Raw genomic sequence first — 72,089 nt, forward strand, 5'->3', positions numbered from 1 at the left:
CATCAAAAAATCCAAATATCAAAAGATAAATCCGATATCACTGATTCATTGAGTGAATCCTGTCCATTGCTTCTAAAATATCTGAAATGTTCTTCAAAATCCAAATTCAAATCCGAAGGGTTTGCTAGACTAATTCAATATCATCACAATTCATCTATTCGAATCCACCGCAATTCTGATCCAAGTTTTCACCCAAGGTGCCAAAAATTGAACGATCATCGGACTTAAGTTGTATTTGATATCGGTCCAAAAATAAATTCTAATAGTGCTATCAATCCCTATCAGTTACGAGCCAACAAAATCGTATATACTGAAAATATACCTCAAATCATCAATGACTCTCAAAGTCAGAATCAAATTAATATCAAAGAAAATCTCTCAAGTCATGATTATCAAATAAAAGAAATTCTGGACAACAAACTCTGCTAAGTGAAAACAACTCACTTGCATTCCAAAAAATCAAGGTTGAATACATCAAATCAGGCTCGAAGAATAAGGAAAGCGAGCCAATCAATCAAGATCAAATCAAGGGATCACTCATCAACATGTACGACATAATGCCCATCATCAAGACAAACCAAAATCATGGTTGCCAATGTGGCCTTAATCACGAGGAATCCGCACGTACTCATCGATTAGGACTCAGTTCTAAGGCATATTCGAATGTCGCAACAAATAAATCGAGATCATCAAGAAATCAGATAATCAAAATTCACCCGAATCAATATCAATGTCCAGAATTAGAATTCCAATGTCAAGAAATATTAATTTCTGAATTCATACTCGAAGAACAATCGATACCAAAAGGTAATATTCATCGAATTCAATGTTATGCGAATCAAAGATGCATAACTACAGTAAGATTCAAGTATTTTTAGATTAATCGAAGTAAGGCTCAATTGTAACTGAATTCGGTATTATCCCAAAAGCACTAATTCCATCCTCTTATTCTATCGGAAAAATTCTTTTCCTCGGAAATTCTCAAATTCATATTTTTCCAAAATATCAATCACAATAACTCTTCGAACCAATTCAATACTAAAAATTTGTACAAGTTCTCTTAAGACCCGATAAAACATCATTCTCGAAAGAACAATATTGGATACATCAATAAAATCTCGATATCATCGATTGGGACCTAATCAAATTCTCAAAATATTCTATCAATCTTACTTATCCCAAAAGTTTAGCACATGAGTGTCGACATTCTGAAAATTAGCTAACATCTTTCAAAAGTATCACATACTTAGATCAATTCCAGATAATACAAGCTATTATCAAAATCTAATCATCTTAGATCCAAGTAATCAGATACAATTTGTTCATTCATATATCGATCTCAATTAACTTCTACTCAATCTCTTGATATCACACACAATTCAAGCTTATCATTTCTTATAAATCGAATCATCTATTCAGAATGAGCGTTTGAAACATCTAGCTTTGATCTCAGAGTTTTTACAACACTCAGTCAAAACTTACACCACATTCTTCACATCGACAAGTCAAGATCAATAAAATTCTTATCTCGAGGATTCTTACCATTCCAATACAATCGCTGCTGAAGTCTGATCTCATTCTGAAAATCTGAAATTCTTAAAATCGAGTTTCTATCTATGTTCTGTTATCAGTTCAATCACTGCTAAGAATTAAAATATCAACTCTTACCTCGATCATTCTAAGCCACAATAAACTTCGAGTGGTTTAAATTCAATCTTCTCAAGAACATACATCATCTTTATCATGTTAATCTCATGACATCTGTAGCCAATATCATCAAATCTTGATTTGGATTATCTTTATCTATCTCGTACAAAATCCTGCATTAGATCTCATCCAGACATCCCAAAATATCATACGAATTCCTTAATCAAACAAAATAGACATCATCTAATAATATTCTAGATCATCTCATTTATCATCAATACAAATTCTCAATTTCTAAAGTTTACAATTCTTAGCTCAATAGGGAGATTTAGCTGGTAACGGCAATGATATAACCATCCAAAATATCATATTTAAAAAATCTCACCTGTAATCTATTTCTGATCAACAATTCGTGAAAATCAAATTCTTTTCATAATTTCAATTCTCTGGAGCGAGCAATCTAATCATCACACTCAAATCTGATTTGCTAGCTTACTCAATCATATCGGCCTAACAATTATAATATCAAATAATCACAAGCACAAATCTCGAAATATTAAAATCATCAACTCTGTTTCGATCATCCTCCTATCATCATACTCATACATTTATTCGCACGAGCGTTCAAATTCTCATCTCGAATCAGTTCCAATCCTCTTTTCATATAATGCACGCTTTAAAAAAATCAATTCACATAATCATGTAAACATATAATTTTGAATTAGTAAAGCATGCTCGCATGTAATTCAGGAAATCAAACACTGAAATCAATCACATGCGAAAGAAATAAATTCATGCGGACTCGATCTACCCCACTCACTCACTTCTAACTTAATCCAAGAATCTTATAGCTCTGGTACTACTTAATGTGAGGACCTCGATTCTAATCATATAATCTTGAATAGTAAAATAATCATCCATAAATAAATGAGCCAAGACAATCAACAATTTTTTTTTTTTATCAAGAACAGTGTCTCGTCCGAGCGTTAAAAAAATATTTGGCTCGAGCAAGATTATCTCTGGCTCACTAAAGAAACAATTTTAAACTCGGTCTTAGACATATATCAATTCTAAAAAATAATCGAGGTTTAAAATACATGCAATACAATAAATTCGACAATAAAAGCATTCTTAAAAAATTAACCGAGTTCTAAGAGTTATTCGACTTCTAAATCAACGCCTCACATCTATCATTCAATCCCGAGCTAACCATGCCTACTCTGACTAGCTCCTGCCCCACCTGTTTTCAAGTACACATACAAAACAAGACAACAGCCGGATAACTCCGGTGAGAATAAAATCCCAGTAAAAGAGACGTAACATGTAATATCAAGTAAGTATATTAAAATCATAATATACATTCATATTCTTCAATGAAAATGCAAATGAAATGCATGTGTTTAAAAATCGGGATTATCAAATCAGATAATCAAAGGAATATCGGACAATCGGTTGGGATCCCGAGGTCAAGATCATGCAACTAACCCATTCACCTACGCTTCCGCTCGGGGTGGTGCTACACGTCTCAAACCTCTAGACTTTGGCGCAACTATAGGAGTATGCTGACACTGGGGGAACTCAACATCCCAGGCCACTCGATATAGCTCCCAAACGTCTAATTCGAATCTGAGCAACTCAGCCCTCTAAAAATAAAGAAATTTGGCTCAAGATGAATGCATATGAATTAAATGCAATTTAATCAAATCGAAAATAATAAATCTGTTTATTCAGACATCAATGTATCGAAGATGTCAACACATTCAACTCGTATATTCAAACTCATGAATATAATATCGAAAATCATTGAAGTAATTCAAATAAGCAATCTCATTCTTTTCAAATCGAATATATAAATCACTTACTTCAAATAATTTCATATAGACAAACTCATGTCTTTCAAATAATATAAAAAATCAATTAAATCATTCAAATTCTCATTCAATATCAAATAATCAAATAAACATGCAAGTATGTGATTTTAATCGGGAACTCGAGAATCTCAAACTCGCTCGAGCATTCATTCCCTTCGAAAATCAACATCAGCTCATACCTCAATTTTCCAAGTCTGGAAAAGTTCAAACCCCTAGTATGTTGATCTCTACCTTTAAATGTCCTAGACTGGCTTCGAATCTGCGGAAAATCACATAATATACAAAAGTCAACATCGGTCAACTCTGGTCAAATGACCGATAAATTTGCAAACTTTATCGCGTTCTCACCGCTTCACCGTTTCGAATCTCGACTCGAAACTTGGATATTTGGATCTATCACGTCGAGACGATCAAAATTGGTTAACTCGTTGGAGGTCGCCGGAAAATCGGAGAAGACGGCGGCGACGCGACGGCGGCGATCCAAACGTGCTCCAAAAATTATAAAATTTTCCAGATATGTAGAGATCGACAAGACGATTCCAACCATCTAAGCCAGACCGGAACGGAGGTCCGACGTGCCAGAGATCGGCGAAAAACAGTGGCGGCCGACGAAGATGGTTTTTACTCCGATATGCATGATTTCTGGACCAAAATGCTACCATGAGCTAGGGAAATTCTCTCCACAACTCAAAGAATCAATTACTAGCTTTAAAAACAACTAAAACAAGCTCAAAACATCGAAATCTCACCGAAGAAGACGATGAACAGTGCCGAAGAAATTCTGTGCAGAACTTGTCTGTTCTAACTCGATTTCTCGACGACCCAACCATCCGATCGTCAATTTATTTACACCAATAGCTTTGTCTTGATGTTGGCTACAAAGTGACCAATCGGATATTCGATCGGAGTTCCGGTGAACGGTCGGCGATGGCAAACGTGGGACTGCTACAGTGAATCCAAAAATTGGGGAAAAATTGGGAAAAATCTATAATCTGTGTTTTCCTTTATGATGTTCCATGCTTGTTTTTCTATTTATAGTAATACAATATTTTCGGGTCTCGAACTAATTTATTTGATACCCAAATGGTAAAATTAGTCTCCAATCTGGTATTTTTCTGATGCACACACCCAATATCAATTAATACCATTTTTGAAATTATTGATTTTTACCAGTCAATTGGACTCGTAATTTTCCAGATTAAATACCAAATCTAATTTAGAATATGACCAGTCCACTCGGTCAAATATTTTTTCAAATTAATTTATCTGGCATAAATAATTATTTTTATTTCAATATCTCAATAATTATTTCAAAATGCCAAATATTCCAGATCTCTAAAAATAATCAAACTCATTGATTAATCGACACGTGTCTTTTGTAAATACGCTTTATAATCTCATTAGCAATAATAATTATTTCATCAACTCAAAAATTATTTCAATTGCTAATTAATTAGGTAATTAATTTTTGGGGCATCACAACATAAATACCATCTCCTGAAATAATATGACCCAGAAATACCACATGTTTCAACCAAAACTTGCATTTGGATAACTTAGCATACAATTTCTCCTCTCTTAACGTCTTCAAAACTGTTCTTAAGTGGTCGGCATGATCACACAAGTTCTTACAATATATCAAAATATCATCGATAAATATGATCAAGAAATCATCTAGATACTTTTGAAATACTTTATTCATCAATCCCATAAATACTGCTGGTGCATTCGTTAGACCAAAAGGCATGACTATAAATTCGTAATGGTCATACCTGGTTCTAAATGCAGTCTTAGGGATATCTTCATCTCTTACCCTCAGTTGATGATAGCCAGATCGTAAATCAATCTTAGAATATATTGACGAACCCTGCAATTGATCAAATAAATCATCTATATGAGGTAAAGGATAACGATTCTTTACCGTTGCCTTGTTCAATTGCCGGTAGTAAATACATAACCTCATCGATCCGTCTTTCTTTCTAACAAACAAAACCGAAGCACCCCAAGGAGAAACACTCTGTCTGATATAACCTTTGGCTAACAGATCTTCAAGTTGTTCTTTCAGTTATTTCAATTCAATTGGTGCCATACGATAAGGTACTTTCGATATGGGTTGTGTACCTGGCATTAATTCAATACTGAAGTCTACCTCTCGAAATGGAGGCAATCCCGGAATCTTGTCAGAAAAAACATCAGCGAATTCACTAACCATTGGCAAATCAGCCAATTTTGGGTTAGTCTTCAGTACATCAACTGTGTAAATCAGAAATCCCCCTGCCCCTTTCTGCAATAGATTAGTCATGGAAAGAACAGATATCAAGGGAATTCTGGCTCGTGAACCCTTACCGTAAAATTTCCACTCGTCATCCATCTCCGGTCTGAACCTCACAATCTTTTGAAAGCAATCAATTGTAGCTCTGTACTTGGTTAGCATATCGATACCGATTATACAATCAAATCAGATAAACCGAGTACAACACAATCAATCTCAATCTCATGACCCTCAAACTGCAATGTAAAATTTCTGACAGACTTCACTGAGATATTACCTCTGCCCAAAGGTAATGAAATAGACACGACAATAGCTAAGGGTTCAATGGGAAATTCATGTAATGAAACAAATTGCTCAGATATAACTGTATGTGATGCACCAGTATCGAATAAGACATAGGCAGGATAACTAGAAATGAAATAGTTACCTGCAATCACATCATCTGGTGCAGCTTGTGCTTGCTCCTCAGTCAATGCAAACACTCGAGCATGTTGCCGCTGCTTCTGGCTCCCAGCTTGACTTTCTCCAGCACGGCTCTGTGACGATGGCTGAGGTTGGAATGAATGCACTGAGGATGCTTGCCTCTCCGGCTGTGTCACTGATCGAGATGATCCAGCACCCTGAGCACTTCCAGAACCTTGCTGTGGGCATACTCTCACGAAATGACCCGGTTGTTGGCAAATATGACAACTGCCAAACACTCCTTGGCACTGATCATTGATGTGACATCCTCCACATTTAGAACAGTAGACATCAGAAGTACCGGATTTCTGTCCACCTCTAAACTGTCTGGAACCACTCGAACTAGAGGAGCTACTACCTGGACGTTTAAACTGTTTGCTTTTACCCTTGAAGAAATTCTTCTTGCCACTGCTACTTCCTCCTGCATCAAATCGAGGTGGTGGTGGAATCTGTGGCTGTTCTTGCGGTGGTTTCATTGGCTGTGGCACAAACTGTGCTCCTCGTTGCCTTAGTATCCTTGCTTCAGCTCCTTTTGCACGATTTAGAGCATCGGCAAAGTTATTTGGTCGTCCCGAATTTACAAGAGTGAACACATCTGGATTCAAGCCATTTATAAATTGATCGGCTTGAGTTTCATCACTGACATCAATATGTTGATCAAAATTCAATAGGCTATTGAACTTTGCAACATATTCTTCGATATTCATCGGTCCCTGTTGCAAACTTGCAAACTCCGCTCCCTTGTCCTTACGATAAGAAACAGGAAAGAATCGCTGATAGAAAGCAGTTTTAAATACCGACCATGTGATAATTGTACCTTGATGTTCATATGCCTTCTTCGTCGCTATCCACCAACTCTTTGCAAGTACGAGTAGTTGATGAATCACCAGTCTCACACGACGATCATCTGTATAATCGAGGGATTCAAATAGCTTGTGAGACCTCGATTCTAAACCACTAATCTTGGATTAAACAACAATTAAGCGAACAAGAATCCAAGAGTAAAACAAGTCAAAGTTTTTTTTTTTTTTTTTTTTTTTTAAAAAAAAAACGCCGCGCGCCCGCGCGAGGAACCAAGCTCGCGCGCGCGCGGGCAAACGATCCCGAGGCCCAACGGAGGCCTCGCGCGCGCGCGAGGAACGCCTCGCCCGCGCGCGGAAGGCCTGGGCAGAAAAAAATGCTCAGGCTGCAGAAAAAAAAAAAAAGGATTCCGCGCTTGGTCCGACATGCCTTCAAATACAAATGCAATAACAGGGTGTAGGGAAACATGCCATAACAAGTCATGCTTTCAGAAGGCCTAAAAACAACCAGAAGTCTAAATCGATACAACAACAACATACTTCGATTTCAGATTACAATCCGAATACAAACTAATTCGAATAACAAAACATATCAAGTTCGAGTTCTAACATGCTTCAATCTTAAACTAGATAAACATGCTAATTCGACTTCTAAACCGAGTCTCACTTCTACTACTTGCCCTCGAAGCTAACCATGCCTCTTCTGACTTGTTCCTGCCCCACCTGTTGCCAAGTACACATACAAAACAAAGCAACAGCCGGATAACCGGTGAGAATGATAATCCCAGTAAAAGCAACATATCAAGTAATGAATACACAACATGCTATCAAACCACATATTCAAGTCGAATTTAATGATATGCATGTCTTTAAAACCAGGATATCGATTCTGATAAACACGGGAGTATTGCTCTGCTTTTGGGATCCCGAGGATGAGATCACGTAACGACTCACCGACTCTCCCAATCGAGGTGGTGCCACGTATCCCACTCCTCTAGACTTTGAGCAACCATAATGAGTATGCTAGCACTAGGCGAAATACTACAACCTAGGCCACTCAATCATAGTTCCCAAACGTCTAACAAAAAGGGCGGTTCTGCCCGCTGAAATCAAAGTAGGCTCAAGATGAATGCATAACAGAAACATAAACATAAGCCACATAACAAAAACTCAATCAATCAACAATTACAAGTTCCACGTGCTAGAACAAGTATCAATGCAATATGTGATTTAAAAAGGGAAACTCGAGAACCAACAGTCCCGAGTATGCTATCCCGCTACGATGACTGCTTTTACCTTTCAATGCAGTAGTTCCAACTCCAGGAAAGCTACAACAAAAGATTGTATCAACAACTATACAATCTAAACAACAACTACGGATCAAGGTAAATCTCATTACCGATCTTCGTCCAACTCTGAAACGATCAATCAGCTGCTAACTCAGGGCTTGACAACTCCAAACGAATCTGTTCAGATACAAGAGATTGATCAACAACAAAGACCAACTTACAAGCCAAGTTCAACAACTCAAAAACGGTTCGAAACCCTCAAAACTCAAACCGACGGCATAACGGCTATAAACTGAACAAACCGGCAACGCAGACAGCAGTTAAATACTGATATCAACTCAATTCAATGCTAAAATCACAACAACAAGACAAACCCAACAAATCTCAAAACCCACATTTTCGAATAATACTTCCAAAAATCATAACAATTCCGAACGTCGCTCTAATTCAAAACCGACAGATAATAAACGATCAGAACTCTGTAGAGAACAACATACTCGAATCTCAAACGATTCTAACAACATCCAAAAACTAGAATGTATCCGATCGTAGAAAAACTTACGATATAACGGAGCTCTCGCTGCAGTGATCGATAATCTGCCTTCAGAAATAAATTTCAACGGTCGGATCGTGCTCGGACTGAAATCTAGAAGCTTGAAAGAAGTTGGAGGCGTCTTCAATGGTGGAGCTCGGTTGTGTGGAGGAGGAGAAGTGATTTAATTACAAATCTAAGTGTAGATAATATATTAAACTCCAAATTTGCACTTTAGTTCCTGAAATTTCCAAAATTTGCAAAAAGGACCCTGATCAAAATCAAGTCGGCTCGTGAACTCTGCAATCTCCGATTAACTCAAATAAACTCATTTAAGATAAAAACGGGGCGTTACACAGCTGCTCAATATCCTCTAGCCAATTCTCACAAGCCACAGCGTTCTCAGTTCCTTGTAACTTCGGTGGTTTGAAGGATTGAAATCGTTTCAGCAATTTTTCCATCGGATTGGCATCACCACTCATCGTATCAGCAGAAGTACTACCTTGTCCTACTTCAGGTGCTGTTATTGGTACCTGTGCAGCATTAGTCTGTTCTGGCTGATTCACTGCCACAGTACGTCTAGTATTCGGTGCTGGTCGGGGAGGCATATTTGATAATCAACAGATTAGTGTAAAATTCAATTCCAGATATAACAAATCTGTTTCAGTCCGCCTCTGATAAGCACACAATACCTTCTCAAGAGATCGAGTTCTGATTCAGTCGCAGTCAAGACATGCTTTCAATCACATCAGATAAACAAATAGCATGCAATTCTTAAAGCTGTAAATCATTTCAGATAATAAACATGCTTCAAGAATATATAAATCAGAATAGAAGACTCGATCTACCCCGCTCAGTCACTACAGTTCAATCTAGGTCCAAGAGCAACATCAGCTCTGATACCACCTGTGCAGGGCCTCGGGTTGCTAATCTCATTCTTAGGGAAATTAGTAATTAAACATCATTAATTACACAAGGATGGAATAAGAACAAACAATTTTTTTTCAACCTAGGGTGCGCTCGGTCGGTTAAAAACTGCCGACCGAGCGCCCCTTCTTAACCAAACCTTCGGGTTGGAAAATCAGGGGCTGCGCTCGGTCTGCCAAAAAGAGCAGACCGAGCTCAGCTCTGAGCAGTCCCTTGCTTTGTTTTTCAGCATCAAAATTTTATCATTCCAATCCATTTCAATTCATATCTAGCAAGTCTCGATCATGTATAAATACAAAGAACAACATCGAAACATGCATATAAGTAGATGATACACCGCACTTAAGGTTTGAATCCAACAAAAACATGAAATTATACAAGATGTTCATCAATTTCTCTAAACACATAATCTAGAGTGTTTTCTAACAAGCTTTCTAGACTTAATATACATCATTTCATCTACAACAACCCGAGTCCACATCTCTGGACTCTCTCATGAGCTACCCTCGTCGACTTTGGCCAGCTCCTGCCCCATCTGTTGCCATGCACACATACAAAACAAAGCAAGAGCCGGATAAACTCCGGTGAGAAATCATTCCCAGTATAATCGACATATAAAACGTTAAATAAATCATATCAACTCTGATCATAATCGACTCAACAGTAGAGTAAATAACGCATATATAGATTAAGAATTGATTCATAAAATGCCGTTGCCATCAAGATTCGTAAATGATCTTGACATGGATATCCATCTATCGTAGTCATTCTGGACTAGAAAATAAGATCGCCTCAGATCTTGGCATATAATCAATTCAATATACTATCATATCGTAATCATATCGACTCAAACTCAAAGATCCACTACCTGAGATGGATCGACAACATCATACAAAATCAAAACGATAAACAAGTATGTGGTTTAGGCGGGACAACTCAAGAAGCTTCATTCTCGAGTTACAAATCCCTGACTTGCGATGTCATCTCATACCTTCTTATGTTGTCGGGTTTAAACACTTCAACTTTAACCTCAACTTCGTCTTCTTCGGTTCGAATTCAAATCCCTAACTTTAACCTCAACTTTAACCTCAACTTCGTCTTCTTCGGTTCGAATTCAAGTTCTTGAATCGGTAGCCTTCAAAGCTCATCTGAAACTGAAGAATAAAAATACTACAACATCAACAACATCTCTAAGAATGTCTCAGCTCAATCACCAGCTATAAAAACAGTCTCAAAACATGAATTAACGGCGTAGCGATTGAAAATCGGAAATCGACATAATATCGAAATCATTCTAACTTCATATGCAACTTCTAATCAATTCAAATCAGTCATAAACCATCAAAAACCAGAATAATCATAAGCTATACAAGTCGAAACACCTGCTGGAAATCATAACAAACCCAAAAGATCGTCGTTCGTCGATTTGGTTTGGAATATACCAAGTATAAATGTTCAAGAACATGCATCGAGCATAAAAATCTTATCTCTGCAATATTTCAATCTTCAGAACATGCCAAAAGAAACAAATACTTACACTAGATTGAAGCCCTCGTCGCAAGGATTCCAGAACTCTTTTCGGAATCGAAATCAAATAATCGGATCAAAAGTTACGGCGATTTGAAAATAAAAATTTCAAAGAAAAGAAAAGATCTAGGCTTCTCTGTTCAATTTTTCTGAAATTATTTGCATATCACACGTATACATGATGATAAGTCAAAGAATAATCTGATAACTTCAAGCCAAATTTCATTTTAGCCCCTCAATTCTTCAGAAATTGCAATTCAGTCCTCGACCCTTATTTTAATTCAATTTCAATCCTAATTAATTTAAGAATATTAGAATTTAAATCTAAACTCTAAAAATTTTCAAATTTAAATATATTCAGATTAAAATTAAATAAACTCGAATTAAATTAAATAATCCTGGGCCTTACAGATTTTCTGAGAGGTTGATAGGGCACCGATTGGTAGCAGTTGAGATATATCGTGTCCTAACCTTTGATTATCAGATGGGTCCTCGTCGAATTATTAACAGAAACCCACCGCCAGTTACTCCACCGAATGAGCAAGCTAGTACTGAAACTGTTTAGATGGATGCTACAGCGACTCCTATGGAAACCTTGCTGAAGAGGTTTCAATTTTTTAATTCGCCTTTGTTGCTAGGTATAGAGAATCTGGTTGACTGTGAGAGCTGGTTGGACGACATTGATCAGTTGTTCAATTCCCTTGATTACGCTGATGACCGCCGAACTAGGTTAGTCATTCATGAGCTTCGTGGTGTTTCTAAGAACTGGTGGATCATGACAAAGAGATCCATGGAGAATCAAGGTACAGTTGTTACTTGGTCTCTTTTCAAAACTGAGTTTTATAAGCGGTTTTTCCTTATTTCGTACCGAAAGGATAAGGGAGCCGAGTTTGATAATCTGAAGCAAGGGAATTTGAACATTGAAGAGTATGTTGTCAAATTCGATAGTCTGTTGTGTTTTGCACCGCATATCGCCAAGAATGAAGAAGAAAAAGCCGATCAGTTCATCAACGGCTTGAATCCCGACATCTTCACGTTGGTAAATACTCCTAGGCCTGATAACTTTGCGAATGCCATGAATCACGCAAAGGGAGAGGAAGCAGGTTTGTGGAGACATAGAGGAAATCAGATGGTACCTCAGCAACAGAGAAAGTCTCAGAATCAACCGTCTCAGTATCAGAACCAGCCAACCCAGTATCAGAACCAATCACAGAGGTACGAAGGAGGAAGCAGTGGTGGTAATAGGAAGGATCATTACAAAGAAAGAGGGAAACAGTTCAAGAGGCAGGGGAACAGTTCTTCTAGTTCCAGTGGTTCCAAGCAATTCGGTTCAGGATAGAGTTCTGGATCTTCATCTTTGTTCTGCAAAAAGTGTGGAGGTAGACACTCATCGGATCAGTGTGTAGGAGTCTTTGGGAACTGCAATACCTGTCAGCAACCGGGACACTTTTCTAAGGTGTGCCCTGAGAGTAGTAGAGATCGAGCTCAGAGTGGAAGTTCATCTAGACCTACAACTCAGCAGAGAGACAGTCTTCTACAGTTCACTCCTTCCAGCCTCAGCAGCAGAACAGACAGGGAGGTAATACTAGTGCAAACCAGCCTTCGAGACAGCAGGCACGAGTCTTTGCCTTGACAGAGGATCGGGCTCAGGCAGCACCTGACGATGTTATAGCAGGTAACTGTTTGATTTTCGGTTATTTTGCTCATATTTTGATAGATACATGTGCTTCCCATTCATTTATCTCTGAAAAATTTGTGTTGATGCATGATTTGCCTACTGAGTTGTTGCCTACTGTAGTAGCTGTTACTTCATCTTTGGGTAGAGGAATTGTTTCTGTCAGATTAGTCAGGAACTGTGAACTTTTTTTTGAGGGAAATTTGTTAGAGTTTGACTGTATTGTACTTGGGTTGTCAGATTTTGACTGTATTGTTGGTATAGATGCTTTAACCAAGTACAGGGCAACCGTCGATTGTTTTATAAAGGTTGTCAGATTCAGACCTGAAATGGCAGACGAGTGGAAATTCTTTGGTAAAGTTTCTCGATCTAGAATTCCTTTGATTTCAGTGTTATATATGACTCGTTTGTTACAGAGAGGTGCAGAGGGATTTTTGGTTTATGCAGTTGATGTAATGAAATCTAGCCCTGAATTGGTTGATATACCAGTGTTTAGAGAATTTGCTGATGTGTTTCCGGAAGATATTCCTGGATTTTCGCCTATTCGAGAGATCGAATTCAGCATCGATTTGGTGTCAGGTACTCAACCTATTTCCAAAGCTCCGTATCGTATGACACCGGTTGAATTGAGAGAGTTGAAGGAGCAGCTTGAGGATTTGATTGCCAAGGGATACATCAGACCTAGTGTATCGCCTTTGGGTGCTCCTGTTCTGTTTGTTCGGAAGAAGGATGGTTCTATGCGGCTCTGTATCGACTACTGTCAACTGAATCTGGCTACAGTCAAGAACAAATATCCTTTACCCCGAATAGATGACCTTTTTGATCAGCTGCAGGGTTATTCAATCTATTCGATGATTGATCTGAGCTCAGGTTATCATCAGCTGAGAGTGCGAGAGGAAGATGTTCCTAAGACCGCATTCAGAACGAGGTATGATCATTTCGAGTTTATAGTAATGCCGTTTGGTTTGACTAACACTCCAACGGTTTTTATGGGTTTGATGAACCGTATCTTTCAGCGCTATTTGGATGAGTTTGTTATTATCTTTATCGATGATATTCTTATCTATTCGAAGAATCGCACTGACCATGCATAACATTTGAGAATCGTTTTGCAGATTTTGCGGGTGGAACAGTTTTTTGCTAAGCTATCTAAATGTGAATTCTGGTTGGATCGAGTTATCTTTCTCGCTCACATTATTTCAAGAGATGGGATTTCTGACGATCCCAGCAAGATCGAAGCAGTCATGAATTGGCTTAGACCGATATCAGTGCCTGAGATCCGAAGCTTTATGGGTTTAGCTGGTTATTATGGCCGTTTCATCAAGGAATTCTCATCTATTGCCAAGACGATTACCCAGCTGACTCAGAAGAATGCGCCTTTTTTCTGGACTACAGATTGTGAGGCTAGCTTTGTTGATCTGAAGAGGAGACTGACCAGTGCTCCGATTCATCCTATTCCAAAATGTACTGGAGGTTTCACAGTCTATTGTGATTCTTCTAACCAAGATTTGGGTTGTGTTCTTATGCATCATAAGAATGTGATAGTGTATGCATCGAGGCAGCTGAAGCCGGATGAGACTCATTATTCGGTTCATGATCTTGAGCTCGCTGAGATTGTATTTGCTCTGAAGATCTGGCGTCACTATCTGTATGGTGAGTCTTTCGAGATCTTTTCTGATCATAAGAGTCTTAATTACTTGTTTTCATAGGCAGAGCTGAATATGAGAAAGAGAATATGGTTAGATATGTTGAAGAATTTCGACTGTGAAATCAAGTATTATCCGGGAAAGTAGAATGCAGTTGCAGATGCCTTGAGCCGAAAGCTTTGTTCTTTATCTCTTTCTACTATCGGGGTTTTTCAGTTGATCAGTGATTTTTGCACTTCTGGTTTGGGGTTTGAAACAAATAGGAAGACTATCAGAGTTATTGCTATTCAAGACGAGCCGGAGTTGTTTTTTGCTATTCAAGACGAGCCGGAGTTGTTTATCTAGGTTAGATATGATGTTTTGTTTGTGAATAACCGTATTGTTGTGCCTGATATTTCGGAGTTGAGACATCGTATTCTCCGAGAGGCTCATTGCAGTCGGTTCAGTGTTCATCCTGGAGGTCGGAAGATGTATAACGATCTGAAAAATCAGTTTTGGTTGAAGAGAATGAAGAGCGATGTTGCGAGGTTTCTATCTCGATATTTGAACTGTCAGCAAGTGAAAGTAGAGAGGAAGCGACCAGGAGGTCTGTTGCACAGTCTATCTGTTCCTGAGTGGAAATGGGATCATATTTTTATGGATTTTGCCACGAAGCTACCGCGATCTGTTCAAGGATGCGATGCTATATGGGTAGTGATCGACAGATTGACGAAGTTTGCTTGCTTTATTCCATACAGGATGACGTATCGTAACGATCAGATGACTGAGTTGTATGTTAGCAGTGTTGTGAGATTGCATGGTGTGCCGAACTTGATCGTTTCAGACCAAGACCCTAGATTCACTTCGCACTTTTGGCACAGTCTTCAGGAGGCACTTGGTACTCGATTGCATCTGAGTACAACTTATCATCCTCAGACCGATGGACAGTCAGAGCGGACTATCCAGACGTTAGAGGATATGCTTTGAGCAGTAGTGCTAGACTTTGGCACTAGTTGGCAAGATTCTTTGCCTCTTGTCGAGTTTTCTTACAACAACAGCTTCCAAGCGAGTATCAGTATGACACCTTTTGAGGCTTTGTATGGTAAGAAGTGCCGATCTCTGTTGTTTTGGGATGATTTGTCCGAGTCACCTGATTTGGGACCGAATATGCTTCGAGATATGGCAGAGCAAGTAAAGATCATTCAGTCGAGAATGAAGTCAGCTCAGGATAGACAAGGAAATTATGCGAATATCAGACGTAGACCTCTGAGTTTTGAGCAGGGAGACCGAGTATTCCTTAAGATTTCTCATTTCAAAGGCACTGTCAGATTTGGTAAGCGAGGGAAGTTATCTCCGAGATTCATCGGGCCGTACGAGATTCTCGAGAAGTTAGGCGACCTTGCCTACCGACTTGCACTTCCTTCGTCTTTATCTGGTATTCACGAAGTTTTTCACGTCTCTATGTTGCGAAAGTATCATCCAGATCCTTCTCATATTCTTTAGCCTGACGAGGCCGAGCTTGACGAGACTCTAAGCTACTTTGAGCAACCGATTCAAATCCTTGATTGGAAGGAGAAACAGCTCAGAACCAAGTTGATTCCGTTGGTGAAAGTGCAGTGGAGCCATCACGGAGTCGAGGAAGCGACTTGGGAGACAAAATTTGACATGAGACAGTGATTTCCGGAGTTATTCGGATGACGTGAGTTCTTCTTACTGTCTTTAGTTTTTTATTCTATCTTATGAGTTGTGATTCTTATTGATTTCGAGGACGAAATCTCTTCTTAGAGGGGGAGAATTGTAACTCCACGAATCTATCTTAATTGAGTTTATTTGAGATAATCAGAGTTTCCAGAAGTCGAGAGCCGATTTGATTTTGATCAGGGTCTATTTTGAAAATTTTGGAAATTTTAGGGACTAAAATGCAATTATTTGATTTTATATATTATCTTGACTTGGTTGACCTTTTCTCTTCACTCAATCTCTTCCCTTGGCCGCCTTCCACCATTGAAGACGCCCCCAAAACCATTTCAAGCTTTGGGATTTCAGTCCGAGCTTGATCCGTCCGTTGGAATTTATTTCTGAAGGAAGATTAGCGATCACTGCAGCGAGAGCTTCGTTATATCGTAAGTTTTTCTACGATCAGATACATTCTATTTTTTGGATGTTTTTAGAATCAATTGAGTTTCGAGTATGTTGTTCTTGTCAGAGTTCTGATCGTTTATTCTCAGTCGGTTTTGAAATAGAGCGACGTTCGGATTTGTTATGATTTTTGGAAGCCTATTTTCGAAAATGAGGTTTTGAGATGTGTTCGAATTGCTTTGTTATTGTTGTCTTAGCATTGATATGCGTTGATATCGATATTGTACTGCTGTCTGTGTTTCCGGTTTAATCAGTTTATAGTCGTTATGCCGCCGGTTTGAGTTTTGAAATTTTGAACCGTGTTTGAGTTGTAGAACTTTGGCTATGAGTTTTGATCGTCGTTGTGGATCTTCTTGCCTCCGTACAGCATAGCAGCAGTCCCTTGTTTATCAGATTTGATATCTCAATTTTAAAGACATGCATATCATTAGCTTTGATTTGATTATGTTGTCTTGAAAGCATATTGTTGATATATTACTTGTATTGCCTGTTATGCTTCTTTTACTGGGAATATCTTTCTCACCGGAGTTATCCGGCTGTTGCTTTGTTTTGTATGTGTACTTGGCAACATGTGGGGCAGGATCGAGTCAGCGAAGACCTGGTTAGCATCAAGAGTGAGAGATAGAAGTGAGACTCGGTTTAGAAGTCGCATTCAGCATGTCAATCTAGTTTATGTTTTGAAGCGAGTTTAGAACTCTAACTTGGATTGAAGGTTTTCGTTGCATTTGATTCGAACTTATTATGTTTTGTATTCGAACTCGTTGTATTTCGATGTTGTATAACTTGGAATGAAGCATGATTTGGTATTGATATTTGATATTGCATGTATTTTTCCACACCCCGTATTGTTTATGGATTGAATGCATTTCGAAAGCGAGCTCGGGAACTTTTAAATGCATGAGCATTTCTGCCCAGGCTTCCCGCTCGCGCACGAGATTGTACCTCGCGCGAGCGCGAGAAGCAATCCCAGGAGCTTTGGTTTGTTAGCCCGCGCGCGAGCGAGATTGGTATCTTGCGCGGGCGCGAGCCTTCAGCATTGTTGCTGGAGGAGAAGCATGCGCGTGCGCGAGATGTTAATCTCGCGCGAGCGCGAGGCATTTTAAAAAAAAACTTTAAAGCATATTTCTCTCTTTGATTATTTATTGTTTACTCCGGATTTAGTTGTTTAGAATCGAGTTCTCACACCCAGTGTAGAAAACAGTAATTTCCTGGTCCCTTCTGGGGTGCTGCCCGAGTCTCCTCCTCACACATGTGCACTCCCCGATCCCGGGTGATCTATTGAGGCGCATACGACGATAGCCTCCCCAAAGAATCATACTTTCCTCCTCCCGGGCCATTTCTTCCTCCTTTCTCCTTGTTTCCTTCCCTCATATCTCTTTCTCTTTTCTGTCGTTGGGCCTCCTCCATATTGATGTATTTTTCAGCCCGAGCTAATTGGTCCTCAAAATTTCGAGGAGCTTTCTTCATTAAAGATTTGAAGAACTCACCCTCCTTGAGTCCTTGAGTGAAGGCGGTGACCTTAGTTTCTGAGGCGCAAACAGGTACTTCCAAGGCCACATTGTTAAATTTTTTAATGTAGGCCCTCAAGGACTCCTCTCCCACTTGTTTCACCTCAAAAAGACTAAAAGTGGTCCTTTTGTACCGCTTGATGCTGCTAAAATATTGCAAAAAAAACTTTCCGAAACTCGGCAAAATTTCGGATGCTGCCAGTTTCCAATTTTTCAAACCACCTCTGGGCAGAATCCACCAGGGTGGTTAAGAACACTTTGCATTTGATTGGATCCCCATAGTAGTGCAGCATGACCACATTTTCGAACCGGGCCATATGTTCCTCTAGGTCAGCACTACCGTCATACTACTTGATTTTAGGGGATTTGAAGTAGGTTGGCAATGGTTCCTTGACTACTTCCAGAGAGAAAAGGCAGCCAAGGTTTTTGACTCGCGAGGATTCCCGCAAATCCGTATTCTCCAACTTTTGTATTTTCTGCCTCAACACCTTCAATTCATCGGCCATGGTAACATTCACAGACTCCGCATGGGAACTTTCTTCGTCTTCCTCCAAATGCACACCACCCTGCCCCCCATTCCCCTTCTCCTTCTCCAACTCCTTCTCCTTCTCCAACCCCTTCTCCAATTCCAACTCCTTCTCTCGCTATACGGCCAAGGCTCTTTGCACAGCAGCATCTACCATAGGCTCCATATGTTCCTGTATTGTAGCCATAATATGCTGAGAGCTCTCGGGATCGTACACAATGGTCATATCTACGTCTTAAACTCACTTTCCCACAGACGGCGCCAATGATGCGAGGATCATAAAATTGGATTCCCGGGTGGTGGGTATGGTCCCGGGCAATAAAGTAGCAAATTCTCTCGTCTCCCTGAAGATGAAGTCTACACATCAGAAAACAAGAAAACTCGTAAGTGGGGAGCCGGAAGGATTTTCGGCGTTGCCACTCCGATACTTAAGTCAGACTAAGATGTATGGAGTGTGATTAGGGATTTGATTAAGTGAGTGTTTGCACGAGATATTTGTGAGATGTGTTCCTCAACGTACCTTAATCAAGCTCGGTAGCCTGGTATATATACCTGACCAACTAGGTCATTTAATGATTACACAATATGGGTTTATCCTGCTGATTATTAAATGCGATGGGATAGTATTAAATGTGACTAGATATTTTACATAATCTCTGAGTAAACCCATATCGTTGCAACGTGGTTACTGATACCTTTATTCGTAATAAAGGTCAACGTACGCACGCAAGGTGGACGTGGCCTCTTCTTAGCGTTTGAGAGTATAAAGCCTGGGTCTTGCTGCTAAACCAGGCTGTCTTGTCTTTTCGGTCCCTTGAACTCTTCCCCTGAGTGCCCGGCCCCCGTTTTTCTACCTGGGCTTCAGTGATCACCCAGATCCTTAAGATCGTCCGAGCTATCTTACCGGGGTATCACCATCCATGATCTTTTTTTTTTTTTGTTGTTATATATCTGTATGTCCATGTGTGAAATTATATGTGCGTGTATTATGAAACAACATAAATACAAGAAACAATGATTTTTTTTGGTTCATATGAGGTTGCGGCATGCACCGGTTTATGTTATAAACGAATTAACATAATACATAAAAAGCGGGAACGAAAACAAAAATGGCAAAAAAAAAAAATGACATTCGATGTAGAATAAACTATCACCCAATTTAGGATCAAACTAACCGTCTCTTTGGTTATTCTTATATCGAAGTCTTCTTGTGCGAGCTAGTTTGATGTAGAATAAATATTCACCCAATTTTAATTTGTGTAAAACTTAAAGATATACATTATGTAGAATAAATAATCACCCAATTTATTTAAAGATATAAATAATCAAGGCCAGATGCCGTTGTTGATGTCTCTGTCTTATTCGGACCATATTGTATGAAGTATAAATGTAATTTTACATTTTATATGATTTAGAAAATGCATTAATATCAAAATTATGTTTAAGTGAAACGAATTCACCCGATCTATATATAAAACGAAAAATAAAACTCCTTGCTTTTCATATATCAGATCGAGTAAGAAAATTGTATCACAAAATTAACCTGTGAAACGATCTCGATATCACGAGTGCTTTTGTGTAACGTCAATTCGTTCAAACTTGAGGACTGATTATCTCCATTTTCTCTCCCCAATTAAGTTTGCTCAAATAATTGAGGGACCATTAAAGAAGCACCATGATGATCCAGCCCACATGTGCTCAAATGTTTTATTCAACATGATAGCCCATGTTTTTTTGTTAGCTGTATTTTGTTGTAAAATTTCCTAGATTCAAATCAAATCTTCATCCAGGAACATCATGGTACGGACAACTTCTCTGCATAATCTCGAATGTTATACAGAATGGCCTAAAAAACAGCGTCATATCACTCAAAAACGTCAACTCCGGCGGTATTGCGAATGAGTTGCGGGTTGCCTGTCGTGTAAAGGGATGGAGCCGATGAACGAAGTACTACAGTGGAAACTCGCGCAGATGTAAAAATAAATAAATTAGTTCTTATTTCTTCCAAAATATAAGAATGAGTAAACAATTGAACAGTCGCGTCTCATGTACGATCCCGAGTAACGGGCCGGGCTTGATCGGACTTGTTTCCTCCCTGAAAGGTTGCTTGACAACTTTGCGGACTGGAAATGATTGAATATGACATGTAGAGCAGATTGTAAATACAAGAATGAAGACTTCCCCTATGTGATTGAGCTATTGTGCATTGTTTTTTTGCCCCCGTGAGTTCTACAATATCGCCATTCTAGCGGCTGTGGCGGTATCCTGATCGTGCTCGAGTCTAATCTGATAGGAAAGGCACAACAATCAGGCAAGAATATGGAACAGAACGAGTCAAAGCAAATCCATAAAAACCAACTGATAAAATCAAACGTTAAAAACAAAAATGCCAAAAGGAAAGTGGGAATCTAACACAAGAATCTACATTATTGACGGATGGGGAAAGATTCAATCTTTTTTTTTTTTTTTTGAGCAAAAAGTGTAACTGGCCCCAATCCAGATCATTAAATGAAACGAACACCCCGCATTGCACAAATCTAAATATTCTTGCTCATAACAAGAACACGCAGAATCTAAAAAATAGAAAATCGCCTCGCCCAAAATTTATAAAGAATTTAAAGAAAATCGAATATTTGACCTTTGAAACAGTCTCCTGAAGATCCGGCGCCGAAACAGCCAAGCAATCTCTGGGCGTATCGAAAGAAGAGAGCGAAAACTGCTTGGAAACAACACCCACATCAAAGTAAATCAAGCCGGAGCTGGGAACGTCGACCCGGATTTCAATCACCGGGAACCACAAAAACAAATCCTGTGCCGAAATACCCGACATCTCATTGATCATCCCGTAACTCAGCGTGCCCGTTACGTTCTTATCGTAGAGCAATTCACTCTCGAACTTGGCATAGCACGCTTGATCCAAGTGAACCTCGAATTTCCCAGAATCTTGGAAACTGAAATTGCTTATGCCCTTAGGAAGCAATCCCATGGGCAGCCCGTAAAGCTTGAGAATTTCGTATATGGATGTTTCTGATTCATTGGAAGCTGCTTCTGATAGTAACGACAGAGATAGGAGAAGAGTGGCCAGTGGGACGATGAATTGGCGCAAAGGGATCATGTTTTTAGCAGCAGTTCTTGAAAATTATGGCATGGAAGAAAACTTTCGAGGGTCCAAGAAGAGAAAATCGGGGGTGAGCGAGGAGCTGGAGAATGGAGAAGAAGAGGGAAGATGATGAATTATTGGTGACGAAAATGGGGTCCATTGTTTTGGGGTTCTTCATTTCCACATTGGACTGGCTAGTTAGTTGGCACTTGGCAAGGGTAAACTGGTAATTTCTCTGCTCGCATTTCTTGGTTGGATGTTCTCATTAAGGAAGCGGAAAAATTCCTAATTTTTAAGTACATGGAAGATTTCCGTATCCAACTATTTGATATGATAAAAATATAAAATTTGTTAATTTAGGTAAAATTAAATAATAACATTATAGATTAAGAAATTTATAATATTTTTTTATAAAAAAATATATATCAAAATCATATCAAAAATTCGATATAATCAATATATTATAAATATAGGTATTAAAATTTCGGTGTATGGAAAAATTGTGATTGTTTTGAAGTCTTCATTTCCACATTGGACTGGCTCATGGGTTGGCAAGGGTAAACTGCTAATTTCGCCGCTCGACAAGTCTTTTGTCCACGTTGCATTTCTTGGTTGGATGTTTGCATTAAGTAGTTGGAAAAAAATTCATGGAAGATTCCGTAGTCGGTACAATACAATAACATATCCAAATATTTGATATGATAAAAATATGAAATTTGGAAATTTAGATATATATCGAAATAATATTTATAAATTAAAAAATATATAATATTTATAAATAATAAAATTATAAATTAAAACATATATAAGGTTTTTTTTAACGATATATATTGAAATCGTATCGAATTTCGGTATAATCGATATGCTAGTTATATATATTTAAATTTCGATATATCGAAAAATTCAATACGATATCGATATATATTTTCTTATATTATAATTTTTGATATGATACGATATACGGATTTCGGTACGGTCATCTCCCTAATTTGAACGTTAGATTTGTTCATGATACCACCTTGATTGTTTAGGAGAAAATTTTCAAATTACCATTAAGATAATATCCTAAGAATACATCTAATGATAGATATATATATAATAATAAATATGGGTCAACTAAATTAAAAATCAATATATATCCAATGTATTTATATTATCCTAACGATAACATCTCAGAGTTTAGTAACTCTCGATAAGGCCATGTGGAAATTAATTGTGGCATGGTTACAATTTTTTTATGAAGATTTTTTTTTAGCAATATGAAGAGCTAAAAACCTAAAATACTACAATCGGCCATTAATATTCCCAAGTGAAGATATGCATTGAAATCGAGCAATGACTCCGAGATTGGTTCAACTAAATAAATAAATTTTATGTGTTATTCTAAAAGTTTACAAGGAATTATTTTAAAATAAGTTACCTGGTCCAGATCTATCATCTATGTATTCGAGTTTTTGAATAATATATTTAGTCAGTGTTTACTATTCCTAAAAAATTATAATTGGCTTTTAACTTTTTTTTTTTGTTTACTATAAAAAATTATAATTGGCTTTTAAATTTTTTTTTAAAAAAGAGTTATTGTTTTTCTAAAACCCAAGCTCTACGTTAGTTTTACTTAATTTAATTGAAGTAAAAAAAAAAATTTAATGAGATACTGATTCTACTTCAACCAATGCTAAAGTATCTGATATGTTTTGATATATTAAATTAAATTATCGAATTAGTATCTTTAAAAAAGTTAGGATAACCCAACTCTTTATTTTTTATTTTTAGAAAGAAATGTCTTGCAAAGTAGCAAATAATTTCTTTTGACTCACTACATCTCATAGTTTTTGTAACGTCCGAAAAATCCATAAATCCATTCACGAATATTAAATGAATTTTAAGTGATTTTATTTTATTTATTTATGATTTAAAATTTATGTTTAATTAAATTATTTTATGTGATATTAATGATTTAAAAATAATGTTTAAAAAATATTGTGATATGTATATTGAATGAGATTTTATGTTTCAAAGTTGAGTTTTTAGGTGCAAAAATATATTTTTAAATGTTGTGTTAAATGATTTAATCTTATTTAAATTGTCTGATGTTTAATGGTTGCAAGTTAGTTTTATTGTTTTCATGATTGGGATTAATTCTAGAATGAGAGAAACTAGACTAGCCTACGAATGAGGTTAAGAAAATATTTTTATATTTATTTTAAGTTTAATGTTGGTGCGGTTTTATTTTAAAATGGAGAGGAGAAAATTTTAAAAAATAGTGTTTACGACTAATGGGTCGACTTCTAAGCCCATTAGTGACAAACCAGTAGGCTTCAATTCTCTGCTTTCACTTTTCTCTCTTCACGCCGGCTACTCCCATTCTCCTCGCCCTTTTTCACGTTCAAAAGTTTCACCAAAGGCAAACAGAAGCCTCCGTTCTCGTTTGTTTGAGGCTAGAATCACTACCAAAGTGCCGATTATTCCCTACCTACAACGATCAGGCAAGGTTTATACGCTTTTAAAACCACCATTCGAGAATATATGTATTTTGTTATGAACAACTTGTATGTTGATGTGTATGTAATATATATTACATTGATTTTAAGATATTTTGAACAGCATGATGTAGAACTGCGAAACGTGAATTGTTATTTAACGTCTTATGAATAATTTTCGAGATTGACGAGAAAATATATTTGAATCTGAGAATTTTGGTGTGTGTACATTGAATGTAAAGTTTTGATGCAAATATTTTGAAGATTGATTTTGATGAATCTTTCTTTGAGTTCCTGATTATTTTTTTAGAGTTTGCATCCTTTTAAGGGTTTCAAAGAGTTAAATCTGATTTTGGTTGATGATCGAGGTTTTTATGTGCTTTGTGTTCAATCTTGGGATGTAATTGTTTAAAATAGTATCGTGATGTGTTTTCAAGTTTTTTTCATGGTTGGATGCCGATTGAAATGCATTTAACAGAGTTTGGTATGTGCAGATTTGGAGTAAGACGTGCCGAAATTTTTTAGCACAAACCACGCCAGGAGGCACATGAGCATGACCCCTTGCGTAGGTTGTGCATAAATTTTATTTTATTTATTTCAAAGTTAAGGTCCTAAATTAAATTTTATGATCTTTTAATGTATTTTAAACATTTTTAAGATGTTGAATGGGAAAATTTTCATGTTTTAATGTCAAAAACGGAAAGAACAACTCATGTGAATCGTTTTAGTCATGTAATGCATTATATAGTAGTATGTTCTCACGAAAGCTATGTTCCTTATGAAAATTATGAAATGTTGTGAAATTTTAACGAACTTGTTTATCTTTATTTTATTTTGCATGCATTATTTTCATGCAAAGAATTCAAAGAGCGTGACATATCAAGTTTCAAGTTATTTTCAAGGTTCATGATGGCATGATGATTTTAAGATGTTTTTAAGTATGTTTCATGAACAGTAAGAAGTTTTATGATGAAAATTTTTTATGATGAGAATGACGAAGTGAAGTTATGAGAAATTTTATGATGATGATGTTTATGACGAGAAAGCATGATGAATTACAAAGTTATGATGTTGAATGATGTTATGTGTTGGGATCGATTCCTAGGGTGTGTGAAACTGCTTTGATGTCACTTAATAGGGAATCAGTTTGGTAAGCTAATTGACACTGTAGAAGTTGACCCTTTAATCTTCAAGATCGAGTTCAGTTGAGGTTGGTCATTTGAACTTCTTCTTTCTTGTGTGTCTATGTTAATCAACCAACTTGGTTAAGTGCGGAATGAGGTCGACTAATAGATTAGAACTTGTGATCAAATGGATTGGTGAGTGGGTGAGATTGATCTACTGAAAGTAATATGTACAAGTGTTTATGTCTGGATGTTCGGAGATTTCAATAATCCTATGCCACTTCTTCTTCCATTTTTGGAAAGGATTCACTATATGTAGTAGCCCGAATACTAATTTAACTAATCCATTTCTTAAAACAATATTAAGGAGTTCTTAAATGAGTTAAAAGAGTGAAAGATTGGATTCATGACGTTTGAAAATTGTCCGGGAGAAGTTCCAAGTTTTTGGGAGTTCGGGCGATCAGAACCAAGCAAGGCCAAGGGATCGGACCATCCAAAAAATTTTGGAAGCTAGGTTGGAGATTTGATGATCCGAAGGTAAGGATCGGACGATCCGATCTCATTTTGATAAGAGATAAGGATTTGATTTGACAACACGTAGAGATCGGACGATCCGAAGGAGAGATCAGACCATCCAATCTACTGTCGGCAGCTGGCAGGACACGTGTTTGGAGGGGGTTATTTGGAGGAGATCGGACCATCTGATATGTGTCTATATATTGGGCTCGAGAGCCCCATTTCAAATGAACCAATCACATCCTCCTCTCATATTCTAGGTCAATTCTAGGGATTTCTAGGAATTCTTTTCGGGGCTTGGAGGAGACGGAGCACTGCTTGAGTTGTAGCAAAGTTGTGCTCAAGTTGTAGGGATATCTCTAGGAGAGGACTAACGACGGAAGCATGTATACTACTAGATTTAGATTAATCTAAGTGAGTATTTATTAGTCTAGTTAAGGATTTTATAGGATAAATAGTGATACAATGATTGTCTGCTTATAAGCTTGGACTAGAGAACTTGTATCGCTAGGTTGCTTACTTTGAGGTACGAACGTACTATCCAAGTACCCTGGTTGAGTATGCATTTTCTATGATTGCATTTTTGATGTGGCATTGATTATATGTGCATTTATTATGTCATGGATATTAAGTTGCATGCATTGGCAGGTTGATCTTGTGTTCCATGGATACTACCAGTAGAGGGGTCGCTCAGCCCCATGCTATTTTGTGGATGGATACCATCGGTTTGGATCAGGATAGTCCACGGGTTTATGGTATAAGAGCCACCTCCTAATGCGACGGCCCAGCGTACTGTATACCATGGCGTCTTTGACTGAGCAGTATTCTATCAATGATAGGTTTCTGGCACCCTTCATTTGCATTAGCATTCATAGAACTTATATACTCATGCTTTCGTACTGAGATTTTTATACTCACGTCCTCGGTTTTTGTTCTGGACACCCCATTCCACGGGGCAGGACTCAGGTACGACGGATCTGGTGGTAGCGGTAGTTGAGCTACAACATGGTGGATTTTTGTAATGTACCAAGTTTATGTTGTATTTGGGATTTTAGTTTTACCTTCGATGGGGTTGTATAACAGTATTGGTTATTACAGATATTTTTTTGGACAGGTTGTATTCTACCGGTAGGTTTTAGTTGTTTTAATTAATTTTCCGCTGAATTTTCTGATTACCGCTTTTAAGTTGATTTGCATGCTATAAGCTTTGGTTAATTAGTGATTTCGGGTTGGGTCACTACATTTATTGGTATCAGAGCATGCATTGAATTTGGGATCTAGATAAATAGTCTTGAGGTTTGATTCGGTTACTTTTATCAGATGGCTGGACAAGGAGATGAAAGTCACGAGAGCATACATAGGTGGTCGTTGGGGAGACGAAAAGGAGCGAGAGCCACCACGGAGTACCATTGCCACAGAGATTATAGGCACACATTTGATTTGTGCAGGTTTGTGAAAATGGCTCCTAAGCCATTGGAAGGAGGTGAGACTCCAAAATTTGCTGAGATTTGGCTGGAAGGGATGGAGAACTGCTTTGAATTGTATCGTTGCATCGATGAGCAGAAGATGCAAGCTTTCAAATTCCTTCTACAGGGAAGTGCTCATAAGTAGTGGAGATCTACTTCCGTACCTTTTATATCCGAGCGAGGTTCAGCTACGTGGGAGGAATTCCGTGCAGCATTCTGAGAGTTTTACTTCCCCGTAGAACTTCGATAGGCAAAAAAAAAAATGAGCTGATGAATTTAAAGTAGGGCAGCATGTCTATCGACGAGTACCAGCATAAGCTCTTTGAGCTGCTACCATACAGCCCGTATGTTGCCAACAGCTCAAAAGCCAAGTATGATCTGTTTTTTCAAGGCCTTAACCCGGATATTTATGCGCAAGTAGATGTAAATGAAGATCCGGCGTCGTACAAAGTGTTTTGAATCGTTGTCGCCAAGCGGAGAACACTCTTAAGAAGAATCAGAACTTCTCTTCTTCTTCCTTTCAACCAGGTAACTCTTTGGGGGCCTAAAGCCCAGTCTTTCAAGAAACCTAGTGCGTCTTCTTCTTCTTCAAGACCAGGATCAAGATTGGGATCTGGAAGAGGTATATTTCACTTTGGGAATAATAAAATCCAGTGTGAGAAGTGTGGGGGATGTCATCCCATAGACCGTTGCCGTGGAGCTAGTGGTGCTTGCTTTCGTTGTGGCCAGATGAGTCACATGAAGAGGGATTCTCCACAGAATGTTGGAGGATCATAATCTGGATCGGGTTCTCAGGCTTCGGTACCACAGAGGCCATCAGGACATATCGTTGGGATCACCAACCAAAGATTGCGAATTCCTGGTCAAGTGTTTATGTTAAGCCAAGATAAAGTTCAGAAGGAGAACAAATAAGTTATCACAGGTAAATTTATTTTGTGTGGAATTCCTGCTTTCGTTCTCATAGATACTGGTGCATCAAATTCATTAGTTTCGGCATGTTTTGCTAAGCATCGTAGATTGCCGTACTTATCCCTAGACATAGTACTGTCAGTGTCTACTCCGACTGGCCATTCAGCTTTGGCTAAGAGTTTAGTCTTGGGTTGTACTTTAGAGTTTGAGGGCTCTGGATTAGTAGCGAATCTTATGATTCTAGCGATGGAGGATTTTGATTGTATTTTGGGTATCGATGTTTTGACCTTTTATAGAGCTACTGTGGTTTGTTATCAGAAGATTGTTCAGTTTCGTCCGGTTGAGGGCGATAGTTGGTATTTCAATGGTGAGAGAGCGCAACCCCTTATGCCTCTGGTTTCATCTCTGAGAGATTGTCAGGCTTTAGAGGTGGGTGGGGAAGATTACCTTATCTATGTGATTGATACATCCACGATGAGCAGAAATTTAGAGGAGTTACCAGTGGTTTGTGAGTACCCAGATGTTTTTTCGGACAAGATTCCAGGGTTTCCTCCAGTTAATGAAGTCGAGTTTGGGATAACTTGTGCTAGGGACGGTATCAATTTCTCGTGCGCCTTATCGTCTAGCACCAGCAGAGATGAGGGAGTTGCAGCAGCAGTTGCAGGATTTGTTGGATAAGGGTTATATCCGACCAAGCGTTTCACCTTGGGGAGCGCTAGTTCTCTTTTTTAAGAAGAAAAATGATTCTATGCATCTCTGTATCGATTACAGACAATTGAACCAAGCGACAGTTAAGAACAAGTATCATTTGCCACAAATTGATACCTTTGTGTACTCCAAGATTGATCTGAGGTCAAGGTATCATCAATTGAGTGTTCGAGATGCGGATATCTCGAAGACAGCGTTTCATACCAGGTATGGTCACTATGCGTTTTAATGACACCTTTTGGGTTGACGAACGCTCCTGCAGTGTTCATGGATTTGATGAACCGAATATTCTACGATTATCTGAACAGGTTTTTCCGTAGTTTTCATTGACGAAATTTTGGTTTACTCACGTAGTGTTGATGAACATGCGCAACACTTGCAGCTTGTACTGAAGATTCTCCGTGAGAAGCAGTTATATGCCAAGTTTAGCAAGTGAGAGTTTTGGATTGATCAGTGGTATTCCTTGGTCATGTTATCTCTCGAAAAGGGGTATCAGTTGACCCGAGTAAGACTGAAGCTATTCTGAATTAGTCACGTTCGATAACAGCTTCAGAGATCCGTAGTTTTTTGAGTTTAGTAGGCTATTATCGGTGATTCATTTAGAATTTCTCGCAGATTGCAAGTCCATTGACACAGCTGACAAGGAAGGATGTCCCTTTTTCCTGGTCAAGCGAGTGTGAGCAGAGTTTTGACGAGTTGAGGAGCCGATTAACTACTGCACCTGTTCTCGCATTACTGTATGGACCCGGAGGCTATGTAGTGTATACAGATGCATCTCTTCAAGGATTGGGCTGTGTGTTGACACATAATGGACATGTGAAGGGAATTATCTAGAGAGTTGAAGACACATGAAGGGAATTATCTAGTTCAAGATCTGGCTTCATTATCTGTATGGCGAACGATTCGAGATTTTTTCGGATCACAAGAATTTGAAGTACTTGTTCACTCAGGCAGAGTACAACATGAAACAACATCAATGGATGTATCTTCTCAAGAACTATGATTGTGAGATTAAGTACCATCCAGGTACTACGAATCCAGTGGCAGACGCACTGAGCCGTAAAGTGAGTATTAATGCTCTCCGCACTAGTGCAAGGGTTAGTACCATTCAGGAGTGTTTTTCTTCAGGTTTTATGTTTTGGCATAAGAAAGAAAAACAAAGGATCCAAGTGTTTTCAATACTAGCTGAGCCATCGTTGTTTTCTCGTATTCGAGAAGTGCAGTTTTCTGATCCGAAGACGTAGAAGTTAGCGAGACTTGGTCAAGGATACACCACATCTTGTTTCCACTTTCAGACACATGGATTGTAGTGTTTGTCTGGTAGAGTTGTGGTACCTGAAGATTCGACCTTGCGAGATGAGATTCTGTCTCAGGCTCATCGTAGTAGATTCATCGTGCACCCAAGAAGTGCAAAGATGTATAAGGATCTACGTACCAGATTCTGGTGGAAAGTTATGAAGCATAGCATATATTGTAGTAACCCAGATTCCATTTTAAAGATAATAATATGTTAAACATGATTAAGGGTTAGTAATTAACCGATTCCGGAGTTTAATTGGGCTTCAGAAGAGAATTTGGGCTTTTGACTTTGGGCCGGATCGGAAGCTCCGAACCCAGATCGGAAGCTTTGATCTCAGCCACTTCGGAACCTCATCGGAAGCACAGATATCGGAAGCTCCGATCCTGGAACGGAAGTTCCGATCTCCGGCTGCCAGCTTTACCCGATGACTCAGCCACGAGTTTTGACAAGTGTTGATCGGAGACGAGATCGGAATTTCCGATCGTCGTATCGAACGTTCCGATCCCGACGTGTCATACATGCAAGGCGTGAGCTGGATCGGAAGCTCCGATCCCGAGATCGGTGGTTCCGATCCTGGCCAGAAATTTTTCCTATAAATAGGGCTTCCCAGATTCATTTCTAAATACGAATTCTCGAGTTTCCTTCTTCAGTTATATAGTATGAGATATACACTTGAGGGCCATATCGGTTATAATAGAGGTTCTGGAATAACCAAGTTGTGGTTATAGTCATCCAGGACTAGCGTCTCCAAAGGGCTATCTACGGACGAAAGTATGGTCCGGGAATCTATTTAAGTTTTGGGAGTACTTATTAGCTTAGTTAAGACTTATAAAATTTATGTAGTGATACGGTGAACTTTTGAATATAGGCTTGGAACCTAGGATCCTACTTTACTTGAACTAGCCTAGAGGTACGTACACATTGACTGAGATTGCCAGCGAGTATACATGTTTATATGTTGCATTTATTTGGCATTATTATATGGCATGAGATATGATTTACCGTTTTCTTTATTCATATGTCATGTGCATATACACGTTGAGCTTGTACCTTGTTATACCTGACTATAGAGCCGCTCAGCTCTATACTCGATAGTCTGTCACTGAGAGTACCGCGACGGCGGGGGCATTTATGTCTGTCTACTCTGGTGTACTAGACGAGTGTGGTTTCACCCAGAGGTTGATCCGTGCGGTGGCAGCACTCATGTGGCGTCGGTACTGAGCATGATTTTTGGATGACCCGTTACCAGTCATCATGTTGCATGCATCATATATTTACGTGTACTCATGTTTATGTACTGGGCGTTATCGCTCACGTCCTAGTTGTTATCTTGGACACCCTATTTCATGGGGCAGGTCGCAGGATGGACGAAGCTGGTAGTTCAAGGCAGGACTAGAGAGCAGGAGCCTTGAGGATTTTATTATACAGCAGGATTCAATATAGCTGTATAATGTTTACTGTTTAAGTTTTCGATTTGGTTGTATCACTACAGATTTAAGCCTGGATTTTATTACTAAGCTGATATGTATTTTATGGTTTTGTTTCGCATGTTTTACTCTGTTAAGTTATTTTGCTGTATTAAGTTTAATGCATGCTATTAGTTACCAGTTAGTAGGTGATACATTGCAGGGTCACTACATTTTTTGGTATCAGAGCATGCTTAGATTTTTGGATTAGTACTTGGGATTTAGTTTAGTCTTGAGTAATTCTTGCGCATTTAGAATTTTAATGTGCAATTCTTTTCAGGATATGGCTAACGAGAGTCACGGTAGTGTTGGCCAGGGAGGTGGTCATCATCATCGTCACCATCGTCATCAGGATGATCGACATCATCCTCATGAGGGTAGACGTCGCTACAATATCAATAAGTTCATGCAAGTAGGACCAAAACCCTTGGTGGGAGGCGAGAATCCTGAACAGGCTAGAAGCTGGATGTCTAAACTCGAGAGTACTTTTCGTGCTTTCGATTGTACTGAGGATCAGAAATTGGAAGTTCTAGAATTTGTTCTAGAGGATCGAGCACGTTTTTGGTGGGATGCCAAGGCTGCTCAGGCACGTACTGAGAGAGGACAGGTGACTTGGGGGGATTTCTGTCTGGAGTTCCAGAAACTATATTTTCCTCCGGCTGTTCGCCAAGCACGATCTATGGAGTTGCTTACTCTGAGGCAAGGATCAATGACTATTGATCACTATCAGCAACGATTTCTTGATCTGCTACCTTTCAGTCCTCATATCAATGAGAGTGATGCGTCGAAGTGTGATATCTTTCTACAAGGTTTGAACCAAGATATCTACTCTCAGGTTGTCGTCTGTGATGACCCGGTATCTTTTGAGACTTTGGTGAACCATTGCCGTCTTGTGGAGACTAGCAACAGGCAGGCACAGCTGATGATGCCAGGACAGCCTAGTGGATCTTTTGAGCCTCGAGCTCAATCTGTTGTGCAATCTGGACCTACGTCTTCTTCTACTCCTACTACTTTATCTGGATCTCGTGGTTCACGAGGTATGTTCCGTTTTGGGAAAAAGAAGAAGAAGGAGGAGTTTTGTAGTCATTGTGGAGGGAAGCATCCTGTAGCTTCATGTCGGAGAGCTACTGGTGCTTGTTATATTTGTGGTCAGCAGAGACACCTGCGGAAAGATTGTCCTCAGCGCATGGGTTTTGCTAGTGGATCGGGATCACAGGTTGGATCTCAGGCTTCTACTTTTCCATGATAGCAGCCAGCACCACAGAGTTCTTCTGGTTACCGTCCCCAGACTCAAGGGCAGGTATTTGCTCTGTCTCAAGAACAGGCTACTGAGGGAAGCGATCGCATGTTGGCAGGTACCTTTTTGTTATGTGGTATTCCTGAACTTGTATTAATTGATACTGGAGCATCGCATTCCTTTATTTCTAGTTGCTTTGTTAAGAGACATAGATTACCTTATGTATCATTAGATATGGATTTAGTTGTATCTACTCCGTTGGAGCAAGAGATAGTAACTAAGCGTCTAGTGATGGGTTGCCTTCTGGAGTTTGAGGGTAATGTGTTAGCAGCTAATTTGATGATATTAGCGATGACAGATTTTGACTGTATCTTGGGAATAGATATGCTGACTTTGTATAATGCTACTGTGGATTGTTATCAGCGTCTGTACTTATCCGATTGAGGGTGATAGCTGGTATTTTTATGGTAAGGGTGCGCGACCTCCGATGCCACTTGTTTCGTCTCCGAAGGCATGTCATGTCTTGGAGTCAGGTGGGGAGGGCTACCTCATCTATGCAGTTGATATGTCCACGAGTAGTACGAGTATTGATCAGTTACCGGTTGTCAGCGAGTTTCCTGATATATTCCCTGATGAGATTCCTGGTTTTCCTCCGGTGCGAGAGGTTGAATTTGGTATTGATTTAGTACCAGGAACTACGCCTATATCCCGAGCACCTTATCGTCTGGCACCGTCAGAGATGAGGGAATTGAAACAGCAGTTACAGGATTTTCTTGATAAGGGATATATTCGTCCGATTGTTTCTCCGTGGGGAGCACCTGCTTTGTCAAGAAGAAGGATGGATCGATGCGATTATGTATTGATTACAGGCAGTTGAATCGTGTCACCATCAAGAATAAGTATCCTTTGCCGCGGATTGATGATCTGTTCGATCAATTACAGGGTACTTCTGTTTACTCGAAGATAGATCTGAGATCTGGATACCATCAGATGCGGGTACGAGACTCAGATATTTCTACGACTGCTTTCAGGACCAGATATGGGCATTATGAATTTCTGGTGATGCCATTCGGTTTAACGAATGCACCGGCAGACTTCATGAATCTGATGAATCAGATATTTCGAGAGTATCTGGATATTTTTGTCATCGTCTTCATTGATGATATTCTTGTCTATTCTCATGACAAGGATGAGCATGCACATCATCTAAGGATTGTTTTACAGACGTTACAAGATAAGCAGCTGTATGCAAAATTGAGCAAGTGTGAATTTTGTCTTGATCGGTTAGTGTTTCTCGGTCATGTGATTTCTAGTGAAGGAATATCTGTTGATCCTAGTAAGATAGAGGCAGTGCTGAACTGGTCTCGTACGACGACGATTGCTGAGATTCATAGTTTCTTGGGTCTAGCTGGATATTACCATCGGTTCATCGAGAATTTTTCACAGTTGGCCAGGCCTTTGACTCAGCTTACTTGGAAAAATGTTTCCTTCATATGGTCCTCGGATTGTGAGGAGTCATTTCACGAGCTGCGTAGACGTCTTACTACTGCACCTGTGCTAGCTCTACCTTCTGGATCAGGAGGTTATGTTGTCTATACTGATGCCTCTGGTCAGGGGTTAGGATGTGTTCTGACACAGCATGGACATGTTATTTCCTATGCTTCTCGACAGTTGAAGACACATGAGAATAATTATCCAGTATATGATCTCGAGTTAGCCGCCATTGTATTGCGCTCAAGATTTGGAGGCATTATCTTTATGGCGAGAAATTTTAGATATTTACGGATCATAAGAGTTTGAAGTATTTATTCACTCAGGCGGAGTTGAATATGCGACAGAGACGCTGGATGGATCTTCTGAAAGATTATGATTGTGAAATAAAATATCATCCAGGTTCTGCCATTCTTACTTCTGATTCCTTGAGTCGGCAGGTGAGACTTTCTGCACTTCAGACTAATGAAATATCTCATATGATTCAAGAGTGTTGTTCATTGAGTTTTACACTCAAGCACAAGAAAGGGAGGAATGGGATTCGATTGTATACTATTCTACCTGAGCCACCATTGTATTCTCGAATCAGAGATGCTCAGATATCTGATGTTAAGACTCAGCGTTTGACACGTCTAGCCAATGGAGTTAATACATCTGGATTCCATTTTCAGGCAGATGGTTTATTGTGCTTATCTAATCGAGTGGTTGTACCTAATGTTGCGGAGCTCAGGAACGATATTCTTTCTCAAGCACACAGGAGTCGATTATTTGTTCATCCTGGAAGCATGAAAATGTATAAGGACTTGCGAACTAGATTCTGGTGGAAAGGGATGAAGCGAAGTGTGTATCAATTTGTTTCTAGATATTTGGTTTGTCAACAGGTCAAGGCTGAACATCGACAACCAGGTGGATTACTGCAGAATCTGGAGATTCCCAAATGGAAGTGGGAGCACGTAACTATGGATTTTGTTACCCACTTACCTATGACATCACGTCAGTGTGATGCTATCTGGGTTGTCGTTGACCGTTTGACGAAATCAACACACTTTATTCCTTACAACCGGGAGTATTCTTATGATCGCATGGCACGCTTATACATCCAGGAGATAGTGCAATTGCATGGGATTCCAGTGATCATAGTTAGTGATAGAGACCCACGATTTACCTCATGTTTTTGGGGTAGTTTTCAGCAGGCGTTGGGCACCACTCTGAGTTTGAGAACTGCATATCATCCGGAGACTGATGGGCAGTCAGAGCACACTATTCGTACGCTGGAGGATATGCTACGTTCTTCTGTCATGGATTTTGGCTTATCTTGGCAGGATCAGTTACCTTTGATCGAATTTGCCTACAATAACAGTTATCATCGTAGTATTGATATGGCACCTTTCGAGGCATTGTACGGTCGACGGTGTTGTACTCCGTTATTCTGGGATGAAGTCGGGGAACGACAAGTCGAGGGTCTTGAATTGGTGTAGCAGATTGTAGACAAGGTAGATTTGATCAAACATAGGATCAAAGTTGCTCAAGATAGACAAGCCAGTTATGCTAATATTCGCCGCAGGCCACTTCAGTTTGAGCCTGGTGAATATGTGTTCCTTCGAGTATCACCTTTCAGGAAGGTGATGAGATTCGGTGTGAAAGACAAGTTATCTCCTTGTTTCATTGGGCCTTTCCAGATACTGGAGAAGATCGGAGATGTTGCATATCGTCTGGCATTACCGCCAAATCTTTCCAGTATACATAATGTTTTTCATGTGTCATTACTTCGACAGTATATAGCTGATGAATCTCATGTGATTCAGTCTACTGATATTCAGCTAGAGCCAGATCTGTCTTTTGTTGAACGACCAATCTGTATACTAGACAGGAAGGAGAAAGTTTTTCGGAAAAAGACTATACCACTTGTGATGGTACAGTGGCAGCGCCGAGGCATTGAAGAAGCAACTTGAGAAACTGAGAGTCGTATGCAAGTGGAATATCCTGAGTTGTTTGCTTTGTACTTTTGATTTACCATGTAAGATGTAATTACAGTTGTTGTAATAAAACATGGTTTGATGTTTCATATTGTTATCTTGATTTGTCTTTAGATGTTATTTCGCGGACGAAATATCTAAAGGTGGGGAGAATGTAGTAACCCAGATTCCATTTTAAAGATAATAATATGTTAAACATGATTAAGGTTTAGTAATTAACCGATTCCGGAGTTTAATTGGGCTTCAGAAGAGAATTTGGGCTTCTGACTTTGGGCCGGATCGGAAGCTCCGAACCCAGATCGGAAGCTCCGAACCCAGATCGGAAGCTCCGATCCCAACCATTTCGGAACCTCATCGGAAGCACAGAGATTGGAAGCTCCGATCCTGGAACGGAAGTTCCGATCTCCGGCTGCCAGCTTTACCCGATGACTCAGCCACAAGTTTTGACAAGTGTTGATCGGAGACGAGATCGGAAGCTCCGATTGTCGGATCGGACGTTCCGATCCCGGCGTGTCATACATGCAAGGAGTGAGCTGGATCGGAAGCTCTTATCTCGAGATTAGTGGTTCCGATCCTGGCCAGAAATTTTGCCTATAAATAGGGCTTCCCAGATTCATTTCTAAATACGAATTCCCGAGTTTGCTTCTTCAGTTATATAGTGTGAGATATACACTTGAGGGTCCTATCGGTTATAATACAGGTTCTAGAATAACCAAGTTGTGGTTATAGTCATCCAGGACTAGCGTCTCCAAAGGGCTATCTACGAACGAAGGTATGGTTCGGGAATCTATTTAAGTTTTAAGAGTACTTATTAGCTTAGTTAAGACTTATAGAATTTATGTAGTGATACGGTGAACTTTCGAATATAGGCTTGAAACCTAGGATCCTACTTTACTTGAACTAGCCTAGAGGTACGTACACATTGACTGATATTGCCAGCGAGTATACATGTTTATATGTTGCATTTATTTGGCATTATTATATGGCATGAGATATGATTTACCATTTTCTTTATTCATATGTCATGTGCATATACACGTTGAGCCTGTACCTTGTTATACCTGACTATAGAGCCGCTCAGCTCTATACTCGATAGTCTGTCACGGAGAGTACCGCGACGGCGGGGGCATTTATGTCTGTCTACTCTGGTGTACTAGACGAGTGTGGTTGCACCCAGAGGTTGATCCGTGCGATGGCAGCACTCATGTGGCACCGGTACTGAGCATGATTTTCGGATGACCCGTTACCAGTCATCATGTTGCATGCATCATATATTTACGTGTACTCATGTTTATGTACTGGGCATTATCGCTCACGTCCTAGTTGTTATCTTTGACACCCTATTTCATGGGACAGGTCGCAGGATGGACGGAGCTGGTAGTTCAAGGCAGGACTAGGGAGCAGGAGCCTTGAGGATTTTATTATACAGCAGGATTCGATATAGCTGTATAATGTTTATTGTTTAAGTTTTCGATTTGGTTGTATCACTACAGATTTAAGCCCGGATTTTATTACTAAGCTGATATGTATTTTATGGTTTTGTTTCCGCATGTTTTACTCTGTTAAGTTATTTTTCTGTATTAAGTTTAATGCATGCTATTAGTTGCCAGTTAGTAGGTGATACCTTGCAGGGTCACTACATATATCAATTTGTCTCTCGATGCCTTTTTTGTCAGCAGGTCAAGGCGAAGCATCGACGACCAGGTGGTCTGATGTAGAGTTTGGAGATTCCGGAATGGAAGTGGGAGCATGTGACAATGGATTTTTTCACCCACTTGCCAATGACCTATAGATAGTGTGATGCTATTTGGGTTGTGGTGGATATATTGTCCAAGTCTGCTCATTTTCTTTCGTATAACCACGAGTTCACTTTTGATCGCATGACGATGTTATACATTCAGGAGATAGTGCGGTTGCATGGAGTTCCCTTGAGTATAGTCAATGATAGAGATCCGAGACTTAACTCACGATTTTGGTGTAGCTTTTAGAAAGCTTTGGGTATTACTCTGTGTTTGAGTACGTCTTATCACCCAGAGACGGACGGTCAGTATGAGAGGACTATTCTGACTTTGGAAGCATGCTAAGATCTTCAGTGATGGACTTTGGCTTATTCTGGCATGATCATTTGACATTGATAGAGTTTGCCAACAATAACAGCTATCATCATAGCATTGGAATGACACATTCGAAGCTCTTTATGTTCGTCGTTTTCGGACACCCTTGTTTTGGGATGAGGTAGGAGAACGATAGGTTGAAGGATCGGAAATGATCCAACAAATTGTGGATAAGGTTGAGTTGATTAAGAAGAGGATCAAGTCAGCTCAAGACAAGCTGGCCAGTTATGCCAATACAAATCGCATACCACTGCATTTTAATGCAGGAGAATATGTTTTTTTGTGAGTATCGCCTTTCCAGAAGGTGATGAGATTTGGTCTGAAGGGCAAGTTAGCGCCTAGATTCATCGGACTGTTTGAGATCCTAAAGAAGGTTGGGGATTTATCTTACCGTTTGTCGTTACCACCATATCTCTCCGGTATTCACAATGTGTTCCACATATCCTTACTCCGACAGTATGTTGCAGATGAGTCTTACATTTTGCAACCGACAGATGTTCAGTTCGATCATGATCTATCGTACGTGAAGAAACCACTGAGGATTCTTGACAAGAGGGACAAGGTACTTTGGAACAAACGCATTCCTCTAGTCATGGTTCAGTGTCAATGACGAGGCACTGAGGAAGCAACTTGGGCGTTAGAGAGTCATATGTGTTCTGAGAATCATAAATTATTATGATTGTAATTGTTCCTTTTGTAATGGTTGTACTGTATTGTGTAAACTGCAATGATTGTAATCATTAATTTCACGTTGATTGTTCTGATTATCCTCGTTTGGATTTCGAGGACGAAATCTTTTAAATGTGGGAGAATGTAAAAGCCTGACTACTAATTCAACTAATCTATTTCTTAAAATAGGATTTAGGAGTTCTTAAATGAGTTAAAGGAGTGGAAAATTGGATTCAGGACGTTCGAAAATGGTCTGGGAGAAGTTCCAAGTCCTAGGGAGTTCGGACAATCCGAACCAAGCAAGGCCAAGGGATCGGACCATCCGAAAAGTTCGGAATCTAGGTTAGAGTTCGGACGCTCCAAAGAGATCGAACGATCCGAAGGTAAGGATCGGACGATCCGATCTCATTTTGATAAGAGATAAGGATTTGATTTGACAACACGCAGAGATCGGACGATCCGAATGGGTGATCGGACGATCCAATCTACTGTCGGCAGCTGACAGGACACATATTCAAAGGAGGTTTTTTGGAGAAGATCAGACGATCCGATCTCAGAGATCGGACCATCCGATCTGTGTCTATATATGGGGGTCAAGAGCCCCATTTTCAAATGCATCAATCACATCATCATCTCCTATTCTAGGTTGATTCTAGGGGTTTCTAGGAATTATTCTCGGGGCCAGGAGGAGACAGAGCGCTGCTGGAGTTGTAGCGGAGTTTTGCTCAATTTGTGGGACTATCGCCATCATAGAGTGTGGGGACCTCGGGTGCTAATATAAATTAAGGGAAATTAAAGAATAAGAATCCTTAATTAAATAGAAAAAAATCAAAAAAAATTTCTTTTTTTTTCAAATGGGGGTGAGCTCGAGCCGCAACTATTTGCAGCTCGAGAGCTCCCTTCCGCTGCGCAAAACAGAAGTTCAAAACAGGGTGCGCTCGGGCTGTAGAATATTTTAGCTTGGGCGCCCTCTCAAATTTTGCAGGGCAGAAACCAAGGCTCAAAGCTGAGCTCGAGCTGCAGAATATGGCCGCGCGAGCGCTCTCTGCTCCAGCCCCAAATCTTGAATAACAACCTTCAAATCTTGCCTAGAAATCAAAGCCCTTATTCTTGCATGCCAATATATCATTTAATCAAACATACACATGCTTTCATAAGTCTAAAAGATGCATATATATATATATATATATATATATATATATATATATATATATATATATATAAGATCTCAATCAAACATTATATATATATATATATATATATATATATATATATATATATATATATAAGATCTCAATCAAACATAATCCATGTACTTCTTACAATCATCTAGTAGTTAAAATACATCAAAAGTCTAAACTAGTTCAAGTACTCAACAAGTCTTCTAACATGCTTGACAATGATCTAAATACATCACTTTAGCTACAAACAACCCGAGTCCCACGTCTTAACTTTCTCTTGAGCTACCCACATTGATTCCGGCCAGCTCCTGCCCTATCTGTTGTCATGCACACATACAAAACAAGACAACAGCCGGAAACATCCGGTGAGAAAATAATTCTCAGTATAAAAGACATATACATGCAATATTAACATATATCAACTTCAAGATATAAAAAATAAATTGCATAATTCGTAAACGGACTTCGTTTGTTGAGATTTAAAGCCGCTCCAGGCCTCAAGATTCGAATAAAATCTTGGTGTTGAGATTTAAAGCTGCTCCAGGCCTCAAGACTCGTATCTAATCTTGGATTGAGGTTTAAAGCCGCTCCAGGCATCAAGATTCATATCTGAACCATGGATGGATCCATTTTAGATAGTTCATAACCGATACGATACCAATATAACTTCAGTTATAATTTAAAGATCCACCACCTGTGATGGATCAACAATTCAAGTTCTAAAACACAAACATAAAATAACAAGTACGTGATTTATTCGGGAATACTCAAGAATCTCCGTCTCGAGTATCAAATCCGTTCTATCTATATCATCTTATACATTTCTTTTCTTTGAATATTAGATGCTTCAAGTCTTGACAATCTACAACAAAACTCATATCAACATCTATTCAAACTCACAACTCAATCTTCAATACCAAAACAACTTCAAACCTTGTTTACTTCTTAACCGATTCAAATACGGAATTCCCGAAGTCGATGTCCCTTGATAAAAATCTGAAATATCACATAAATATTCCAAGAACATCAGCAAGGAACTAAATAAAGGTCCAGCTCAATCAAAAAATCACAAGTCTAGCCCTTTTCGAACCAGTGGCATAACGACAACAAAACCGATAACCCAAGTATATCGAATTCAATCCAACAATCATATACAACGCATAACCAACAAATATCAGCAAGAACACATAATAAACCAGCAGAATCAAAGGCATAAGGTTCGAGCATAGCTTTTGAAAATCATATCAATTTCATACGACATCCAATCTTCTATCCGGTTTCGATATCGTAATACATATAATCTCAAGAACAACCATATCTAATCAATTCGTGATTTCTTCAACATAGAATTTTCGAAATATGCTGTAAAAAATAAAATACTTACACCAAATCAAAGCTCTTGAAGAGAGGATCACAGCGCTATGTTCGGAATTAAATTCGGATGGCCGGATCAAAAGATATTGAATTTGGAAAATGAAATCTCAAGGATAAAGATGATGTTCTCGACTTGGGGCTGAAGAATTCTAAAGGAGATATACATATTACACGTAGTAACATATAAGAAATCCATGTGTCCTCCACTACATCCATAAATTGCACTTTGGCCCTTCAATTCTTCATAGATCACAAAATAGTCCTTGACCCTCTTTTTAATTCAATTTCAGTCTTAAATAATTTAAGAATATTAGAATTTAAATCTAAACTCTAAAAATTTTCAAATTAAATAATCTCGGATTAAAATTAAATAATCTCGGATTAAATCAAATAATCTCGGGCCTTACAGAGACCTAACGACGGACGCATGTATACTACTAGACTCAAATTAGTCTAAGTGAATATATATTAGTCTAGTTAAAACTTTTAGAAGATAAATAGTGATACAATGATTTTCTACTTGTAGGCTTGGACTAGAGGACTTGTATCGCTAGGTTGCTTACTTTTAGGTACGGACGTACTATCCAAAATACCTTGGTAGAGTATGCATTTTTTATTATTTCATTTTTTATGTGGCATTGATTATATGTGCATTTATTATGTCACGGATATTATTTTGCATGCATTGGCACGTTGAACCTGTGCTTCATCGATACTACCAGTAGAGGGTTTGCTCAGGCCCATGATATTTTGTGGATGGATACCATAGTTTTGGATCCGGATAGTCCACGGGTTTATGGTATGGGAACTGTAAGGCCCTGAAAATATTAAGTTATTAATTACGGATTTTGAGATTTAAATTTCGAATTTGAAAAAATATTAATTGGAGAATTTATGGAATTAGATATTTAAATTCCGAGTTGAAAATATTTAAGGTGAGAATTTATGGATTTTAAGATTTAAATTCCGGGATTCTTAAATTAAAATATTAAAATATTGAAATTGACTATTTATGGGATTTAAGATTTAAATTTTGAGATTGATTAAATAAAGAGGATTTAATTAGAAGCGAAAGATTGATTAAGGATCGATTTGAAAATTTTAAAGATTTCAGGGACTAAAGTGCAAATAGTGACTTTGCCTATTCAACTATGGATATAATGCATACATATGTGTGTTTATATCTTCCTTATCATATTCAAGTCACGAGAAGAAGAAGAGAAGATATTGAAGAAAGCCTCACGCCATTTTTGATCGCTTAAGCTCTGGTAAAAATCAATCCGTCCGATAGAATTCAAAATTGATCGTATATTTGCGATCACGGCTTAAAGTGCTATAATTTGACGTAAGTTTCATTAAGATTTATTAAGTTTTGATTTTAAGATGTTGTTAGAATTTAAGATTTGATTTTATAAACGTGTTCTAGTATATACGACGATAGCCTATCCAAGTCGGATCGAGAAAAGATCGTCGTTTGGATATGTTTATAATTTGTTGACTATTTTCTGAAATTTTTGGAAATTATAGCTACTGAATTTCGAGATTGAGCTGCTGAAATGATGATATTATTGGCTTTAGATTATAGTATTGACGATGTTAATTCTTTTGGAAATATCGAATTCGAGCCGTTACACCATTGGTTTACGTTTGATGAAATTCTAAAAATTGTAGATGCTGATTTCGAAATATTAATGATGGAATGAGGATGATATGATTCATAGAATGTTGGATTAATGATTTGTGAATGAATTTTAGAGTTGTTAGATTTACGGTTTCAAAACCGATATGTCGTCGGTTTGAATTCCGGTCACTTGACCAAGTTTTGAAGTTGAATGAGCATTGTTCTTAATTACAATCTGATATTGAGCTGATGTGAAAACTTCATTTCAGTTTGAAGTTGAAATTATCGAAGTCGAATCGACGAGTTCGAGCCGTTGAAGAGTTGATAAAAGTTGAATCAATTAGACCTTGGACTAGCAAAGAGGAATTAGAAGAATTTTGAGAAGCTTGTTGTTGAGCAGAATTGGCAAGGAATTGAGAGGTTTGAACCAAGATCAAAGGTATGAATAAACATTAGCCAATATAGGAAGAACCACTCGAGATCTATTGTGATTTTCGAGTTCCTAAATCACATACTTACGTGATTATTTGCTTTTACTTGATTACTTGATTTAGGAGATGAATTTCTCTTGTTGAGCATGTTTTATATGATTTATATTGATGCTATAGATTGTTTTACATCTATTTGATTGTGGTAGAATTCTTATAGATTGTGTTTGAATTCATCTTGAGCCACAATTCCTTCGAAACCTTGAAAGCAGATTTGAAAAAAAGACATTGGACGTTTGTACTTATATATGAGTGGCTAGGAAACAGATTGATTCCTATGGCCAGAGTTCCCAGTATAGTGTCCAAAGTCCGGGAATAAGAGCTCAACGCCACCCCGAGCGGGAGAGTAGGTAGAAGACTTGTTGGCCTCTTTTCCTTGGGATCCCAAAGAAACAATTTCAAATTTGATTATGAGATATTTGAACCTCTCTACTTTCTACCTGCATTGAATTTATGTGGCAGCTTAGAGATTTATATGGTGTTAGATTATGCCTATGAAAATGCTAGCAGGTTGTGATATGTTATTCAAGAATGGAATATGTTATATGATTAATATGATTGCTTTTTTGACTAGTTATGGCATGATATGCATGAATTGTTATTGTCATTTGAGATTACTATGGCATGATTCGCTATTAGAACTTAAGAGTCTTCAAAAGCATGATATATATTGATATGTTATGATGAATTTCTTTATATGCATGTCGTTTATACTGAGATTTATTCTCATCGGAATTATCCGGCTGTTGCTTTTTTTGTATGTGTGCATTGCAATAGGTGGGGCGGGATCAAGTCAGAGTCTTATTGTAAAGTTTGAGAAGAATTCATAGATGTGGAGATTTCAGGTTAAGAAGTAGATACTTGCTGTCAAATACATGTTAGAAAATTTTAGCTTGTATTGATAAATGAAACTAGAGTGGAACATGTTGTATTAACTTTTGAAGTTGCATATAGATATGTGAGGATTCATATTATAACTTGAGTATTGTTGTTTAAATTTCTCCAGAATTGATAGGAGTTGGTATTATGTTGAAAACATCAGAAATATAGCTTAGAACAGCAAAAGAGCAGACTTGCACCTTTTGCCCGAGCACCTTAAAATTTTCGGGCATTACTTGGCTCGCTCGAGCAACAAGGAATTGCGGCTCGATCGAGGTACTGTTCATGGGAATTAAAAAAAAATTATTCGTCGCCAATTGTAAGGTTCCGCGTCGCCAAATGTCAGGGATTATTTTTTTTAATTAAGTAGATTAATATTCAAATTGAATATTACTCGACAGGTTGTAAGGTTCCGTGTCGCCAAATGTCATGGATTATTATTTTTAATTAAGCAGATTAATATTAAAATTTAATATTTTTAATTAATTATGCTTCAATTGTTCATATTGAATGATTATTGTAAATATGAGATTCGCACCCGAGGTCCCAACAAGAGCTACCTCCTGATGCGAAGGCCCAACATGTAAGAGTGGGTGCCCAGTGAGCCAACTGTGTGGCTATGGGCTTTGATGACTCTTTGTATAAACAATCTTTTGTTTAATATTATTTACACTTTTATGGCAATGACTTTATATTACTTCATATTGTTATATTGTGATATACTATTGTTGTTTTGATAAAGACCTTGAATATACTATAGTGTATGTAAGATGTGGTAGAACATGGAGATGTCTATCATGAAATACATCTTATAGTCACTGTATATTCTAAAAACCGTTCCTAGTCGATTGAGCCGTCCGATAATAAGGATAAGGATCGCTCGAGTTTGAGACTAGCATTTGCGATGCGGAGTACCACGTTTCATTGGTAGGGAACATGGAGATGTTCGAAGCATGCAAATGGATATTCATAGGATGAATAATCGAACTACCCTATCCGGACTTTCCAAGTGGTTATCACTTATCGAGTGGATAAAGTCCGCGGTTTTGGTTGTACACCATTAGTCCTTACGACTTGAAACATCATGGAGACTCTATATGCTAGTACTGTGCTTTGACTCGTTTACCGACTCTGAGGGGGTCATCAGGTGTCGAGATTGGGTACAGTTACGACACATATAGGAGTCAATGCATTGTTGTCAAGGATTCACCACATACTTGCGAGTGTGGATATCCTATGCGATCTGAGGAGATATTAGTGTGACAAATCTCTGGCCAGAGTACTTGATGTGATTTAAGAAATGGTTTCTTAGTAGCACATGCGATGTCACTAATTTGATCTTCAAGATGCATTGCATAGTTATCGAATCTTGAGCGACTCTCGATATACCAATGGTTGTTGATTCGATCGGGATATTTGGATGAAGGGACCGTACTGTACGCTAACCAAAATCTACTGGTTCTTGTAGGCACTATCAGTGATACCTAGGGAATCATGGGGCGATGTTGCTAGGCGCTTTACCATGATTCGTTGGGCAAGTCGGAAAGTGTTGTTCCGAGTCACAAGGAGTTGTGAGCCCACGGCTAGCTGTATCCCTGAACCATTGAGGGTCACACAGTGTAATGGAGTTTTAATCCCCGTTGAGATAGTTAAATTTAAAGAGTTAAATTTAATGAACTAAGGAGTTGGACTTCTTAAATAAGAGTGAGGGAGTAGAATTTCCTAAAATGACATAGGGATGGACATTTTAGGAAACCACTGAATTCGGATTCAGGAAAATTTATTTTGACTTTAAAATGTGCAAAAATGGTTTCTGTGCACATTGGTGAAATCGGTTCATCAATCGGAGTCACGATGAATTTTATATTAATTTCTGAATGTGCGGGCTTTGCTTGTCGGGCCCTAACTTATGACTAATGGGCCCTAAGGTGTTAGTGGCCTGCATTATAAATAAGTTATTTCAGTACAGAAATTAGACACAACAGCTCATTATTTTTGAGAAGCAAAAATCGAAAACCCTAGCCTCTCAAAGTAATAATCGGCCGACCCCTCCCATACTCTGCCCGAGAAATTCCGGTCTGTGATTTTGAATTGCAGTCAGGAATAACGAATCAGATTCGTTTAATCTCTTCGCAGAAAAACTTCTGACAGATTTTCTAGTGCAATCTGTCAGAGGGATTAAACCTCTGTTCGTGGACCTGATTGAAGGAGTTCATCGGTTCCAGGGAGAGACAACAAGAGCAGATAAAATCTGTTGGTGTCCAGTAATCTCGTTGCGAGATTGAAGGTAAAATTTAATTAATTGTTATTTGAATTTTACACACACAATAATTTAATCGTTGAATGGTTGATACCCACACCATGGAATTGTTCCATGATAAAAATTTTAAACTTCCGCTGCACCGGGTATCAATCGTGATTGATCTGACCGCCAGTTTTTCCAACAGTGGTATCAGAGCCAGGTTGCTCAGATCAAACGATTAAATTAATCAATTGTACAAAATTTTTGAGTCTCGGTTTTTGAAACAAAATAAATATTTTTAAATAAAAAAAAAAAATTTTTTTTTCGGGGCAAAACCCGGGCAGCGATTGGATCGCTGCCCGGTGGGGCAGCAATTGTTCGGGGCAAAACCAGGGCAGCGCACGGCGCCGCCCTAAGGGGGCAGCCGGGCTGCCCCCGGCCCGCGCCCTGGGTGCGGGCCGGCCCGGGAGTGTCCCGGGCGGCCCGCGGGAAAAATTATATTTTTATTTAAAAATTAATTTTAATATTTAAAATTTTATTTTTGGTCCGGTCAAAAATTGTTTTTGATTGGTTCACGAGATTTCGGATCGAATTGTTCGAGTCCGTAAATTTTAAAATTGATTTTGGATAAATTTGAATTTTTGGAAAATTTTAATATTTTATCCGTAAATTGAATTTTGAAATCAATTATTTTGGTACAATTGATGATAAGATATGATCTTATGATATATTAAGTAAAATATGATTTTATTTGTAAAATTGGATTTTATAGATAAAATATGATTTTATTTGATATAGAGATAAAATATGATTTTATATGTGAAATGAGATTTTATATATAAAATATGATTTTATCTTGTTTAAATTTGAATTGCCACAGCATGTTATCCAATAAATTAATTTTGAATTAAATGTTATTGGATAAGGATGATCGATTGCCATGACCAATTTTGTAGGTGTATGTTAGGAATTTACATTTTGTCTTTATTATTGTTGGTTTTATTAATGGGCCTGGTTTATGGCCCGATATGAATGTCATATGTAATAAAAGTGGGCTTGGTTTATAGCCCGTTCCCACCCCCTAAAAATGTATCCCCTACTTGTCATTGTTATTTATTGTAAATACATTAGATTTAGTGGGAGATCAAGATTTGAAGATGGTGGGCCCAGCAGACAATGAAGACTGAAGAAATGTAAATTGGAAGCATATGTAATAGGATTGCATTTGCATACTGCATATTACCTAGGATTGGACTAAGACCCGTGATTGGCAACCACGGGTCAATTAGAAATGGAATCGATCATCCTATATAATATTTGATATTATGATTGTATGCATGTTTAGACATAAATTGCGTGAATCCGGCAAGCATGCAATAAAATGAATATGATGAGACAAATATTTTTATAATTAAAAATCCCTCATTTTAAATATGATTTAAAATTTATATCAAGATAAATAAAGGAAATTTAAATTTGTTTAAATGTTCCCACCTTCCATCAACGGTCAATGTATGTGATGCTACCCGCGGATATGGTCCGGCTCATATTATTGGGGGGGCCCGTCCGTCGGAAAGCTGTACATTGGATCGACAAATGTTGTAAGTTGGGTGGAACTCCCATGGGATCGGCTCATATTATTGGGGGATCCACATGGCGACCGTCCATCACAACTTAATATTGATGGGTCATCTTGACATGTCACTTTAAACGGCGTCATATTATTGGGCCCTTATTGGACATGAGGTAAAAACATGGGGGTTGCTTTGGAAGCAATTGGGCTCTACCTTTTGAGAATTATGGTTGACTGATATTATTCGGGACCATAAGTTTGTCAATTGGACTCCATGTTCTCACTAAGGAAAAAGTTTCCCGTTTTCACTAGAGGGTGGTGAAATCGTTAAAATAGTGGGAGTGAGATTCATAAAATTAAATTCGCCTATTTTATGTCTTAGTAAATTGTTAAACAATCATTGATATATGTCTGTTTTTCTTTTCAGTATTTCATACAATGAATTCGCGAAATCCATTATTCTCGATCCTCGAACAAAACAAGTTGACTGGCGCCAACTATACGGAATGGTTCCGGAAGTTGAAGATTGTCTTAACTTCGGAGAAAATGCTCTACGTGTTAGAGAAAGCACCTCCGAAGGAAGCACCAGCTGACATAAGTCCGGAGGAATTGGCCAAACTTGATGCATGGTGTGACCATGACATCAAGACCAAATGCTATATGCAAGCCTCGATGTCTGATGAACTCCAGAGGCGATTTGAGGACACGGTGAATGCTGCTGACATTCACACGCAACTCAAGGAACTTTTTGGGGCTCAGTCGAGGGCTGAAAGGTTCGCTACTGTTAAGGAGTTGATGACGTGCCGCATGCGTGAAGGGACTTCGGTCCGTGATCATGGGGTACGAGTGATTTGGCTCATACAGAAGTTGGCGACCCTAGATTTGGTGTTGGAGCATGAACTCAATGTGGATTTATTGCTTCTGTCTCTTCCTTCTTCATTTGATGGATTTGTAATAAATTTTAATATGAACAAGATAGAGGCCACCCTTGAAGAGATGGTCAATATGCTCGTTACATATGAATCCACACTTAAGAAGGATAAGCCAGCTTTCTTGGTGGGCTCCTCATCTTCTGCGAAGAAGGGGCCAAGTATGAAGGGCAAGAAACGTTCTACCCCACCCAAGAAAGTTGAGCCCGAGAAGAAGCAAAAGACAAAGGCTTCAAACAATGGAAAATCCAAGGATGTTTGCCATTACTGCAAGAAGCCGGGTCATTGGAAGCGCAACTGCAAGGAATATCTTGAGCAGTTGGGAACTGCAAAGGGTATGTTCTATATTGAAATAAACATGTCACTTAATACAACTTCTTGGGTATTGGATACCGGATGTGGATCTCACATTTGCAATGATTTGCAGGTGATGACAAGAAGTCGCAGGCTTAGAATGGGTGAGACCCAGCTGAGGCTCGGGAATGGTTCCAGAGTTGAAGCTACGGCCATTGGAGATGTTTGTTTGACTTTGCAGAACGGTTTTAAATTATTGTTAAGAGATGTTTTATTTGTTCCAGATTTAATTAAAAACATTATTTCTATTTCTATGCTTGATAGAGATGGTTATTCTTGCAATTTTGTGAATGGGATTTGCAATATTTACAAGAATGAATGTTTGATTGGAAATGGACAACTTGAAAACGATCTATACAACTTAAAACTAAAAGACGTTCCAATAAATTATATTGATAAACCGGCGACAACAAACAAAAGGAAAATCGATAGTCAAAACCCGGCAAACCTTTGGCATGCTAGGCTAGGTCATATTTCCTCAAGGAGGATGAACAAGCTAGTGGGAGAGGGCATGTTTGATATGTCTGATATTAATTCTCTACCTACTTGTGAATCCTGCCTAAAAGGAAAAATGACTAAATCTCCTTTTAAGGGGAAACCTGAGCGTAGTCAGAATCTGTTGGATTTGATCCATACAGATGTTTGTGGTCCATTTAGAGTAGGGACTCAACATGGCCACACCTACTTCATTACCTTTACTGATGATTATTCAAGGTATGGGTATTTATATTTAATGAAATATAAGTCTGAAGCATTTGAAAAGTTCAAAGAATTCAAGGCTGAAGTAGAAAACAAGCTAGGTAAAAGTATTAAAGCACTTCGATCGGATCGAGGTGGAGAATACTTGAGTACCGAGTTTTTGGACTATCTGAAAGAGAATGGGATTCTCTCTCAGTGGACTCCTCCTATGACACCACAGCTTAATGGTGTATCGGAGCGTCGTAATCGAACTTTGTTGGACATGGTTCGATCTATGATGAGCTTCACTGAGCTTCCACCTTCGTTTTGGGGCTATGCACTTGAAACGGCGGTATTGTTGTTGAACAACGTCCACACTAAAGCAGTGGACAAAACACCATACGAGTTATGGAATGGCAAAGCTCCTAAGTATTCGTACTTGAGGATTTGGGGATGTCCTGCTTACGTGAAGCGGACAGTGGGAGATAAGTTGGATAGTCGATCCAGCTTATGTTATTTTGTAGGATATCCGAAGAATTCAATCGGATATTATTTCTATTATCCTGCTGAAACAAAGGTGTTTGTTTCTAGGAATGCCACCTTCTTGGAGAAGGAGTTCTTATTGGATAAGAAAGGCGAGATGATGGAACTCGAAGAAGTTCGAGAAGAACCCAAAATACAAAATAACGATCCTACACCTCAGGAACCATTGCTGGACACGCCTGCACCTAGAAGATCCGAAAGGACTTCTAGACCTCCAGTTCGATATGGTCTTCTTCTTGAAGGGGATCAAGATGAACCCGACATTGGATGTGATCCAAGAAACTTCAAGGAAGCAATTTCTGATGCGGATTCGAATTTATGGCTTGAAGCTATGCAGTCAGAATTGGATTCGATGCATACAAACCAAGTTTGGTCTTTAGTAGATCCTCCCGATGGAATTGTTCCGATAGGGTGCAAATGGATCTACAAAAGAAAGCTTGGGCCTGATGGTAAGGTATTGACCTACAAGGCGCGATTGGTGGCTAAAGGTTATACTCAAAGGCAAGGAGTTGACTATGACGAAACCTTTTCACCAGTTGCAATGTTCAAGTCCATAAGAATCCTAATTGCCATAGCTGCATGGTATGACTATGAGATATGGCAAATGGATGTGAAGACTACTTTTCTTAATGGAGACATTAAGGAGGAAATCTATATGAAGCAGCCTGAGGGGTACACATCCATGGGAAGCGAGCATAAGGTATGCAAGCTTCAGAGATCAATTTATGGTCTAAAACAAGCATCAAGAAGTTGGAACCAGAAATTTGATGAAACAATAAAAGATTTTGGTTTCATCAAGAACCCGGAGGAACCTTGCGTGTACAAGAAAGTAGTTAAGGATGCGGTGACATTCTTAGTACTTTATGTTGATGACATCCTACTCATTGGGAATGATGTAGGGATGTTGCAGTCAACAAAGATATGGTTATCAGGTAGATTTTCGATGAAGGATTTGGGAGAGGCATCCTACATTCTTGGGATACAGATCTATAGAGATAGGTCTAAGAGAATGATAGGACTCACTCAATCAACCTACATCGATACCATATTGAAACGGTTTTCAATGGATGGGTCCAAAAGAGGACATCTACCAATGTGTCATGGAGTTTCTCTATCCAAGTCTATGTGTCCCAAGACTGATGAAGAGATAGAGAATATGACACATGTACCATATGCGTCAGCTATAGGTAGTATCATGTATGGGATGATATCTACCAGACCGGATGTAGCATTTGCTCTGAGTGTCACGAGCAGATATCAGTCTAATCCTGGTCAAATGCATTGGAAAGCCGTGAAGGACATTCTTAAGTACTTGCGAAGGACTAAGAATATGTTCATGGTTTATGGAGGACGAGAACTCAAATTGGAAGGCTATACCGACTCTAGCTTCCAAAGTGATGTGGATGACTCGAAGTCAACCTCTGGATTTGTGTTCATGCTCAATGGCGGTGCTGTCTCTTGGAAGAGTTCCAAGCAGGACACCACAGCGGATTCCACCACTGAGGCTGAATACATTGCAGCATCAGCTGCTGCTAAAGAGGCCGTTTGGATGAGGAAGTTCGTCCAAGAGTTGGGCGTCATTCCTGAATTTGTTGGTCCAGTCCCGGTGTACTGTGACAACACGGGTGCCGTTGCTCAAGCAAAGGAACCAAGGTCTCATCAAAGATCCAAACACGTACTGAGGAAATACCACATAATCCGGGAGATTGTGGAAAGAGGAGACATCATTGTCGAACGAGTGGCCTCTGCAGACAATATCGCTGATCCGCTTACTAAGCCCTTGCCAGGACCATTGTTTGACAAACATCGCGAAGCAATGGGTCTACGTAGTATGACTAGTTGGCTATAGGGCAAGTGGGAGATTGTAAGAGTGGGTGCCCAGTGAGCCAACTGTGTGGCTATGGGCTTTGATGACTCTTTGTATAAACAATCTTTTGTTTAATATTATTTACACTTTTATGGCAATGACTTTATATTACTTCATATTGTTATATTGTGATATACTATTGTTGTTTTGATAAAGACCTTGAATATACTATAGTGTATGTAAGATGTGGTAGAACATGGAGATGTCTATCATGAAATACATCTTATAGTCACTGTATATTCTAAAAACCGTTCCTAGTCGATTGAGCCGTCCGATAATAAGGATAAGGATCGCTCGAGTTTGAGACTAGCATTTGCGATGCGGAGTACCACGTTTCATTGGTAGGGAACATGGAGATGTTCGAAGCATGCAAATGGATATTCATAGGATGAATAATCGAACTACCCTATCCGGACTTTCCAAGTGGTTATCACTTATCGAGTGGATAAAGTCCGCGGTTTTGGTTGTACACCATTAGTCCTTACGACTTGAAACATCATGGAGACTCTATATGCTAGTACTGTGCTTTGACTCGTTTACCGACTCTGAGGGGGTCATCAGGTGTCGAGATTGGGTACAGTTACGACACATATAGGAGTCAATGCATTGTTGTCAAGGATTCACCACATACTTGCGAGTGTGGATATCCTATGCGATCTGAGGAGATATTAGTGTGACAAATCTCTGGCCAGAGTACTTGATGTGATTTAAGAAATGGTTTCTTAGTAGCACATGCGATGTCACTAATTTGATCTTCAAGATGCATTGCATAGTTATCGAATTTTGAGCGACTCTCGATATACCAATGGTTGTTGATTCGATCGGGATATTTGGATGAAGGGACCGTACTGTACGCTAACCAAAATCTACTGGTTCTTGTAGGCACTATCAGTGATACCTAGGGAATCATGGGGCGATGTTGCTAGGCGCTTTACCATGATTCGTTGGGCAAGTCGGAAAGTGTTGTTCCGAGTCACAAGGAGTTGTGAGCCCACGGCTAGCTGTATCCCTGAACCATTGAGGGTCACACAGTGTAATGGAGTTTTAATCCCCGTTGAGAGAGTTAAATTTAAAGAGTTAAATTTAATGAACTAAGGAGTTGGACTTCTTAAATAAGAGTGAGGGAGTAGGATTTCCTAAAATGACATAGGGATGGACATTTTAGGAAACCACTGAATTCGGATTCAGGAAAATTTATTTTGACTTTAAAATGTGCAGAAATGGTTTCTGTGCACATTGGTGAAATCGGTTCATCAATCGGAGTCACGATGAATTTTATATTAATTTCTGAATGTGCGGGCTTTGCTTGTCGGGCCCTAACTTATGACTAATGGGCCCTAAGGTGTTAGTGGCCTGCATTATAAATAAGTTATTTCAGTACAGAAATTAGACACAACAGCTCATTATTTTTGAGAAGCAAAAATCGAAAACCCTAGCCTCTCAAAGTAATAATCGGCCGACCCCTCCCATACTCTGCCCGAGAAATTCCGGTCTGTGATTTTGAATTGCAGTCAGGAATAACGAATCAGATTCGTTTAATCTCTTCGCAGAAAAACTTCTGACAGATTTTCTAGTGCAATCTGTCAGAGGGATTAAACCTCTGTTCGTGGACCTGATTGAAGGAGTTCATCGGTTCCAGGGAGAGACAACAAGAGCAGATAAAATCTGTTGGTGTCCAGTAATCTCGTTGCGAGATTGAAGGTAAAATTTAATTAATTGTTATTTGAATTTTACACACACAATAATTTAATCGTTGAATGGTTGATACCCACACCATGGAATTGTTCCATGATAAAAATTTTAAACTTCCGCTGCACCGGGTATCAATCGTGATTGATCTGACCGCCAGTTTTTCCAACACAACATGCTACATACCATGGCGCCTTTGAATGAGCAGTATTATATCGATGATAGTTTTCCGACACACTTCAATTTCATTAGCATTCATAGCACTTGTATATTCATGCCTTCGTACTGAGATTTTTATGCTTGCATCCTCGGTTTTTGTTCTGGACACCCCATTTCACTGGGCAGGACTCAGGTTGGACGGATCCGGTGGTAGGGGTTGTTGAGCTATAATAGGGTGGATTTTTGTACTGTACAAGGTTTATGTTGTATTTGGGATTTTATTTTTACTTTCGATGGGGTTGTATAACAGTATTGGTTATTACTGTGTTCATTTGGACTGGATTTATTCTGCCGATAGGTTTTAGTTGTTTTAATTAAGTTTTCGTTGAATTTTCTAATTACTGCTTTTAAGTTTATTTGCATGCTTTAAGCTTTGGTTAATTAGTGATTCTGGGTTGGGTCACTACACTCTAGAAGACTTTGACTATTAAAACACTTTGCAAATATGCTACTCCAAGACTAGGACTTACACACAATCGTCTATCCCAGAACTCCTAGACTCAAGAACTCAGCCCTCGACTGATTATTGTTACAACGAGGTTTGCAGCAACTCAACTGATACAACCTGATATGATTACAACAAACACTTGTGTTACATCTCAACACTTCACACAATATGATCCTAATTGATCTGATATTCTTGAGAATTGAGCGTGAGTTCTTCAACTCTTGAATATAAGCTTTGAAATTCTCTTTTAACTCCTCGTCTGAGTATTTGTGAGTAAACTAAAGATATTCAGTTTACCTCTCAAAAACTTGAATATATATGCGAGAATTCTTAATGAGTCGGATGATTCTTCAAGAACCCCTTAATGTGTATTTATACTTGGCGGGCAACGACTCTTTCAAATTCAAATTAATACCGTTAACTTGTCTTTTCCTCGTACATTCTCTGACATGATCGTACACTGTGGGTGCTATGCTTTTGCGGCGTCAGGTCTGTACTGTTGATCTTATCCACAGGAGTTAAAGTGAAGTATCTTTTGATGTTTGTGATTAGGAAATATCCTGGGTAGTTTAGTTTGCTGGAGCAGTTTAGTTAAAGGGAAATTGCATTCAGTTTAAATTGATTCAGTTTAGCTTCCTAAAATGAATGCAGTTTACTTTATATCTTCGGTTGAACTTTTTGATCAACGGTCGACTCAGTTGACGTCTTCAGTTTAGCTCCTCCAGTTTGTGTATTTCTTTGCTTTACTTTGATGTTGGTCAAGATCAGTTAACTTATGAATCTAGCTTAGTTTTGCCAATATCCAAAACTGCGTATATTCCAAAAATTTCCCCCTTTATGGTATTGACAAAACTTTTTGGTAGTTACTCTTTTTTATATCAAGATTCTTCAGTGCTTGAATGTTTTTTGGTCTTTGCCTTTAGCAGCTCTTTTTTTAGTATGGCATTCCCCATATATTAATGATGTCCTTCAGTTGAGATATCTGGATTTGATGAGATCAGTTGATCTCGTAGAATGACATTGCTTGTTGAGATATGATCTACTCAATTTGCTTTATCATTTGACCACTGCAACACTTCATTGTTCCCTTTTTATGTAATGATGATTTCGTTGTGGGAGTAGTGTTGGGAATTGTGTTTTCTTTTCATATTCTCATGAGTACCTGAAATTTTTATGGGAAAACGTGAGCGCGTGAGTGACTCTTAGTATTCTCAACTATATCTATAAAAGAGACGCTCAAATATTCTTAGTTCAACTACAATATTAGAAACAATGGAGACTATCATAGTGATGCCAAAAAAAAGTTTGAAAGTTATTTCTCTGAGAAGACACAGTCTGTGAAATCTAAACTGAAAATGTTGTAATCGGTTCTTGTTCCTCTTCTACAAGTTGAAGACAAATGGCTGGAAAAATACAAAAAATGACTTTGAACTTCCAAGTCCGAAGATTTCTTCAGCTCTGAAGGTGTCTTCCTCCTGATTATCCTGAAAGAGCTTCAGATGCTGAACAAGATCACTGGAACTCCATAATTTCAGAGGGCTTCTGTTGGTGAGATGGGCACCTGGATGAGTTTCTGGATGATGGTGGTGGAATGGGAAATATTTATTGTAAAGCATCATCTATGAATAAAATATTATTTTCTACTAAGTATGCTCAATTTATTTATGTTTATGCAACAATTTAATTAGAAACAATCGATACTAATATTGCAAAATCACATCAGCAGTTGCGGAACAACTGAATTAATAAGTTACTAATGCTTAAAATTTAAAAGGATAAGGATGAGAAGACTTAGTCTTGAATCAAGATAATTGATTCAGCTGCTGTCTTCAAGATTTAAAAAATATTCTGCGCAACTGATGTTCCCCCTTACTTAAGTTTCATTTCTAAACTGATTCTCTCTCAATTAGTCAAGTCATGTTAAACTGACTTCTTGATTTCTTTGCTTCTTGCCACCTACAAACACAAAATCAAACTATACTATGGTACCCAAATCTACGTGGGTCCTTGATGGATTAGTCCTTTAGGTATCCAAACTTTGATCAACCGAATTGTTCTATCATTGACTGTATCCCATAAAGTTTGTGCTTTGTGTCTCGTGTTCTTGTGAAGTAAATAATGTGCACTGAACTATGAGTGATGTGTATAATGATCATTATGTTGTGGGTGATGTGTTTGTGAATATGCTCGTGATGCAGTGTGTGATTTAATCTTTCTCCCATCATGAATCTTTAAGTATCCTTTTGGATCAAGCTTTTTATAGGGTCTACGGTTGTGTCGCTCCGTCGTCGAGATGTGTTTAGCTTGACTGGATTTCCAGTCTTGCTTTGCACAAGAGCTCTCCGCCACATATAGAATTACAAAATTCCAAGTATTGTTCCAACTATCGACAGTTTCATCATTATGTGAAGCTAGACTACTCTGTTCACGCACCAAACTGGGTTTGACAAAGTGAATGTACTTCTCTTTGCACCTATTCAGTTTTGGTAGAGTACTTTTCTTAGTTGGTATGTAGTACTTGTCACTAAACCCAAGACCAGTTCTGTCTCCTATTGTTTTTTGTGACTCTTGCAATTCTATCAACAAAAATGAGGACTTATTCTAAGTTTGAATCAGTTCAGTCATCCTCAGATTTTCTGATTTCAACTGCTGACTCTCAACTTGTATCTTATCATTTTCAATCTTGAGCTTGGAAATCTCTGCCTCTAGACTGATCTCTCAATTGACATCTCCCAGTCAGGTTCAGTTGAAACATCTGGAAATTTTTTTTTTCTTTTGACTTCTTCAAATGCTAATCACAGTCTCTGGTACTCATTAGCCATGTCATGCAATGCTTCTGCTAACTCCTCTCATGTAAATTTATTGGAGTTGAAATAAAATACTTGTCCACCGTGGAAAATTGTTCTGAGACTTGTTCTATGTTGGATGGTTGATCATCATGAGCCATGAAATAGTTTTCTTCATTTATACTCGTAGATTTTTCTTAAAAGCAAGGTTCTTCAATGAGCTCGATTAATGGACTCCTGCTCTCTTCAGTCTTTATCTCTTAGCTCGATCAACTGCTACCAAAGATTCTGGCTGTAGAACATGCCTCAACATTCTTGGCGGTGCAGTTTTCAATAGTTGTGTACCAGAAGCTCTTAGCGATTTCTCCAAATGTGTGCCCCCATGCGTGGGTTGGACAGATGAGGAGGCACGCAAGTGTGCCCCCATGCGTGGGTTGGACATATATTTTATTTTATTTTATTTTTTAAAATTTAAGGTCCTAAATTCAACTTTATGGTCTTTTATTAATGTATTTTAAACATTTTTAAGATGTTGTATGAGAAAGGTTTCAAGTTTTTTAATGTCGAGAACGGAATGAACACGCATGTGAATCAGTTTTGTTATGTAATGCATTATATACTATTATGTTCTCACGAAATCTATGTTCCTTATGAAAATCATGAATGTTTTGAAATTTTAATGGACATGTTTATCTTTATTTTATTTAGCATGCATTATTTTCATGCACGCAAAAATTCGAAGAGCATGACTGTGATACCTCTATCCCACATAGGAAAAATAAAAGATTTAAAATGAGTTTATAATGGATTACAATGGATTTCTATAGCAACTTGGGATAATCATTTTTGTAAAGCGAGGACGAATACGAAGTAGTTGCTATAGAAGCCCATTGTGGAGTCGCGCATGCGCGAGCCTGGGTCTGGGGCATGATTAAATGGTATCAGAGCTGGTCACCAGCCGGTTGACCCCGAGAAATAAGTGCTATGCGGGGCAAAATGCTACGTACATGGGAGCCACCTCATGAACCTATGGGACAAAGTGCTAGAAAAAGGGAGCCACCTCTTAAACCTATAGGGGCCACCTCTAGATTCCCAGTGCTGGTGGATCGAGGGGTCAGGTCGCGACGAGGACGTCGCGTTCTGAAGAAGGGATGATTTTGATACCCCTATCCCACATAGGAAAAATAAAAGATTTAAAATGAGTTTATAATGGGCTACAATAGACTTCTATAGCAACTTGGGTTAATCATTTTCGTAAAGCGAGGATTAATACAAAGTAGTTTCTATAGGGACCCATTGTGCAGTCGCGCAAGCGCAGGTCTGGGCCCATGGCGTCAAAATGATATATCAAGTTTTAAGCTATTTTCAAGGTTCATGGTGACATGATGATTTTAAGATATTTTTAAGTATGTTTCATGAATGATAAGAAGTTTTACGATGAAAATGTTTTATGATGAGAATGACGAAGTTATGAGAAAGTTTATGATGATGATGTTTATGACAAGAAAGCATGATGAAGTTTACGAAGTTATGATGTTGAATGATGTTATGTGTGCATGAAAACTTTTGATGTCTTGCGTGGAATTGTGGTGGCAGTATGAGATTGGTGCCTCTGGATGAGATCCGGGGAGGGTCTTTCCAAAAGAATGAAAGTTTAATATGTATATCGGCGATGTTCGGTATGGGACGGTACGTGACCGACCGATTCGATATTACAATATTTCTAGCAAGCGTACTTGATCAAGTAATAGTGAGTGGACAGAGAGTCCAAGTGTCGAACCCACAGGAACTGATTTTTTTGTAAATAATTCAATGAAGAAAAACTCAATTAAGACACACGTAGATACCGAACAAATCATGCAAACATGGGGTAAATCTAGGATCCATATTCAATCTTAAATCATGGCGAATTCTCCTAATTTGTTTAACAGTCTATTTCTAGAACATGTTAAAACTATTCAAATATTGACGGATTAATTATCTTTAATTAATTCTAATCAAATTCAAATGCATTAGGAACTATGAGAATTCAGTTTTCACCTAAAGCAACACAATGAAATCGAATACTATTTTTAGTCGATTTAACCTTGTGTCAATCGTTGGAGCGATCAAAATTAATTCCTAATCTTTCAACTTAGAATCAATTAACATGCAAGCAAATAATTCGTCAGATTATTCACAAGAACAAAATATAAATCCAACAATCAATATTTTTAATAAAAATATGAAAAATCCCAAATAAACATCCAAGTAGTCAACAATAATTTGTTCGACCCAATCTCGTGGCCTCAATAGAAGAGAAACGACTACTCCATAACTAAAAACATAATTTAAAATAGAGTTTTAATCAACCAACAAAAAATTCAAAAGAGAGAATAGAAGGAGAAGAATTAGAGCTTTTTCCCAAATCTTCAAGCTAGCCGCCTCTTACATGTATTCTGGTTTTGGAACCCTTCATCTGATGAAAATTCTTCTATTTATACGACCCAAATCCAAGAATTATTTGTTTCCTTCTCGCACAAGACTTTTTCCGAATTGAAATTATTTACGCGTTCGCGCTCGAGCGGCAGAAAGTTGCGCTCGAGCGCGAACACTTATGCCAATTTTTTTTCACAATCACCGGGCATGCTCGAGCGGAAAAAAGTTGCGCTCGAGCGAGAAACTCTCTGCTTTAATATTCCGAGCTTTTACATATTTCCTACAAATTAACCAGGAAAAATGTAATGTAGACAAAAATGAATGAAATAAGACTAAAACTCATAAAAAAACCAATAAGACAATATGAATATATGCAAAATAGATATAAAAATGACACAAAATAATGCTCACAAAATGCAATTATCAACTCCTCCATAATTAAATCTTGCTCGCCATCGAGCAAGACAACCAACAAAACACAACAACATGAGAACACAAAATTAGGAAAAATTCATGGGAATTTGCCTCAGAGAAGTAACATGCCAACTTAAAACACCCTCAACTCTCCACAATACACCCTCGGTTTAACGTGAACGTGTGTGCACATGATGTTATTCTAGTTACATGCAACCCGGATGGAGTTGTTATTATTTCAAAAATCAATTTATTTATCTTTATTAGAAGAGCAACCTCATTTAAACCGCATACTTAGCCATGGACAAGGTAATTAGGATTTCAATTCCTCGTACATGACCCGGATGGAGTTGAGTTGTTCAAAAATATTTTGTCAATTTCATTTTTCACAAAACTTTTGGTGCGCCTAAGACCATAAGTGCAATGTTAGAAGATCATTAGAATTCAAAAGACACAATTAAGATTACTTAGCACCTAGTGTCGTGCAATGGTCAAACAGACGCAAATATCATCAATGGTGTCGCTACAATTCACTGGTCTAACATAAGTTCTTAAAATGATTCACGGTTCAACCTACGGTTTCTCATGTCAAGTCAAGGGAAAGAAAATATTTTCATACAATTTCATTACTTCATATCATCATAGGCTCCCATTCATTATCCTACTTAACACACATGCAATAAAACTAACAGGAACACACAATCTATCACAAAAACAAACTATATGCAACCAAACTAAACAAACTAAAATGATTACTAAAATGAAACACAAGCATAACATCTGAACATTAACCTTAAATTTTCAACATCTGACCATATGGGCTTTATCATAAATTCCTCCACGATAAATTTTCAATATCTGACCATTAACCTTAAATTTGCCAGTTGCAGGAATTGTAATCTCCACAGTGCCATATGGTAAAACTTGCGTGATTGTGAATGGTCCTGACCACCTCGATTGCAATTTACCTGACATAAGATTCAAACGTGAGTTAAATAATAAAATTTGTTGGCCCACTTCGAACTCACGGGAGAATATATTTTGATCATGCCATCTTTTGGTTTTTTCTTTATAATTCCTCGCACTCTCATATGCATCCAGTCTGAGCTCATCTAACTCATTCAACTGCAGAATCCGCTTTGCTCCTATAACATTAACATCAAAATTAAGAAATTTAGTAGCCCAACAAGCTTTATGTCAAGTTCAACAGGAAGGTGACATGTTTTACCATATAACAACCTAAAAGGGGATGTGCCTATAGGTGTTTTAAATGCAGTGCGATAGTCCCATAAAGCATCATCTAATTGATTGGACCACTTCTTTTTATTGGAATTCACGGTCTTTTCCAATATTCTTTTCAATTCCCTGTTCAACACTTCTATCTGTCCACTAGTTTGGGGGTGATAAGGTGTTGCCACCTTGTTTGTGACCCCGTACTTACTCAATAATGTGTCAAATTGGTGATTACAAAAGTGAGTTCCTCCATCACTAATAATGGCCCTAGGTGTACCATATCTTGCAAACAAAAATTTTTTCAAAAATTTCATAACCTACCTAAAGTCATTAGTTATACGAGAAAGTGCTTCTACCCACTTACACACGTAATCTGCCGCTACCAATATATATTTATGCCCCTCATACACAGGAAATGGTCCCATAAAATCAATGCCCCACACATCGAAAACTTCACATTCAAGAATATTATTCGAAGGCATCTCGTGTCTCCTATAAATATTCTCAACTCGCTTGCACACATCACATTCAAGCACATAGTTATAAGCATACTTAAACAGTGAAAGCCAATAAAACCCAGATTGGAGAACTTTAGCAGCGATTCTACCTGCTCCAAAGTGTCCTTCAGTCGGTCTTGTATGACAATGTGTGAGTATAGAACTTATCTCTTCCGCTAGAATGCATCTACAAATAATACCATGTGCACAAATCTTAAAAAGCAAAGGATCTTCCCACAAAAAGTATTTCAAGTCAGAAAAAAATTTCTTTTTCTGTTGATAATTCATGTGCGGGAGAATAAATTTACTTGAAAGATAATTGACAATGTCTGCATACCAGGGTAAATTTTTTACCTCAAAGAGTTTCTCATCCAGGAAATCGTCATGTATTACCTGCTTCTCAACCCCCTGATTTCCGAGATGAAAAATATGATCCGCAACTTGATTCTCAGACACTTTCCTGTCAATAATTTCCATATAAAATTCCTGTAACAATAGTACCCAACGAATCAACCTCGGCTTCTCATCCTTGCTCATCAAATACTTCAACGCCGAATGGTCAGTATGGACGATGACTTTGCTTCCCAACAAGTATGATCTGAATTTTTCCACCGCAAACACGACTGCAAGTAACTCTTTCTCAGTGGTGGTGTAGTTCAACTGGGCGGTTGACAGTGTGATACTGGTGTAGTAAATCACATGTAGCACTTTATCTCTCTTCTGTCCGAGGACAACTCCCAACGCCGTGTCACTGGCATCACACATCAATTCAAACGGCAAACTCCAATCTGGGGCCACAATTACTGGTACATTGGTCAGCTTCTGCTTCAGTATTTGAAATTCCTGCAAACACTCATAAGAAAAATTAAAAGTCATCTCCTTCATCAAAAAATTAGTTAGGGGCTTAGCAATGGAACAAAAATCTTTGATAAAGCACCTATAAAACCAGCATGCCCTAAAAAAATTCTTATTCCTTTCAAATTCGTGGGGGGTGGAAGCTTTTCAATTAATTCAATTTTAGCACGATCCACCTCCACGCCTCTCTCAGACACCTTATGCCCTAATACAATTCCCTCTTTCACCATAAAATGACACTTTTCCCAGTTTAACAAAAGGTTACACTCTTCACATCTTTTCAAAACTTTTTCTAAATTGCACAAACAACCATCAAAAGAAGATCCAACCATAGAAAAATCATCCATAAATACTTCAATGAAATTTTCTACCATGTTGTGGAAAATATCTAACGTGCATCGTTAAAAGGTAGCTGGAGCATTACACAATCCAAACGATATTCGTTTATATGCAAAAGTACCATGCGGACATGTAAAGGTGGTTTTATGCTGGTCCTCTGGCGCTATAGAAATTTGCATATAACCCAAATAGCCATCTAAAAAATAGTAAAACGAATGCCCAACCAACCTCTAAACCATTTGATCAATAAAGGGGATGGTAAAGTGATCCTTATGGGTGGCATCATTTAGTTTCATATAATCAATGCACACACGCCATCGCATAACAGTACGTGTAGGAATTAATTTATTATTCTCATTTTCTACCACAATTATTCCTCTCTTTTTGGGTACTACCTAAATTGGAATTACCCACTCACAGTCAGAAATATGATAGATAATAACTGCATCCAGAAGTTTGATCACCTCTTTTTTCATCACCTCTTGCATAGTAGGATTGAGGAGCCTCTGCGGCTGAGTAGAGGTCTTGTTCTCTGCCTCCATCAGGATCTTGTGCGTGCACATGATGGGCTGGTTCCCTTTATGTTGGTAATGCTCCATCCTATTGCTCGAATATGCTCCCTAATCACTCTCAATAATTTTTATTCCTCACTTCTTGTCAAAGAAGAAGAACACATTATTGGTAATTTATAATTTTTAAACAAAAATAAATACTTCAAATTAGAAGGAAGATTTTTGAGTTCAAGAGTAGGGGGTTCTTCAACGGATGGTTTTAAAGGTTCGAGTATGGGGAGGGCATGAAACTTCCAACCAGGGGGAAGAAGGCCATGAGTAGCAAAGTGGCTGGGCCAGCAGAGAGAAAAGCCCAATCCATTACAGTTGTGTTGATTGTCCAGATTTGGAGCAGCTCAAACATGACTGACTGACTGAAAGGTATAAGACGACATCGAGAGTCAGGGATTTGAAACTCGAGAATGAAGCTTCTTGAGTTATCCCGATAAACCACATACTGGTTACTCTTTATTCTTGATTTAGAATTTGATGTTGTTGATCCATCACGGGTAGTGGATATTTATTTGATTTATATATGATATGAAAAATGAATTGATTCTATGGCCAAGGTCAGATATGATCTTATTTTTGAGTCAGATGTGACTACGATAGATGGATATCCATGTCAAGATCATATAAGAATCTTGATGGCAGTGATTTGATATGAATCAATTCTTGATTTAAGCACGCTATATAAATATATATTGATTTGAAGCTTTGATTTGATATATTTAGAGTTGAATTGATATGAAACTGATTTGTATATGTCTTTTATATTGGGAATTACATTCTCACCGGACGTTTTCGGCTGTTATATTGTTTTGTATATGTGCATGACAACATATGGGACAAGAACTGGCCAGAATCGACGTGGGTAGCTCGAGAGAGAGTCTAGACGTGGGACTCGGGTTGTTGTAGCTGAAGTGATGAACTTTATATCCTTGACAAGCATGTATTGGATTTATGTTTGTTGCTAGTTGAAAGAATACTTATGATCTTAGGTAGTCTAGCTTATTTTGATATATTTTAGACTACTTGTTGTTGTAAAGATTGCATGAGATTATGCTTAGCACTTGATACATGATAATGTATATTTTTCAGACTTGATTTCATGCTTTGTAATACATTTTGACAACAACATCACAAGAGCTGATCTGCAGAATTTCGAGCAGGTGTTGGCTCGCTCGATCGGTAGAGTTTAACCGATCGAGCGAGACCATTATTGCTCAAAACCAAGAGTAGCTATTTTCTGCTTGCTCGATCGGTGAGATTCAGCTGATCGAGCGAGAGCTGCTCGGTTTTAAAAAAAATTTTTTAGTTGCTTGAATAATCTTGTATGTTTTATTTAAGCTTCTAATTATTGCCCTAGTTTGAGATTAGCAACCCGAGGCCCCACAAAATGTGGTATCAGAGCGGAGGTTGGCTCTTGGACCAAGATAGAAACGAGTGAGCGGGGTAGATTGAGTCGCATGCATTTATAGTATTGCATGATTTATGCTTTACTTGATCTGATGAACTGCATGCAAGTATGATTTACGATTAAAAGAAATGCCTGTCTTATTGAGTTATGAATTTTTAAATTCTTATAGCTTTTGTTATAAGGTTTCCTCGGGTGAAGTAAGCACCCCAGAATAGTGCTTGTTTCGGGTGAGGTAAGTACCCCAGATGGAACAGAACAGTAAGTTTCAAATGAAGAAAATGTCTCAGATTGAGCAGACATGTTGATAGTCATGTTTATGTTTCTTATTTTAATTTTGTTTTGTTGTTGTTTTTCATGCATTTATATGTTGTAATTTAGAATTTTGTTCTTATTTTTTTATCATGTCTGCATAACATATTCCCGGATTTATTGTGTATTACGTCGCATTTTACTGGAAAACAAGAGAATTGTTGAAGAATGAAGATGAAGTGTTGTTGCCATAATTGGAAGTGTGAAGAATAAGCCATGCGCGTTTGCTCTTATGGTTTGCGCTTGGAGGATAGTTGTTTGCACAAGAATTTGTGCAAACGCACTACTTGTTTGCACATGGGAAGGCTGAGTTGATGCGTGTTTGCACAAGAAAGATGATCATCTGCGCTGCTGTGATGTGCGAGAGATTTGCGAGATAAAATAGGCCGCTCGATCGATCAATCTTTACCGATCGACGGTGCCAAAGAAATTATGAAAACAGTAGGGGCCAATAATTTGTCTCGCTCAATCGGTCAAATTCAACCGATCGAGCGAGACGAGCTGTTCGGGAAAAAAATCTGTAATTTAGGAATTTTTTTTTAAGGACTTTAGCCTTAATTACAATATATATCTCGAATCTTAGAGTCTTAAAAAAATCATTCGGAATTAGTTTTGGACGGCTAGAGAGAAGAAAAATCTGGCGGCTAGGTTTTATCTTTCTTGTTCTTAGTTTTAATTCATTTAGTTTTTTTACTTGGTTAAGGAATACGAAACCCTTGATTTTTATTTACTTTGTGAGATTTTGATTTTCGATGTTTGACTTTTATCGAGTATCAAGAGTTGTTCTGATTTATTTCATGCTTTTTTGTTTGATTATTAGATTGATCACCTGATAATTCTTTCGTACAATCTATCGCTAAATTAGAATTCAAATCCATAATTGTTTGATTCATCTAATTTGTGAAGCAACTGCGTTTAATATTTTCTGATGTTGAATTTGTTAAATCGTAGGAACAACAATTGACTAGGCTAAATACATCCGCTGGTGAATGTGTTGTCTAGATTCATCAGTTTTACTCATTTGAATGCTACCGTGGATATAAATCTAATCGCTGGTATTGGGTTAATTTATGGGGTAAGGGTTAACTTAGAACGCTGGTGTCTAGTTAATTAAAATTAAGGTGAAATAGGAATTAAATTTCCAATGATGAATATTCAATGTGAATTAATTATTTTTTGGAAATCGATGATCGAATGAATAATTTCAAGGGTGTAGTCGACCAATACCAAGTCTCGTTGATTTATTTGTGTTTTTGTTTTTATTTATTTTTTCACCGTTTTTTTTCTTCTGTTTTTGCAAGATTTGTTGTTGTGTAATACTTCGAGATGTTAAATCGACAAGTATTCAAGAGTTTTATCTAGCAACACGGAGAGTCTTTCTACGCAGCATGGGAGAGATTCAAAGATTTAGCGACAATATTCCGGTTTCATGATTTTTCTAATTGTTCTCCCCTTACATTTTTTCTTGATGGTTTGGATGCAGTGACAAGAAGATGGGTAATTGAAGGAGCTTTCGCAGCAGGTAGTTCATTATTTTGCCGAGATGATGATAGTCTGATGCATCTGTTGGATGATATGGCTGAATTTGACTATTATCGGTATTGGGATCTTACACACCTGGATTTTACGGATGAACCATTCGAGCTTCAAAGGGATGAGGGAAGTTGTTCTAAATTGGTCTTACATCCGCTAGAGGATATTATGAGCAAGCTTGTGGCATCATTTAAGGAAGCTATAGAAGATCTAAAAAATTCTAGATGTCACCTTGTGGAGCACATAGAGAATATTAAGAGATCAATCGTTCATGAACACCGAGAACAGGAAGTGGAGCTAAATACTCAAGTAGTGACCAACCTGATTTGGTTCAATGATGATGACTCAGAGAACCAGGATTGGGAGTGCGAATCAAATCATGTTGAAGATTTAGAGGCGTTTGAGTCTTCTCTTCTTATTGAACCGCAGTCGAAAGATGTTATGGAAGAAATAGGGTATGATGGATATATTTTGCCACTCGAGTTTGAGGATGACGGAGTTCAAGAGTCTATCAATTTGAGCTCATCGATAGTATTATCATACACACATTCCCAAAATCCTTCTTTTCCATCAGCACCAGTTTCAAAAGATGTTGGCTTCCAAGAGCCCACCGAGACGTTATCTTCCCATGTTTACCAGCCGTTATGAAGTGTTGCTGAGGTGACGAGTTTTAACTGTTTACATCTAGCCAAGCTTGAGGGCACTTGGAAGAAAGACCCATTTGTGGTGTCATATGACACTTACTTTGAGCATCAGCTGCTCTTTGAGGAGTGCTTCTGAGGGTCAAGCTGAAGACTGAAAAAGAGGCGCTGACTGGGAGGCAACCCAGTGTTCTTTTCTTTTAGTTAGTTTTTTTATCTTTCATTTTGTTTTTGCGTTTTATTTTTGTTGTTTTTCAGAAACCGAATGTCGCCACCTCCGCAGTCAAAGTTTCAATACGATTCTTCCGTGATCCTGAGGTTTAAGAGGAGGATGTCGCCGACCAGTAAACCAGGGAAGTTCTGTTTTTCATTTTTGCATTGCATTGTGTTTAGTTCTTTGTTTTTTTTATGTTTTGATGCATTGAGGGCAATGCTTCATTTAAGTGTTTGGGGGGGGGGGGGGGGTTGCATTCATTTTGTTTTTGTTTGTTTCGTATGCATAAGTAGGATGATGATTGTTAGCCTATGATGATGGAAGTGAAAAAATAAAATTTTTGAAAAATTTTACTCTTGATTGGACATGAGAAACCGTAGGTTGATTGTTGAATATTCTTAAGCACGCATGTTTAACCGGTGAATTGTAGCGATGTATTAGATATTGTGGATGTCTGTTGGATCATTGCACGACAATAGGTGTTTGTGGAACTTGATAGATTTTGAATCTCGATGATTTTTTTGATATAGCATATACACTCTTGGGCGCACCTTAAAAAAAAAATTTTATGTCGTGTTTATAAAAAAATGCAATTAACTCCATCCGGGTTGCAAGAAAGATGATTGAAATCCTAATCATCTTGTTTTTGGCTAAGTATGCGGATAAAATGGGGTTAAAGTTTTAAAAAAAATTTAAATATCAATTCCATCCGGGCTTGGAATGTGAATGAAATTCTATTCACTCTTTCATAGCTAAGTTTGCGGATTCCATGGGGTTGTAGTTCCATCCGGGCTATAGACAAGGGGATTGAAATTCGAATCGTATCTAGTTATGGGTAAGTCTACGGGTAATTATTGGGACTTTTAAAATGTCAGGTGCAAAATCCGACGGTGCGTAACTATATCTCAAGAGAGTTGTGTTGTGTTGATAGATTGCTGAGAGAAGAGTTCTTGATTGTGAGACTTGCACTGAATTGTCTTAGGTCGGCGAACAGTCTTGAAGCTTTGTCTTTTGAAGTTGCATGTAGCTGGGGTGACATGTCACACACGCACGTTCGCATTCGACTGAAGGTGTATCATTGATAATCGAGAGTCGTTGTGAGTTTTTTTTTTTTGGGAAAACTTCTCTGAGGCTATGTTGTGTATGATTCATCCTTGCTTATGTTTTTGTTGTGTTTTCATTTTTCTTTTGCATACTTGCTTGAGGGCGAATAAAGATTAAGTGTGGGGGTATTTGATAGTCATGTTTATGTTGCTTATTTTAATTTCGTTTTGTTGTTGTTTTGCATGCATTTATATGTTGTAATTTAGCATTTTGTTTTTATTTTATTTATCATGTCTGCATAACATATTCCCGGATTTATTGTGTAGTACGTTGCATTTTACTGGAAAACAAGAGAAGTGTTGAAGAATGAAGATGAATTGTTGTTGCCATAGTTGGAAGTGTGAAGAATAAGCCATGCGCGTTTGCTCTTATGGTTTGCGCTTGGAGGATAGTTGTTTGCACAAGAAGTTGTGCAAACGCACTACTTGTTTGCACATAGGAAGGCTGAGTTGATGCGCGTTTGCACAAGAAAGATGATCATCTGCGTTGCTGTGATGTGCGAGAGATTTGCGAGATAAAAGAGGCCGCTCGATCGGTCAATCTTTACCGATCGAGCGGTGCCAAGGAATTATGAAAATAGTAGGGGCCAAGATTTTGTCTTGCTTGATCGGTCAAATTCAACCGATCGAGCGAGACGGGCTGTTCAGGAAACAAAATCTGTAATTTAGGAATTTTTATTTTAAGGACTCTAGCCTTAATTAAAATATATATCTCGAATCTTAGAGTCTTAAAAAAAATCATTCGGAATCAGTTTTGGACGGCTAGAGAGAATAAACATCTGGCGGCTAGGTTTTATCTTTCTTGTTCTTAGTTTTAATTCATTTAGTTTTTGTACTTGGTTAAGGAAGAAGAAACCCTTGATTTTATTTACTTTGTGAGATTTTGATTTTCAATGTTTGATTTTTATCGAGTATTAAGAGTTGTTCTGATTTATTTCATACTTGTGTGTTTGATTATTAGATTGATCACCTGATAATTCTTTCTTACAATCTATCGCTAAATTAGAATTCAAATCCATAATTGTTTGATTCATCTAATTTGTGAAGCAACTGCGTTTAATATTATCTGATGTTGAATTTTTTAAATCGTAGGAACAACAAATGACTAGGCTAAATACATCCGCTGGTGCATGTGTTGTCTAGATTCATCAGTTTTACTCATTTGAATGCTACCGTGGATTTAAATCTAATCGCTGGTATTGAGTTAATTTATGGGGTAAGGGTTAACTTAGAATGCTGGTGTCTAGTTAACTAAAATTAAGGTGAAATAGGAATTAAATTTCCAATGATGCATATTCAACGTGAATTAATTATTTTTAGGGAATCGATGATCGAATGAATAATTTCAAGGGTGTAGTCGACCAATACCAAGTCTCGTTAGTTTATTGATATTTCTTATTTTAATTCTTGCATATTAGTTTTTAAAATCCAAAAATCCCCTTTTAATTATTTTCAGTAATTTTAAGAACACAATAAATTTTTCTTTCCTCGTGGGAACGATCCCTACTCTCACTACTACGTAATTTATTTATCTGAGTTGAGTCGGGTAATTTGGGCGTGACACGATTAAGAGCTCCACCTGTATAGGATTGACTTAAAGAATGCTATGCTTACCTTGATGGAGATAGTACTGACGAGATTTCAGACATACCATCCGCCAAATATGAAAGATATAGATGAAGCCAATGCATGTAGAAGTTGGTTTGCGGAGCTTGATCAATTTTTAGAGTCTTGGAAGTAGTCTGATGAACGTAGATTCAGGATGATTGTATACTAACATCAAGATTTGGAAAAAAGCTGGTGGATTGTTACGAAGAGGTTTGTTGAGAGCCGAGGTATGTTAGTTACTTGGCAGATGTTGAGAATAGATTTTTTTATTAGTGGTTTCTTTTCGCATCAGATAGAAAAGATATGGGAATAGAATTTGCCAAGAATGCAAATATGCTTAGGAGAGGCAGAGCAGTTTGGATATTGAGGAATACAAAACTAGATCCTCAAGCTTGATGCGATGTGTTCCTTGAGTTGTTGATAATGAAGAAATTCAAGATGAGCTGTTGATGAAAGGCCTAAACCCGGAGATTTATACTTGGGTAGATGTTGGTGACCGAAGATTTTGCGGAAGCCATGGATAGGGCCAAGAGAGATGAATTTAGTTTTATGAGGCAGAAAGAAAAGTTAGAAATGCCACAAGATGTGAGACAATCACAACCACAGCTGAATTGCCACAACAGAGTAGATTGAGGCCTGAGGTAGTGGCAGTAGCAACAAAGATCAACCTCAGTTTAAGAATCAACAGTTTAAGAGTTATGAGAGTAGTTCCTTTAGCTCTAGCGGA

The 72,089-nt window shown here is 38.3% G+C and overlaps 1 protein-coding gene across 1 annotated transcript; it reads right to left on the reverse strand.

The window, feature by feature from the left end:
- Positions 1-20,282: 20,282 nt before the first annotated feature.
- LOC140892556 (uncharacterized protein At5g01610-like) lies at positions 20,283-22,065 on the reverse strand. Its single transcript, XM_073301483.1, has 2 exons — positions 21,439-22,065; positions 20,283-21,086 (listed from the first exon to the last, which is right to left on the reverse strand). Exons 1-2 carry the CDS (start codon positions 21,913-21,915, stop codon positions 21,030-21,032), a joined length of 534 nt encoding a protein of 177 aa, XP_073157584.1. The 5' UTR covers positions 21,916-22,065; the 3' UTR covers positions 20,283-21,029.
- Positions 22,066-72,089: the final 50,024 nt, after the last annotated feature.

This window comes from Henckelia pumila, chromosome 3 (assembly GCF_033568475.1).
Source record: "Henckelia pumila isolate YLH828 chromosome 3, ASM3356847v2, whole genome shotgun sequence".
Classification (NCBI taxonomy): Eukaryota; Viridiplantae; Streptophyta; class Magnoliopsida; order Lamiales; family Gesneriaceae; genus Henckelia; species Henckelia pumila.

Bases quoted from the DNA above. Each gene is read 5' to 3' on its own strand.
- LOC140892556 (XM_073301483.1), bottom strand. From the start codon at position 21,915: ATGATCCCTTTGCGCCAATTCATCGTCCCACTGGCCACTCTTCTCCTA. The intron at 21,087-21,438 runs GTCAAATATTCG...CTTTCCTATCAG, and splicing joins TTCAGGAGACTGTTTCAAAG to ATTAGACTCGAGCACGATCA.